The following is a 72089-nucleotide window of genomic DNA, read 5'->3' as shown; positions in this document are numbered from 1 at the left end:
ATAGAACCCCAATGAACCCTTTATAAGAGTTTACATTTTTTAATAAAGTAAATAAAATGAAAACATTAATGTTTTAATGCTACTGAATAAAAATAAACAATCCACTCCAAAGTCTCTGCTCATCATGACAGGACCTGGATCAGTGAGCTGCGTCTCGGGCTGATGATGTCACTTCCAGGGAGTCGTGTTTTTTTTATCCTTTATCCTCCTTTTATTTATTTTTCTGAAGAAAAAAACAATTTATCTTATTTATTTGAGAATTGTGATGTATAATCTGGAGACCCTCATGACAAAAAATTTGAGAAGTAATGTCTAATTGATGTAGTGAGCACAGTGTCCAAACTTCACAAACCTTTATGCAGTTGCCAAGAAGAATGATCTGACAATTACAAATGTTTATCCATGTGTATCTGTTCTTTTAAATTTGATAATCTTGTTAATTTTCTTCTGTCATTGAATCTTTTGTGACACTCGTGTTTCTTCATAACAATGTTAGCTGTGCTCAATGTTTTGACTGGCAACCTAGTTAAAAATTTGCCACTGTGAAAACAAATCATCTCAGAGTGCATGTCAATTCAATTCATCTCTGTTTGAAGAATGCAGATAAACATAGCTACTACACTCTGAAGTATTTGGAAAATATCATGGATTATAGTTAGTGGATGTGAATGCAGAGTAAGTGAATTTACCCTCTGGTATTTTCATGTGATTGCCCGGTCTAATGAGAGACTCTAGGTTTGCACGCAAAGCAGCACATGACCCCATGATTTTCGGCTCTGCAAGTGCAACCAAAAGTTTTTGGCAAGTATAGTAAAAATATTTTGGATTTGAAATGAAGGCAAAACAACAAAATTTTTCTGCATGACATCAAGCATATGTGCTTGTGGCACTAATGATCAAAATCGTTCTGTTAATACAAAACAGTCTCACCATGTATAATTCATAAGTGAGCTCGGCATTGACTCTGTGATGGGAAATATAGTAGTGCATCTCTAATGGCTGAAATCATCGAATACCAGAAAGCAGGTGCCCTAACTATTGTTAGAACAGTCTTAGTGGAAACGTGAAGCTACATTAGTGTGTCAGTCAGGCTAAGGTATAAATAATAACCATGCTGTAAGGTAATTGCCCTGCAAAGGAGCAGTCAGTCTGTCTTTATGCACATATCTGGGAGTGGATGTCCAGCCAGATGCCCAGACATAATGAACCCCTTTCTCCTGTGGAATTAATGGGTGATTCATATCCTTCTACGCATCAATGATAATGCAATTATTAGTCATAACCATGATCACTTGACTGCCCTAAATGACTAGGTTGTTTATGTGCACATAAATTTTTGTCAGATCATTTTTATTTATTTATTTATTTTTGCTGAGGAGAAGTGCCACCCAATTAAAAAGAGAGTGTCTGGAAAATAAGTCACTCTAGATTTTGACACAGTGGAAGACAGCATCAGGTTTTCACTATGTTACATCATTAAATCCCACACTCTGTGGGAAGAAAAGCAATAAATATTTTGTAGAGTTGCAGTTGGTCACTTGCTGTCAGTAACATGCTGGTCATCTGGAAGTGATGGTCTAATCACAGCCAGACCAAGGGAGACCGTTATGCCATTGGTGTACTATTTTAGATATTCAGCCTCAATCTAAACAATGTTGAAAAGGTTTGCTTCTGGATTTAGCACCAGAGTGTTGGTACAGTTTATATATATATATATATATATATATATATATATATATATATATATATATATATATATATATATATTATTGTTGTCAAACGATTATTCACGATTAATCATATCCAAAATAAAAGTTGTTTAAGTAATATAGTAATATATACTGTATATATACTGTATAAATACCCACACTTGTGTATTTTTATATACATAATAAATATACACAGTAGCTACAAACAAACAACAAAAACTTTTATTTTGGATGCGATTAATCCTGAGGCATATTTCATACTTAAAAACTCTTGCATATTAATTTATTTGTTCGTTTTTAATTGTATTTATTTAAATCTGAATTACATTTTTTTTTGTCCTGTGTTCTACTTTCCTCAAGGTAATGGTTGGTTCTAAGGTTGATGGAGAAAGTAAACTGTGAGTTTTTGAAACATAAACAATGCATTGCATCAGTAATATTGTGCTATTTTATGTATTTGAAAGACGAACAGAAGTTAATACAAATCATTCAGCTGATTCAACCACAATCATTGACTTTCTTTTTTTTTTCTCTCCAGCACCCATTTATTAATTTTTTCCCCTCATTAAGATCTCATATTTATTTTGTAACCTTTTTAAATTCTTAGGCAACATGTGAGATGTATTTGTTCTGCTGCAGTATAACCGTGCTGTCCAGCATGCAATTAGCAAAACAAACTCAATGCACTCTGTGCATTTGCCTTTGAAGATAATTCACTGATGAATTCTGGGATCTGTTAAGAATTTATTAAAAGCTTTACTAAAACAGAACCTCATACTAGGGTGGGGTGATTTAAAAAAAAAATGGCATTGGACCAGTGAAACATTGTGATGGATGACAGGTTTTGAGGGGGGAGTTAGGGGGTGTGCCCGAAGCATGAATCCTTATAATGGAAAACAACTAATGATTACTAACACCGTGGCTACACTGGATGCAAGTGGTTCTGTGCAACAAAATACTATAGAACCACTGATCTATAATAGAGATTCATTACATAGATAAGTCAATAGAACTCATTATAATCAGTGATTCTGTTTACACTGGATGAAGTGGCATGAAAGCACAACTCCCTGACAGTAAACTGCTGCCACGTTCTATTTATGACGTGCTGACAGAAATTTCTAATGATTTTCAAAGGTTGCTTTGTCGCATCCAGTGTACAAGTCTTTGGCTGATATGGTGTGGCACAACACGACACATCCGCTGTCGCATCCGGTGTAGACCTGGTGTAAAGAGAGATGACAGATAAGACAATGCTGAATTATTAGCAAATCCTCAGTACCACTGACAAACTGGTAAGTACTGTCACTCCATAGTATAAACAGAGTGAGTGCAATTGTTAATCCCGAAGGTGATAGTTCAACTAAAAAGTGATCATGCTTCGAGGTGGTGGTGGGGGAAACACGTTGTGATGTCTATCAGCCATCGGCGATGGACGAATTCATCGTGTATCGGCCTAACCCTAACTCCTATTCTGTGTGATGGTTATGAAGACAGGTTGCAAACTGTGCTATCATCTGCATTTTAACTGCCAGCCAAGTAGTTTCGTGCCAGATAAAAATGGCTAGCAATGGAAGCTCTCTGGTTGGCCCTGTAGATTGCTAAGGAGAATGAAACATACAACTCACAGATTCGAATTACAGCAGGCTGTTTTGAACCACATGGTCTACCCACACAGCACTCCAGACTATCATTACAGGGCTAATAAAGTGATAAAGCAAAGCATCCATCTAGACAGAAATCCCACAGTCTCTGACAATGCCACAGATCCAAGGCTGCTTTATCTCTCGCTGCAGTTAAGCAGATTATTACCTTGACTGTTAACCAGAGTGGTGTAAATTTACATGCGTAAACTTTAACAATTTTCATCTGCTTAATTATCTGGAGTTTAATCAGAGAGGAGAGATTATAAGCATACACTACCATTAAAAAGTTTGATGCTTTTTAATGGTTATGCCCATCATGGCTGCATTTATTTGACCAAAAATACTGTAAAAAACATAAATAAAAAAATTGTGATAGCAAATCTCCTCCAGTCTTCAGTGTCACATGAACCTTCAGAAATCATTCTAATTTGGTCCTTATTATCATGGCATCTCAGGATCAAGCTAAGACAGAACTGCTGTTTTCAACAAACCCAATCACTTTATAAAAATTCAACATCCAGTTAGGCTCATCAACCATAACTCCATCAAAAACAGCTAGAAACCTTTGAGTTATGATTGATGATAGGCTGAATTTCTCAGACTACATTGCTAAAACTGCCCGGTCCTGAAGATTTGCTTTATACAACAATGGTAAGATCAGGCCCTTTCTTTCAGAACATGCAGCACAGCTCCTTGTTCAAGCTCTTGTTCTATCCAGGCTGGACTATTGCAATGCTTTCTTGGCAGGTGTTCCAGCCACTTCTACCGAACCTCTATAGTTAATTCAAAGTGGCGCTGCTGAAAGGAACGCATGTCACACCTCTGTTCATCAGTTTGCACTGGCTGCCAGTAGCTGCTCGAAAAAAATTCAAGGTATTAATTAGGGCCGGGACTCGATTAAAAAAATTAATCTAATTAATTTGAGGCTTTGTAATTAATTAATCGAAATTAATCGCATTTTAATCGCATATAAATATTTGACCTGAGAACAGTGAGAAGTAATTTTTTTCACATGGATTTATAGTATACCATTGAATAATGACTGAATACATAAGCTTAAGCAACAAAATATTGTTTATTTTTGTTCAACCAAGTCTAGCAGACCAGTGCAATTTTTGCCATGAAGTGTAGCAATAGCATATTTAGAAACAATTTAGAAATAGTACATTTCAGAAATTCAGGTAGCTTATAGGTGCTGGAACCTTCTGTAAAGTGTTTTTTTAAGTAAAACACAATACTGTCAATTACATTCAGAACATTGGAAACACTGACTATTAGAAAACATCTCTCTGTTGCTTCAGAGGCCATAACATACTAAGTCCAACTCGCAATAACCTTAAATTGCCAAAACAATAAAGAGTTCAACATAAAGTGCCAGTTGCAACAACAAAATAATACATAGTTCAACATAAAGTGTAAAGTCCACGCTAGCTGCTATATATTTTGTGTTGAGGTAATACTTGAGACTTGATGTGTTGTGGTGAAATGCAAAGCGAACGCTAGTTGGTGCTCCAGTATAATCGGTCCACCGAAATTCATCCAGTGAGAAACGTTCCGCGGTGCAAAAATAAGTTATTAAAAATGCGGGAATTTTTTTTCTGTAATTAATTAATCTTAGTTAACGCGTTATTTTTTGTGTAATTAATTAATCTCAATTAACGCGTTAAAGTCCCGGCCCTAGTATTAATGTTTGCAGACAAAACCAGCACTGGTTCTGCACCCCTTTACCTAAATTCATTACTTCAGATTTCTGTCCCCTCTAGAAGCTTGCATTCTGCAAGTTAACAATGCCTTATTGTGCCATCTCAAAGAGGCACAAAATCACTTTCACAGACTTTTTCATAAACTGTTCCCTTCTGGTGGAATGACCTGCCCAACTCAATCCGAGCAACTGAATCTTACCCATCTTCAAGAAATGACTAAAAACACGTCTGTTCATCTTTGTTTGACCTTCTAACTCTAGCACGTTCTATTCTATTTTAATTATACCTTGTCTATTTATCTTCTTTTTTTAAATAAAAAAACTACAAAAAACACACTAGCTTTCTTTTTTTATATTCTATCTACATGTTTTTTAATGTGCGTGTGTCTTAAAAAACCCCAACAACCTTGCTACATGTACTGTGTTAGGCTAGCCGAGACTTGTCATTGCACTTACATATTGTTGCTCTTATGTTAGATTTAATTGCTTCTATTGTCCCCATTTGTAAGTCGCTCTGGATAAAAGCATCTGCTAACTGACTAAATGTAAATATAAATGATCAATGTTGAAAACAATTGTTAAGCTGCTGCTTAATATCTTTGTGTAAATCATTATAGATTTGTTTTTCTCAGGATTTTTGATGAATAGAAGGTTCATAAGAACAGCATTGGTTTGAAATCTTTTGTAATATTGTGCCTTTTTCTGTCAATGGAAGCTTTAGCCTAAGTTCTGCCAGGAAGACTCAATCACTTCGTCATTAATTACCTTCATCATTATCCAATCACGTCTTTATACTCCTGTATAAAAGATCGTACTTACACATGTTTGAGTTCGCAGATGCCAACGCGACAACAACCTCCACCCTCCCCACCACCACCAGGATGGTCCTGTCCTTACCTTCCAGGGGGGTCTGCTGCGCCCCTGCCTTCGTCTTCAGGCAGGAAATGCAGATTCGCTACCCTCGGATTACGAACCATGGACGGGGCCTTCCGCCAAAGAAATTTATAATTGTGCTCGCTGAGCTGTCAATAAATGTATGCTTCCTACATTCCTCTATCTCCCGAGTCTTTCTGGTAGAACTTATGATCAATTTAAAGCTTCCAAGCTGAATAAAAGTATTACATTTTAATCATTCAATGAAACTTTTGAATTGAAATGTATCTTTTAATTGATGGAAATTGATATTACATCCTGTCTAGTTCAAATTCAATGCAAAACAATCACATTTTTCGATTCTATTTTATTCTCTCAACCCTGCCACAATTGCAATCTTCAAATCAACTTATATAAAAAGTTCCCTCTGAAATAAAGTAGATTGCCATCTGCTTTCCGCAATGTTGATTACATGAAGTGCAGCACAATGTTTGATAAGAGTAATTCCTATAGAAAAACAGTCATATTTGTTCTGAAAGGAATTGCAGTTATTTAATTTAATACATAACACACAGCTATTCTAGTGCACTTAATACAACAGGTGTTTCCATTGCTCAGAAAAGTGGTGCAATTGTTTAGTGTGTTCAGAGATCATGTTCTTTTGAAATAAGCAAGACTGAGGATTAATTCCCTATACATGCTTTGTATTTTAAGCTTCAGAGCTTCCATCTAATTTCTTTGCGGAAGTTTGCATGTGTATATATTTGCTCTGATGCATGCATTGTAGAGGGAAAATCAATCAGCGTCTTAGCCCATCTCCTCTGAGTTAAGACTGTGTAGTTCTCCACGGGGGCCTCATCCTTGCCTGTAAACCCTGTTTAACATCATAATAATTTTAACACTGCTCCTCATTTCAACTCATTGAATATGATAGAATACCAGGGAGGCCAGAGCTTCGATAGAGACATGCAGATGTCTAGGGAAAGCTCAATAAGAATTTACAGAATTCTCCATCGAATCAAGCTCATTTTATGAACGCTTAGTGTGTTAGGAATGAAGTAAGAGGACATGTACCTAATTTTCTTTTTTTTACTATTTCATTTGTTTCAAAAATGTAATTAATAGTAATTACCCAAGAAAAAATGGAAAACAAGATATTCAGTACAAATATGATCCATTAAAAATATGGTATGACACAGACAGTGATATTATGGCTTCCCTGAGGACTTGCTGTGTTATATTCATCATGCTTCCATGATTATAAAGTAGATCATCCAGCAAGTGGTTATTCAGTTAAGATAAACATCTTTGAATCTCACAGAATTGGCTAGTTGCCGCTCTTGGGAGCGCTATATTTAGTAGCTATTAAATCAGCTATAATTAAGGTAGATTTTAACTGACAGTTTGAACTGTGTTCTCAAGATTTTTTACATTGTTGCATTGCATTGTTTTAGATAGTTGCATAGCAGTTTTAAATAGTATTTGTAATTTTTTTAACTCTGAAAAATCTTCACTGGAGTAAAACATGACAACTGGCCCTGGTCATCTCCACTGATGTGATGCTCAAATCAAAATGAGCCGTTGAGAATATTGTGGATGAAAAAAATTCAAAAAACAGATGACCAACAAATAACTCGGATTAAGCTAAAAGAAGAATGATTTTTCTGTGGTTTTCTAGTTTCCCTCCCTGAATCATTCACTGTGTCTGTTGAAGAGGCTTGTTTAGGACCTGCACCGTTCCCTCGGCATACCTCGGCCAGCTGGCACAGACTAGAGATGGTCATGAAATAGTCTACCATAAAGTCTGTTAGTTTAAGATTTAACGTACTGGCATGAAGACAGAACTGCAGAAAGCCAAGACGATCCCTAAGAGACAATACATACTCTGAAAAATGTGAAAGCATGCCAGTTTATAAAGAAACCATAATGTCATCAAATCGTATTAGGTGCAATGAAAAGCACAATAAACCCTCAGAATAGAATCCAAGTGTTAGTATAAGATTCTACTTTCAAACATTGCAATTTGTATTAGATTGTAGCAGTTCACTAAATACCTGCGTTCAAATTCAGTCAATAACAATGATCAAATGGTCTCAATTTGTCTAATAATGATAAGCAGGAAGATGAAATGGGTAAGGCAATTTATGTCATTTTCGGTTATGTGGCTGTTACGCACATCATGTGTTAATGCTCTCAATAATAGGCAGCAGTTTTCCGTAAGCTGGTTCATGTAATGAAGTGTCATTAGTTTATCCCATCTGCCAGTGCATTTTTGCCATCCAAGTGTGAAAAACTCAAAATAGCAGGTACAAATTACTTCCCGTTGCTTTTGGCTAAATCAGTCTCGTTTCCAGTGAGCTGGAAGTCCCCCCCCCCCCCTTACCTTACTATGCCTGTGGGCCCTGAGAAAGCACATCCCATAATCTTGTTGGCTTGTCTCCAGCAGGCTGTCCCATATTCTACAGGAGCTGTTTTCAATTCTACGAACGCAGAGTTTTTGAATTAACTCTTGCTACTAACTCTTGACTCTTTGATGTTTAAGATCAATCGCCATTGTTGTTTCTTAAACAGCCCTTTTCTGAGAAGTTCTGTGCATCTGAAACTGCTAATGACTATTGGATTGTTTGAATTTTAAAGTATATCCGTAAATTGACATGAAAATACTTAAGAACCAGCTGTTAAACATATGTCCATAGTTGAGTCTTATATATGTCCATTGAGTCTAAATTTGTTGTGTTTGGTTGGATTCTTGGCTTTTTTCCATGTGTAGACTCTTATATTGATGCAGTATGTTTGAGGTCACTGGAAGAGTAACTGGAAAATTTGTTTTGTCACATTTTGCATACATTTTTTCCAATTCCAAGTTTAGGATTTTGAATATTGTTTTATTTTTAACTGTATTTTATGAGCTGAAAATAATATTGTAGCTTGTTTAAAGGCAAATTCCATAGTAACAACTTTAATGAACTGTATTTTTGTCCTATGCAGAAACCTACATACACACATTAATGGTTTCTTTACCCATACTACACAATCTGTATAATGAAATACATTCAAAAGCAAGTAATTATTAGTTATTTGTTTCTGGCTGGAGTCAGTTGTACAGCTTCTATGTAAAAACTATTTCCTGGCTTCCACCTATGCATGTTCAACTCATTGTAAAGGGTTAAGGACTCTTCAGAGTGACACGTGGATCTTTTTCCTAGTTTTGGTATGGCATACTTCACACATGCCTTTCTCTGCTTTGTTGAAACATGTTCTGCCTCCAATCAGTGTCTGAATACAAAGGAAATGACTTGTCAGGACATAACTTTTCTAACTGGGCTACACAAAGCAGTGTCACAGTAAATAGACTGCTATTTAAGTATAGTTGCATTTTCATGGACTATAATTATAATATTCTCTAAGGCTAGCAGCCCAGGACATATATGAATAGTCTGACTTGAAACTTTATTTGGGTCAAAAGGGTGTTGAAAACCTTTGATAATCTGTTTGATTATATATATTGATATACATAGCCTTGCAAAGACTAAATCTGTTAGATTTCAGCAGTTGGGACTTTCTGAGCAGGAATAATGTCAAGACATTTCCCACAAAGGAAATGTAAATTTGAAAGGCTAATTCACTTATAAATGAAAACCTGTCATCATTTACGTACATTCATGTCATTCATGTCAAAATTTCTTTAATCTTGGAACACAGAAAGATATTTTGGAAATTGTTTTGAATGTTTTTAAGTGAATATTTAACTCAAAATTATTTTGGAAACATGTATGCCCACAAAGATTTGTCTAGATTAACCAAGATTCAATTCAATATCTAAAAATTCAATATACTCATTAAAAAACCTCTACATTTCCATATTAAGTAAGCTATATAACTAAATTATGCAAATGGCAAATTGTATATGTAATTTGTATTTTGGTAATGTTTTAAACAATTTTTGTTTTTATCAGTGTACAATGAAAGCCAAAACAGTTTGGGAATTTTGGAAGACAATCTGTATAAACAGACAAAGCTATAGTGACCACATAATAAAACAGTTACTCACAGTTGTGTGGTGTGATATTACTTTTGGATCCAATATAGTTGACACCGCATCGACTTTTAGTTTCAATATTTCTGACAATCCTGTGTCGAATTGTGCTTTTTGTTTTAAAAAGAATCCGCTGTAAAATGAAGTAATCAAAGGACTAAGTTCTTATTGACACAGTCAGGATCTTCATTAAAAGTTAATTTCATCCACTCGTTTCTAATATTGAAATCAGAAGGAAGGCGAAGAAAAAATACATTTTTTTTTTTTTTTTTTACAATTTGGCAATGAATAGCATTTTCTTAATTTCAAAGCCATCTTTATCATTTGGTTTCTGGGTAGACCTGCATTTGCCTTTCTTTTTATTTACCCACAACATGTATGAATTGGTGGGCGTGGCTAAACAGGCAGTGATGTAGAAGAAGGAGTTGATGATCTTCTGCGGAGGCGGGGTTTAGCCACACTATTTAGTCATAAAGTGACACATTCCTCAACCTGTCGTTTTGGCAGATTGGCTTTAATATAAGCTGTTTTCTAGACTAATACTAAAAGTTTTGAGTTCTGAAACAGACAGGTTGTTTTTATAGTATAATGACTTCTAAAGCCATTTCGAATTTTGGGGAATTTTGATTTCTCAGTTCATGTCCATTTAATATTCAAGAATGAGGGATTTTGCAAACCTCTTGAATTAATGAGAGTGGATAATTAGTAATTGGTTAAAATGATAATATATGTAATGTCAAGGTATTGATATTTTATATTTAAAACAAACAAAACATAACAAAAGAGCCTTTCTACTGGAGTTCTGGACAGAAAACATGGACAGAAAACCTCGGACACTTGGCTCTCCATTAAACAGACATCAAATAGCTCTGGGCAGAATTCAGCTGCGGCCAGCACAACACTCTCCAGAATAACACTACAGCATGTTATATCTGCGCCAGCACAAACCAAATAGTTTGTATTGGATTATGTGAAAGAGCTTGTGAGTGTACAATAGCAATATAAAGGGATGATATACACCCGCTAGTCTTTGGGGTAAAGAAGCAGGCATCCATGTGCTATGTGATTCTTCTCTGCAGGTTCCGTAGTGAATGAATAATAGAGAACAAGGGCATGCTTGCTCAGTGAGCGCAACCCCGCCTGTCAGAGTCGTGGATGTGAGGAGAATCATACCCTTGTTTTTCTGGAAAATGTCCTTGTATGTTGTATAAATAGGGGCCATGTTTAGTCCCTGATGCAAAAGAGCCCCCCTGACCAAACCCTCACTGCTCCTAGATTAGAATAAGAGTAACAAATGGCTCTTGTAGAATCTGTTTTCATTGCAGTTGTGGCCACAACACTGGGTCAGGTGATCTGTGGCAGCGATTCCCCCGGGGTACGCGCTTCGCTCTCTTTCATAGAAATTTACTGAAGCAATAAATCTGGTGTGCTTGTGGAGAAAAATTAAAGTGGAGCCTCTCAGGAGGCGGAAGGGAAGTAAGAGAGGGATATAACAATGCCTACAAGTAGAAATCCAGGCTAACCTCTGTGGAGGTTGTGTCAACTTGGGAACAAAGGCTTCTCAACCTGGAGTCATGGCTCAAGGGCTAAAGTCCATTTAGTGGGGAGGGTGGTTCACAATGCCAATCCACTACCTGGGAAGTGGGGTATTACTTTTCCCGGTACGTTTAAGGTACATTTCTCCACCCTTGGTGAGAATACAAATACAGTTCTTGTGTGATAGGATGAATGATTACAGGACCTGAGGCTGAATATATATATTATTTTCAACATGCTTATATTTTAAAATAGTTGTTTTCTAGTTTTAATGTTAAAACTCCCTTTTAATTTTTGAGTTTGCATTTGGATTCCTAGTATAGTGTTTTAATAAACCTGGTTTTGTACACTATGTTTTGGTGCCTCTATTGCAAATTGCTCCTGTTGCTTTGGATATGGTATTGTTTTATCTGTTGTTCTATGCTTTTATCCATCCATCCGTCATATCGTATATTTCCTTTGTTTGTTCATCCAATTTATAGTTTCTTTGTTCTATAATGTTTATTAATTTTATTTGTTCATCTTTTTATTTGTTTATGTTTACTTGTTTATTTGTTTTTGTTTATTCATTCATTTATATGTTCACTTGTTCATTCATTAATTTTTTCATTTGTTCATGTTTGTTTGTTCATTTGTTCATCCGTTTATTCATTTGTTTACTTGCTTTTTCATTTGTTTTTTCATTCTTATGTTCGTTTGTCTGTTAGTTTGTTTATTTGTTTGTTGGAATGAATGAATGATGCATATGTTCAGTTGTTCACTTGTCTGTTTTTTCACTCATTTGTTTGTTCGTTTTTTTGTTAGTTTTTTGTTCATTTGTCTGTTTGTTCAGTTGTTTTTGTTTAATTAATTAATTCATTCATTTTTGCATTTTTTTATCATTTGTTTGTTCAATTGCTTTTTTTCTGTTTAAATAGCAGCTATGTGAGTTTCTTTTAATTTCATTTAATTTCAGTTCTTATTCCTTAAAGGGGTCATATGATGTACATATTTTGTGTATTTGGTGAAATGAAATGTGTTTATGTGGTTTAAGATTCAAAACACACATTATTTTCCACATACTGTACATTGTTTCTCCTCTATGCCCCTCCTTTCTGAAACTCGTTGATTTTTACAAATCTCATCTGTCTGAAAAGCGAGGTGTGCTCTTATGGGCCAGTTGTCTAGTGCTTTCTGATTGGATATACTGTCTTCTTACGTGTTGCATTGCGTCGTGCTGCGTAAACACAAAACCATGTCTGCATTTGTGATCGGAGAAACAACAAACAACAAGCGCTACTCTACACCAAAAGTTCTCAATTCCAGTGCTCGCACCCCCCAGCTCTGCAAATTTTGCATGGCTCTCATTGTTAGCACCTAATTCAGATAATCATCTCGTTAGAAGCGAGCTCAGTGCATGAACTGTGTTCCCATTAACATGGTCCCTACACAGTGTTCATTGCTGCCTACTCCCTGAGCAGGGGAAATCTGTTGAAGTTTACCTCACTTTGAAACATTAATTCACAGATTTGCACTGTGCAAAGTCTTCACACACAGAAAAGTGAGACATCATATAGGCTACCTCTGTAAATAAATACAATTTTGCACACTTCAATACACTTTGAACGGAACATATATGTTCACTTCGAACTGTAATTATGGCGGAATATCCTGTAATGTCCACTTCACAGAGCACTTCCGTTCAAATAGAACAAACGTCTGAAGCCATAAGAGAAATGTGCCGAGCAGGGGGGCATGAGGACTGGAATTGAGAACTGCTGCTCTACACTGCTCAAAACTCAAAGTCATGCTTCCTTTCTTTGCGTGAATATTTTGGCATCGTTATGCAAATCTTCCCACATTGTGATGTAGACATGTGAGGGCATATTTAAGTGAAGTCACATACAGCCAAGCATGGTTGCCCATACTCAGAATCCGTGCTCTGCATTTAACCCATCCAAAGGGCGCACACACACACACAGCAGTGAACACACACACTGTGAACAGTTAGGGGTTCAGTGCCTTGTTCAAGGGTACCTCAGCTGTGGTATTGCTGGCCCAAGACTCAAACCCACAACCTTAGGGTTAGGAGTCAAACTCTCTAACCATAAGGCCACAGCTTCCCCAAACGAGGCGTTTTAGGAGGGCTTGGACAAGTCTTAACTTTTATAAAGAATATCTCTTTGGATTTGAGACTTTAGTCTTTGCAACTTTAGGGATCTTATCTATTCACGAACAGCTTTTAACACTCCACAGAGAAAGGAAAACTAAATAAATTAAAATGTAATATTTAGTTGCATTTCTGTATCCTGTTTTTCAGGATTTTAAACTGTCAGGTTAAGCATAATCAGAGTAAGACAAATGATATATTAATTATTTTTTAGTAATGTAGCTGAACAAAAAAAAATACTAAATGCTACAATGCAGCTGTTGGTCAAATAATTTCATTAGCACATATGCTATCAATGAATGCAATAATGAAGCCACAATCTGTTATGATTCCTTTCAAGTAGCATCTGGTTTTGTATCACATTGCACCCACTGTTTAAAGCCTTGTTGAGTGCTGTCTGTTTGTTTTTCTTCTTCCAGTGTTTTTCTTTTTGGTTTGCCACATTTCCTCTTATTGACACAGGGGGGTGTGGAGTGAGGGAATGGTGCAGTAATAGCCGTTGAATGCACTGGCTGTGCGGCTCCTACCACAGTACCCACACATTCCAGGGATTACTCTCATTACCAGCCATTCTCTCAATGGGGAACAGAGTGGCCTAATGAAAAATTCAAATGGTTAAGGGGGATCAAGCTTTCCATTAATGAATTAAATTTTCAAAATGTTTGTGGTGCTTATCTTTGAGTATGTGTGAGCATTAAAGAAACTGATTAAGAGTGCGCAATGATTATCAGCCTTATAAAATAACATTTCAGAGCCATTTGTGATGAATTCTAGCATGCTCATAATAATTTAATCAGTAATTGATTTAAAGCCTGTGCAAATGTACTTTGTCCTGAGATCTCAAGGGATGGTGAGATGGTGGACTCTGCAAGACCAGTCATTTATTGCAATAGGACTATTGCTTTTACAAATCCACATGGTTCAGGTTCATGATAAATCTCTCACAATCTCTAAATAAGATAACACAAAACTGTGACTACAGTAAAGACAATATGAATAAATGTATAAATGCCTTAAAAATAAACATCACAAAATATATTCAAAAGCATGCGCCTGGTTTCAAATAAATGTTTGCCTTAAAAATAAGCTCATCATGAACAGGCTACAAATACACAGTCGGAGTACATTGAATGGGCATTGCTTAGCTTGAATCTGGGACTTGTAATAGCCCATAGTCCAATGTTATGTCTGCCTGTACATCCTGAGCAAATGATATACTAATGGGGTTTCTTGCTGAAATCTATTAACCTTGAGTCCACCAATAAATTTCATGCAGTTTGGCTAAATGATGACTGTAGAGAATTGCACCATGTAACCAGTAGGTATGAAGCTGTCATTAGATCAAGGATGATGTGATGATGACCCCTCCTATTCAAACAAGGTTATAATCCGATTGCTTGGATTAGATCTACATGTGATCAAGGATTAAATATCATAACAAAGGTATGTGCAAAACAATGGTTTCTGAGTCACTCTGCAATTCTGAAACCAATTTTATGTCTCAAAATTCATTTTCAGTGATGGAATAAGATTTGTAACCTCTGTTTAAATGAGGGGGTGAAATGCTATTTCATGCATACTGAGTTTTTTACACTGTTAAAGAGTTTGATTCCCATGCTAAACATGGACAAAGTTTCAAAAATACTCCTTCCGGTTTGTCACAAGTTTCGGAAAGTTTTTTTCGAGTATGGCTCTGTGTGACGTTAGATGGAGCGGAATTTCCTTATATGGGTCTTAAGGGCATGTCTGCCGGAAGAGCGCGCGCTCCCGTATAGCAGAGCAGAGAGAGGCTGAGCACAGACTCACTGATCAGAGCGAGAGCGTCGCGAAATGTCACAAAAGGAGTGTGTTTTTGGTTGCCAGGGCAAGACAACCCTGCACCGATTACCAAAGAAAAAACAGCATTAAGGGACCAGTGGATGGAATTAAATTTTTACAGAGCATCAACGGAGTTTGCATTTCGAAGAAACAAGGCCCAGTTTGACGACGGATTTGCGTATCGTTTATTTCTTAAGGATGATGCAATCACAACGAAAAAGAGTCACGATCGTGTGTTGGAACCACAGGCGGTGAGTAAAACTGCTTAAAATATCTCTGCCTCCTTGTTAGTGCGTCCGCCTCCCATGCCAGAGATCGGGTTCGAGCCCCGCTCGGAGCGAGTCGTTGCTTCTGCTGCTCTCGTTCAGTTTCAGCCTCTGGATCTGATTCTGGATCATAAATAAAAGGCTGAATCTGACTGTTAGCCATGGTTTGTTTTGGATGATGGTTTTTTCCTCAAGGTAATGTCACAGCTTCCAAACGCTCTCAACGCAAAAGCCTACTGGCGCTCGTGATTCTTTAGCTCCGCCCACACGTCACGCCTCCAGCCGGTCATGTTTTTCCGGGAAAAATCGGTACAGACTATCTTTCTCTTATGAATATAATAAAACTAAAGACTTTTTGGAGTTATGAAGGATGCAGTACTACTCTATAGGTACTCAAGATTAACAGGATATTGAGTGAAAACGAGCATTTCACCCCCCCTTTAAGGAAGTTGCCTGTGGGTAACAAAGCCACATTAGTTACTTAGCAACCACATGATGCATATACTGTATGATGGCATTAAAATGGTTAATGGAGGACTTGACAAATAACATGCTTCTAGTTTTGTCACAACAATACCTGGTGGTCAGTTTAAAACCTGCTTCTTTCATCGTACAAAATATTACATTTATTGTGTGTGTGTGTGTGTGTGTTAAAAAGATTAATCTTTGAATTTTCAATTTTATATATATATATATATATATATATATATATATATATATATATATATATATATATATATATATATATATATATATATATATATATATATATATATATATATATATATATATAGTAACCGTTAAGTAAACAGTTCATGATGCACTACTTCTAAAATATATTGTGGTAATTTTTTTTTTTTACATATTTATTATGATGTCATCAGTAAAAGCATGTATTGTCTCCTACATTTACTATAAATAAATAAATAAATATATATATATATATATATATATATATATATATATATATATGTATATAAAGATTCATTTTTATTTAATTCATAAACACAATGTTGCTTTTAGGTAATAAACTATAAAAAATACTGTCCCAGAATTTTTTTTTGAAAAAAAGTTTTAAATATGTTGTTTGATTTTAGTGAATTATTGCCATTATAATCTTTGCAATATTGGGTTAAAACTGCCTACACTGAGCTTTAGTGATTTTGCCTTTATACTAGTCAGAGTTATTTTTCTCTCAGCTTGACCTTAAAAATTTTATAGCAGGCAATTTTGGAATGAGATGATTGATATTGTTTTTGTCTCCACGAAAACAAACTCTGTTGCAGAAACTGTGCAGAGAAAAGATTTTTTTTCAAAAACCTTGATAAGATATAACTGCTCTGATAGCACATCACATCTGATGGATTTGTTATTGCTACAAACTTATGTTATTAATAAACTCCTGTCGCTCTAAGGAACCATATCACCAAGAAACTCCAGGCATAATTAATTCTTCCAAAGAGTCTGATTGGTAATAAAAACAAATATAAACATGCACCCAGCAGACAGGAGCACTTCAACAATCAATTTCGTGATGTAAGGGAGTATTTCCAGCCTCCTCCAGCTGCCTGTGTGGAAAGACAAGTCAATTGTGCTGTGCTTGACAATACTCATGAAATGGTTAGCTGGATTTCAATCGATGGCAAAGATTACCTAGGCATTTCACTGTCACTAGGGAAATGGTGATGGAGACTGAAAGGGATCTTCTGCTCTCTTCCAAAAATCATCCTGCCCATGTCCAATGACATATTCTGCTGGTTTATTCAATCCTTGAGTGGAAATGATTTGATGCCAAGTAGAAGTAAAGACAGTGTGAATTACTGAATTACTGTAAATTACTGCAAACCGAATTTGTTTCCATAATATTACATGATCACAGTTAGAGTATTTACATACTTTTTTCATACTGTGCAGATATAAATTTACTACAACATTTTAAAATGTTTAAATCTCAACATTTTAACATCTTTACTAGTTGTTACTGTACATTTAGTATTTGTAACTCACCTAAGCCAGTATGTTAGTGTTTCGTTATTAGATATATCTAGATTTTTTCAATCTTTTGATGATTTTCAATCTTTTTACAGTATATGCGTTTTCTTCAAACTTGCTGTTTTTGAAAAACTGGTCTAATGAAATGCTTTTTGTTAAGCGTAATTTGCAATTTTTGATTGATGCTACTGTACAATGTTTTATGATGTTCCTGTGACTCAGTGGAAGAGCATTGCTGTGGCAGCGCAAAATGTCATGGGTTTGATTCCCAGGGAACACATACTTGTATAGAAATAAAAAATAATAATTTGTATAACCTGAATGCACTAAATGACTTATATATTCTAAATACATAAATATAAATGTAAATGTACTAGCAGTAAAATCGTGTGCCTATCATATGAATATTCAGGACAGTTCAGTACACTAGCTGTGAGGACGGTTGATTGTATGAGTGGAATATATACAATTAACTCTGAAATACAGGAATTTGCATCTGACCAAAACACATTTGTGTTCATAGTGTAAATTTGAAACAATAAATCTGCCTCTTCCATTGCATCAGGAATCCCCAGTTTCCTTCAAAGTTTACTGCTTTACATCATTGAGCAGGCTGGAATGGTTTTCCTTATAACACTCAGTAGTAGAGCTTGTGGGTCATTCTTGTGTGGATTCTGTGAGGACACATCAGTAAAAATCAGATGTGAGCCGCCTGAGGCCAGCACCAATATCAGCCAGTCTGAGAGGACACATGGAAGGAGGTCAGAGGTTATTCCTGCTAGATTAATGTCGTAAATTACACTGCATTTTGGACAGATAAATTCAATGAGCTATGCTATCAAAATAGAAATCCCTTTTCCGGTAATTTCATACAGTGAATCATGACATATAGTAAACCGCAAACCAATTCTAGCATGCTCCAGGTGGCTGATGTTCCTTCTTCAAAGCCAACTGTGTGACATTTCGGGACCTGGAGAGGAGATGGAAATTAAAAATGTGAAAGTGGCGGAAATCGAAGCTCAATTTCCTTGGCTTGTGAGACATTTTAAGATTTTTTTGTATGATATCAAGTATAAAACAGTAAACCTGTGTGCTTTTTAAGTATATTTTGATCGCAAATACTAATAAAATAAAATCAATGTTAAAAGACTAATCCTATCTAAGATATAAGGGTGAAAGTTTTGTTCAAAGTGTGATTTCCTGTTCTGTTCTGGTGTCGATAGTGGTGCAGAAATGACATGCTTCAGCTTAAATTTTTGAAAAATCATTTCTACTGCTTAAAAACAGCGGTTCCTCTTTAGGGAGACTGAAAGTTCTTCTGCTCTACAGCTTTTTGAATGTTACAGTTGTCCAAAACATCTTTTTCAGACCAACTTATCATATGACAGTTTCACTTGAGAGCGCTTGCGAAATGTTTTGCTCCTCTTCAGACAGCAGAACACCATCTGTCTGATCTAACAAGCGCTGAGCGAGATCTATGAGCTCATGGAGATAAGCACTGCAACAGTCATTGCCCAGTCCTCTGAGACACAATACACAAGACATTCAGAAGGCCAAAACTATTTCCATATGGACCTGAACAAGCAATCTATTGTGGTATTGCTATTAAAATTAAATTGAGAACGGTTTTTGAATTCCAGTTTAATTCCTGAATTGAGGTAGCAAACAAAGGCAGAAAATATAAAGAAATTTAAAGAAATGTAAAGTATTAAAGTACATTACTGCTCAAAACTTTAAAGTCTTGACTATTTTTAAAAAGTCTCTTACCAAAGCTGTATATATTAGATTAAAAGTACTTTAACACAATTGAAATATTATCACATTTTAAAATAACTTGACTATTTTCATATATTTCAGAAAGTAATTTATTCCTGTGATGGGAAAGCTGTTTTTTTTTTCAGCAGCCTTTACTCCAGTCTTTAATGTGAATGATCCTTCAGAAATCACGGTGATTTGGTTCAAAGGAAACATACCTTATTATCATGAATGTTGAATGAATGTTTTGCTGCTTAATATTTTTGTGAAAACTGTGATGTTTTTTTTCTTTTTTCCCAGGGTTCTTTGATGAACCAAAAGATAAAAAGACAGCATTTATCTGAAGTAGGTGTTTTTTTTATATTTTTATGTAACAGCCTATTAACATAATGCATCCTTGCTGAATAGACGTATGAATTTCTTTAAAAAAAATAAAATAAATAACCTTCCTGACCTCGAGTTTTGACTGGTAGTTCAATCACATTGTGTCATAGTTTTCATGCACCATTTACTTATAATATATTGTAGTACTACTGTGAAAATACAGAGAAAATATGGCAACTAATATTCACTAATAAAATGCAAACACATACTTCTTTTCCTCCTAGTCCATGAACATATTATTCACCCAGTAATGAAAGAAAAGCAGTGATCAGGTAGTGTCCTTTTTCTCTTTCCTGTTTTCTCCCTCTCTCCCTCTTCCATAGCTGTAATAATTTTTAATTGTACAAAAGTAATTAGCCTATAATAATCATACTAATATTTTGTATTGCACAGATACTGCTCTCATTGTGAAGAATATTTCCAGTTTGTTTTCTGTTCTGCTAGAGCTAAATTGAAATTTCCCTAGAAAAACATTTTTCAGTGACGCTAATGTAGTATGAGCTGTGTGCAAACAGTTCATTTGGCAAAGTAATAGACAGCGTGTACTACAAGGCGGCGAAAGACACGGAGCATAAGTGATGTACATGACCCACATTAGTTTAAAGTGTAGATAACGATTCTGTCAACAGTGATGATGATGATAATAAGGTAGTTTAATTACTCTTTCCACTTTGAGTAATATAAAGCAGGTAGTGGTTGAATAGTTATGGTAGAGGGAGACAGATTCTCCGCAGCTGTGCCATGAGACTCTCATTATGGTTGCAAAACTTTTCCTGCCACATATTGTCATACAAGCCCATTTGTCAAGACACTAATTCCCTGAAAATGAGATGTCTATCTCAAGAGGGTGAGAAATGGAAAAGAGAGACAAAAAAAATGAGCACTTTGTACTGTTATGTAAATTCACTTAGAAAACAAGGACATCTGCTGTTTATGAATCAGCATTCTCTCAGAGAGGGGGCTCAACATTAATAGAATATTTAAACCCCTGTTTTTGGCAGTTGTTGAACCAAATTGGCTAGATTAAAAGATCAACCATTTGATATTCTTCTGCAAACACTGTGTGATCGAATGCGATTATGCGTCTTTGTTTTTATTTATTCGTTTATTTATTGTTGTCACTAAGAGATTCTGGAGTTTTTTTTTTCCCAGTTTCTCAGTAATTTAGTCATCTCTTCTACATGCATACATTTTCTAGGGGAAAAAATTTATTAAATTGCATAATATGCCAATTGATTAATCATTTTAGTAAAACAGAATTACGTATGTTATTGTAGCAGATAAAAAGTAAAAATACCTGAATAAATTCTTCAGAAGTATGTTTTCAGTATATTATGATGCAGTAAAAACATTAATATTGTGAACAGGGCTTAAAGCTCTATGGTACCATGCAGGATCTCCAGCGTGCAGCGTTTGGCTGCGGATAAAAATAATCCTACATTAAAAATGAAATCTTGTTGACTAATATCACTTTCGAGGTCCATGAGTTCACCTACCAATGGTATGAGAGGAGCACAGCTTTCACTCTCAACCAAACTAACATCACTAGTCAATCAGAATGTTTTGCTCTTATAAACACAAGACGTGCATAATAGTATCCAACTGCAGAGTCGCAGCCCTGATTAATGGAGAAGCATGACAAAAAAGCTGCAAAGGTGCAATGGTCAAAGATATCCATCTAGCACATATTTACATAGAAAAGCAGCGGAGCTTTGTAAACAGCTCAGAGTAATCATGTCATCTCCATAAGAACAATATGATTTTTGAAAAGGTCCTGTTCACACGAGATCTATTAATGGTAACCTACCGTTAATTTACCAGTAAAGACGGTATGTGTGAAAGGGGCAAAACGCTTCCTCTGTAAATGCTGTGAATTTCAATTGCTTAATGTTCATCTGGAAAAACTGCATTATCTAACTAGATTTGTAACATAAATCATTTATAAACCTTTGCAAGCACAGGGGAATACATCAACCTGTTTAAATATGCCATTTATTGTACATTCCGATTTAAAAATAAAAGTTTCTGCATGTAGCCAAATATTACAATTTAATGGATTTAAACATTGTTTAATCATGTTGTAAAGTGAAATGTCACCAGGCTATTGGTGTACTCTGCAGATATTTGTTTTAATACATAATGTACTTAAATTGGTCATGTTCATATTATCTATAGGCATATTACATTATGTATTTTGACAGCGTTGTTCAATACAATCATGTAATTTCTTGGTTTTATATTTCATTTGAGCCAATTATTATTGTCTCATCATTAGTTTATATATAAATAGTCATAGTAAAGCCTGGTTTTTACATAGTCTGTTAGTGTTGCAAAAAAATATCAGATTGCTTAGTTGTTAAAATAATCAGTAGATTTCTTGATAACCAAAATAAACATTAGTTACATCCCTAGATTAGTTAGAATATGTCTAAATACAACTATATTGGTCTGTTTGTAATTAAAAGACTTTCTAGTGAACCAACCAATTATCTGTATTTTTTCTCATCTCGTGAGCTAGGTATATTGTCACACCCCTCGTGTCAATAAGTGTTGATATAGCTCATAATTTTACTAAGTGTATGATATATGAAATGTATGATATAGCTTTCATTCTTCAGGTCAACCATATATTCTTTAAAAAGAAAATCAGTTTGAATTAAGAAAGCAATAACTTTGCCATAGCATCCTTTCAAATGTTAAAGTTGCCACATTTTTTTTTTTTTTTTGCTTTAACCTTTGTGTGAAATATTATTAAAATTTAAAAACTTAGCATTTTAATATATTTAGAATATAATTTATTTTTGTGATGTCAATGCATAATTATCATCAGCTATTACTCCAGTCTCAAGTGTCACCTTCAGAAATCATGCTAATATGCCGATTTGATGCTCAAGTAACATTTCTTACTATTATCAATGTTAAAACAGTTGTACTGCTTCTGATTTTGTGGAAACCAGGATGTCTTTTACCAGTTTCTTTGGTCAGAAGATCAGCAATGGAAATTATTTTTTAGCGCTGATAAATGTCTTTACTGTCACTTTTGATCAATTTAATATGTATCTGATGATGAATCCTTAAAAAAAACAATTAGAACAGTAATGTACATCTTACAGAATGAAGGCTATATTTTTTACTCAAAAGGAGTTTAATTAAGTTTAATTTCTTTTCTCATTCTGTAATTTGGAGTTTGAGATGTAACTGTTGTAAATTAACATACATTTTGGTCTGATTTGAGGTGCGCACAGTGTTTTCTGTCATACTATTGCTTAAACTTGACTCTGTCCTGTTCTTGAGGGACTTTTGTGCTGTATACATTCCAGAAGTTATTTCAAAAACATGCTTCAGTTATTATTCTGTGAAAGGAAGAGGAAAAGAGATAGTGTGCTGGCCCTCTGCCATGTATTTGGTGCAAATGGCTCCTGTGGCCAGAAGGAAGTTTACCTTTTTCATAAGCCGTTAATGATTTATTAAGGAGCTCTGACACAGAGTGCGGCAGAGAGCTTACACACCAGCCTCATCTTTCTCAAGGTGACATCCTGTGGAGCCGCAGTGAGCTGGAGACCTGGTGAATTTTAGCTGGCTGGAATGTCTCATCTCCTCTCCCTTTTCAGGAAGAGGCGGTGAAGCTTTAGTCAAGTTGTCACATGAGAAGGTGAAGGCTGTTCTTTAGAACAAGGAGGCAGAAGCATTATTTTAAAATAACACCTCCGCTGCCCGGGTCAGTATCCGATAAGATCAGCGGTATATAATCCTGTTTTCAACAAGAGTAAATCTCAGCCCAAACATGCTCTCTTTAAAGCAAGGGGGAACCCTGTGGTAATGAGAGGACAGAATTGTATCAGGCTTATCCCATTGCCCTGTCATGCAGTGTGACTGCATATTTAACACGGGATGAGATTTAAGTGTGGACATTTTTCCATGAAGTCCCAATAAAAGCATTCTGTTGCATTACACTGATATTATCAGATTTACATTTTACACTAAGAAAATGATCAGTAACACATAGGTGTCAACGGACCTTAAAGGAGTTTTTTTTTTTTTCTTTTTAGGTTTTGTTTATTACAAACAAGGAGCTTTACACACCTGGTTAATTGATGGACTGGAGTTGTGTGGATCACTTATGGATTATTGTGATGTTTTTATCAGCTGTTTGAAATCTCATTCTGATGGCACCCATTCACTGCAGGGAATCCATTGGTGAGCAAGTGATATGCTAAATTCATCCAAATCTGTTATGAAAATGAAGCAAACTCTTCTACATTTTAGATGGCCTATAAGTGTGATTATGTTTTTAGTAAATCGTAACTTTTTTGTTTGTTTGTTTAACTATTCCTTTTTTGCTAATATTAAGTTCATCAGTGATAATATTGCACTTTTAAAATGTTTTATAATGCACCATTAGATGTTCAGGCTTCATGTGAAGTGTTAACCAAACAGTCTTGACAGATTGTGAAATGAAACTGTTATGTGTGTTTCTACTGGTATTTTAATATTGGTTTTCATATAAAGTCACCCAGCCTAGCAGGAAAATTAGTGTCATAAGGCTGTCACCCATTTAAATATACACCATTTATTAATAATAGTCTATTTTTGTCTATTATCATGCTATCTAGTGTGCTTGAGAATTTGAGAATTTAAGTCATAGCTTAATTGAAAAGAATATAATGGGCATTCCTCTGAGGAGCACCCTAGATTTAAATCTCAAAGGAAGCCTGTGATATATACAGTTCTCATTTAAAGATGTCTTCTGTAGCAATATACTGGTAATCATGCTGACACCACACAGCTCTACATGTTTTAGCAGTGATTATGGGAATTATCCATAGAGTTGTTAATGCAGTGCTGATTTACAGTAAATATTTTATAATTTACATTTCAGGGTTATGATAACAAACTGAGATCCAAAAGTGATGTGATTTGTGTTAACTGCATTTGTCTAACAAAGTAAAATGAGACCTATACGTACTAATATGTGTGACATATGTTTTGTATGACCAAATCATTTATTTTTAAAAACAAGATATTTGAATTTCCTGTCTACATTTTGAATTTAGGTTTCTTAAAGAAAAAAAAAAAAACATTATACACTGATGTAATATTCTGAAACTTGCTTGTAGACCCAGAGAGATTTATGAGCACAGGAACATTTTTTGGTAAGAACCTATCCAAGTATGTGAAACCTTAGATTTAATAACTGGTTGACCCTTTTTTGGCAACAATAACCTCCATCAAACCGCTTCCTGTAATTGCGGATCAGACGTGCACAAGGATCAGGATGAATTCAGCACCAGTCCTCTTTACAGAATTGTTGCAGATCAGCAATATTCTTGCTGTCTGTTGTGAATCACTCTCCTGAGGTCATGCCAAAGCATCTCAACCGGGCTGAGGCCAGTAGTCTGACTTGACCACTCCAGAAGGCTTATTTTGTGTGTGTTGAAGGTTGTGTTGAAGATATACTCCTAAGCTTTGGGATGTTGTCCTGTTGCATCACCCAAGTTCTGCTGAACTTGAATTCGCAAGCAGATGGTACATTCTCTTGGAAAAGGCTTTGTAATGAAGGGACTTGACAAAATCTGTTCAATCACACGTAACCATGAGTTCGTAACACTGATCCTCTCTAAACATGTTTTATTTTTATTGAGTATTTCGTAAACACTGTGTATAGTGTAGGATTTAAAATACATACAGTGATGTTGAAGTGTGTGTGTTTATTTAAACTTGAAAATACAAATATGTAAAACTGAAATTAAATTAAATAGTTATATAATATATAGTACTGTTCACACGTTTATTTGATCAGAAATACAGTAAAAAGTTAAATATTGTTATATATATTATTACAATACTTTTACAAAAACTGTTTTGTATTAATGCAAAGCTGAATTTTCAATTTTGAACTTTCAGTCTTTCAGAAATCATTCTAATATACCGATTTGGTGCTTATGAAACATTTCTTATTATTATCAATATTGAAAACAGTTGTGCTGCTTAATATTTTAGGGTACATAATCCATCACATGAAGTCACCAACACACATATACATCGATGAGACTGGACAAAGAAACACTGAACTGAATACAACTTATACAGGGATGATAATTGAGCATGATGACACAATCAGACATAGACAGAAACTAGGTCCTGGGGTGTGCAGAGAGGGACTTAGGAGGAGGACAAAGGAGTGGAAGTGGGATGAAAAAGATCTGGCAGGAGGGCAGGCAGACACATACTGGAGGAGGTACAGGAGGAGGCCGGATGGCCAGGAACAGGACGAACAACAGAGTCCAGGGTGGTGATGATGGAGGAAGGAGCCAGGGAGGAAACAGTAGGAACCAGGGCAGACAAGATGGAGGGAAATCCAAGGAGAAGAGAGAAGGGACCTGGGACCCCGGCAAAACCCAGGCCACAACCATGATGGTGGCCCACGGTGGAGCTGATGGAGGGAGGAACCATGGTGAAGGAAGGGCTAACGACTCCAGGGGGGCGACCAACGGCAGTGGGGAAGGTGGAGGAGGAGCCAGAGAGCCGATGAGCCATGGGGACACAGAGGATCCGGAGGGCCAATGAGGCTGGAGGAGAAGACCAGGTATACTTTAGCCACGACGCCGATGGAGGCCGGTAGACCCATGGTGATCCCACTGCACAGATGGTGGACTGAGGGTGAGCCAGGAAGCAACGGTGGTGGAGCTGATGCAGGGATGACAGGAGGAGGCAGGAGAGGGAGGATAGGAATTTGTCAGCATCCGGGCTTTCTGGGATGGTGTGTGCTACCCATACACACCAGATTGTTTTTTTCAGCGCAGCAGAAAGAGGAAAGACCGTGATGCCCATGGTTAGTGGCAATTTACAGGTCACCAGTACTCACTCGATGAAGAATTCAAGGACAGCTGCACTCGTGTGGCGGTGTTTAGTCCAGTTTGATAAAACAAGCAAAGGGAGCTGTCTGGGTAGTGTATCAGGTTGGCAAGGAAAACAAAGTCTTTCATATGGTCCTCGAGAGAGACTGATCCCCCTGCTCCTGTTATGAAAAAAAAAAACTAATTCCACAAAGTTTTTCTTCTCTATCGCTCACATTCTCTCTCCTACACACATTCACACACAAACACATGGTGTACTGAGAATGCTTAGCTCATTAGTGAATCTCAGAGTTACTGTGCAGTTCATCATGCATAGCTGAACTAATGGAGCAGACCTAATGCTGCTGCTGGATCATCTCTGGTGGTGTTTATACTTGGCATTAACATGTGATCACTGTAATCTGATCAAGCAGATCGGATCATCAGTCAATCAGAACATGGCGCGTTTACACTTGCAAACATCAGCTGACTTCTCTATCTGGATAACCGATCGCATCTGGCTTTCCCAGGCAATATTACAATTAAGTCTGCGGGACGTTTTACTAATCAAAGACAAGTGTAGGAGTCTAACTATCATTCCACAAGAGACTTAGGTCTCTGCAGAGCAAAAGTGGGCCTTTATGACTTTGTGGGTGTTTTCAAACTGCTGGGTGTTTCTAAATCATGCAATCAAAATGATCCCCCTTACCTAACCCCACCCCTAAACCTAACATCACTATGACGTCAGCCAATCAGGTATCATGGTCTAAAAAAAACACTGATCTGGTAACTCCCATTACTTCCCTGCAGAGACCTATTCTTGTTCCACATGGGTGTTCTCCGTCTCTTTTCGTACAGTTCACGAGAAAGGGGGCATGGTTTTGCATGACGTCCACCTGCGAATGCAGACACAATGGCTGGATTGCGTTTACATTACACTGAGATCACAATGCTTCCCCGACTACCTCTGGACCAGGACATGCTGTTCAGATAACTTTCCGAGAAATGCGTTTACACTTGTCTTTTCAGTGCATATGTGGACAACATCCGGATACAGGTCGCATGTTAATGCCAAGTGTAAACGCAGCCTCTTATGTTTTAATATCAATGTAGATTTAACTCAAAAATCAACATTAAAAATCTGGGAGAGAAGACTACAGTGCTGGCTGTTCTGACTCACAGTCTGGAAGTACGTTTACATTTAAAGGATTTGCTACTGATGATTCAAACCTGAGTTTTGAGCAGTGTAGAGCAGCAGTTCTCAATTCCAGTCCTCCCGCCCCACTGCTGTGCGCATTTTGAATGTGACATTTGTTCTATTCGAACGTAAGTGCCCTGGATCACAGGATATTCCACCGTGATTATAGTTTGAAGCAAACGTATATATTCCATTCCAAATTTTTTATGAATTTATTTACAAAGGTATACGATGTCATACTTGTCCATGTGTGAAGATGCTGAGCAGTGTAAATCCGGGAATGAATGTTTCGAAGTGAGGTAAACTTCAACAGATTTCCCCTGCTCAGGGAGTAGGGAGCAATTACAGGGTGTAGGGACCATGTTAATGGGAACACAGTTGATGCACGGGGCTCACTTCTAATGAGCTGATTATCTGAATCAGTTGTTTTAACACAAAGTAGCATGCAAAATATGCAGAGCTGGGGGGGCGCGAGCACTGGGATCGAGAACCACTGGTGGAGAGTAGCACTTGTTGTTTGTCGTTTCTCAGATCACAAATGCAGACATGGTTTTATGTTTACGCAGTGCGAAGCAATGCATAAAAAGACAGTATAAGTCATTATAATCCGTATGTCCCCACTGGATGCAACAAATGGCTCATTTGTAATGGGTTTCATTGTTTTTGTCTTGTCCTGACTGGGACACCCATCACAGTATGGTAAGTGGCGTAACATTTCCGTTACACGCTTGAGGCATTCGGCCAACCACAAAGCACTTGATATAGCTTGCCAATCAGAGCACAGTTCGCTTTTCAGACCAATGAGCTTTGTAAAAAAAAAAAGATTAATTTCAGAACGGCGGGCATTGAGGTAAAACAATAATATACAGTATGTGGAAAATAATGTGTTTTTTTTTTTTTTTACCTTAAACGGCATAAACACGTTTCACTACACCAAATACACATTATTTTTTGCAACATCATATGGCCCCTTTGAAGCTGTTTAGGACTGCAGTTACATAACCCAAAAAACAACAAAGGTGAACTAACATTTTCATATGTTCATATCTATTCTCATATAACCACAAATTACATGTGACCAACACTGCAAATTGCCATTTGTGCAAATTGCTTTTCCATCTCTCTCTCTCTCTTCTGTTTTTTTGAGTGCACAGGTATGACCTTCAGAATAATTTTGGTTGGCACTTCCTGTCCTGACAGGTTGCCATGGTAACAGCTCTTTGGACTAACAGAAAGATGACGTACAGCACTGGCACTAGAGCTCTCGTGTCTGAGAACTGCAGGTTTCTAATGCTGTCAGATCTGACTACTTCAAGAGAGGGGATGCATTTAGACTTGCCAAGTTTTTACAGATTAGCCCTGAAGTGTTTGTTTCCCCTAATTTCATTCTGAGCTCAAGAACAGTGTAATGACAAAACACTATATTTAACGCTAATTCTGACAATGGTGGAAAAATCTTGTGCATTGAAGTTACAAATGGCAACACCTGCTCTTACGTTAAATTTTGTAGATGTGTAAAAAAAAAAAAAAAAAAAAAAAAAAAAAAAAGAAGGGATAGTTCAAATATAGGACATCATTTACCCACCCTCATATTGTTTCAAACCAAAATGCATTTTTCATTTTTTGGAAGATATTTTGAATGACTCAGTGGGGTCCAAAAAAAAAAAGAAGAAGGAAAAAAAAAAGACACATGATTACTGAATGAAGTATCTTGTTTCGTAACTGTACCTTTAACAATACACAATGAATCATGTTTATTCTTAGAGAAAATTCAGGCAATGGGTATTAAAAAGCTGATTACATAGAAAATTTGTGGTGGAGGAATTTTCAAAACAGTAGTCAGTCCTGATTTTTTTTTTTTTTCATTTAGAAAAAGACACAGAGTGTGTATGTACATATTTGCTCTGTAAAGCATGTGTATACATGCAGAAATGTGTGTGTGTGTACTGTATGAACTGTATTTGTATTTTTTATATATTTATATCAACATAAAAAAACATACATACATACACAAAAATACACACACACATTTGACAACGTTGACAACACAGAATTGACAACGGGTTGTTGGATTATTAGTAAATAATGCACACACGAGGTGATGCGGCCACAAGATGAAATGTTGGATAAAATTTCTTATTTATCTCATCCAATACCTCTGTTGCTACTTCCAAAACATAATTTTAGACCTAGTAACAGAGACCATTGATAGCAGTCTAATGCAGTTAATAATGCAGTTATTATAGAGAGAGACTGAATTAATTACCCGAGTCTGTGTGTTCGGCTCTACTAATAGTGAAACTGTTAGTTCATCTGTTTCAAGAACAGCATCATTACTTTGCTAGTGAGAAATGTTGTGTAGTCTTTAATTTTCGAAACTATTTTACTGCAAAAAATTGTTAGAGCAGCACTGACAACACGCTTTTGTGTGTGTATGTTTCCGAGTGTGTGTCCATACTTTGTGTGTGTGTTTGTAAGGAAGAGAGAGTGGAAGAACAATGTGTGTATACATCATATTAATAAATATTACATTAATTAACTGTTCTTTAAATCTGATAAGGTAATTATCCCATTTTCATTCATGGCAACTTGACACTGTAAGTTTTGTTAATACTTTTGCATAATAATTAAGAAAGACTACAAAGAGGTACGCAATCTGTTGCCTCTATTAAAACACCTTTGTTTTTCTGTTTTTGTTTTTTACAGCTTAATCCTTTTTCTTTTTCTTTTTTATGTTGCCTCAAACAAAACCTGGCCTCAAATTGATCACAGTAACAAAAGGACACAGACTGATTCTGAAGCTGTCCATTGGCCACTTCAGGCACACAATTCACTTATCTCTCAATAGTCCTGACATTCAGTTTGGCATCGCTGTGTTAAAATCAAAAACGAGTCATTCATAATCTCAGCCAGACAATAACTCACAAAAGATGGTAATCTCCACTGCACAAGACCACAAATCAATGACCACAAGGTCATCCGTAATACTATTACAAGGATGGAATCAAGGGAGGAAGCTTTTATAGGGAAGATATCAGCATGTGAGGGCTTCTGGATTTTCCCTTGACCAAAAAAAGAACAGAAGATCTGGTGTCTATATCCAGCAATGTCCATTAATCATCTCCAGTTGCTTTTGTGTTGTGCAGTCTCAATGCACTGGTCACAACAAACTAAAGCCATCTATTATGCCTGATATTAATACAGAAGGGCCAAGATGATTTATAATGCTTTTTTTGGCGACATCGTTTGCTAATTAATAACAGTGCAATTTCCTGTCAAGTAAGACCGCCCTAATATCACTACCTTTTATTGTTTATTTTTTTCTCTTAATTTATTAGCACATTTTCATACACAAGCCAATACGCGTTTTCCTCCAGCAAGTTAAAGATCCATCATTATGTAGGTCACACAACAGATAAAGAGGTAGAAGCAATGCTCCAGTGGTTATTCGACAGACTATTTCTTAGTTGGAAGAAACTGTGAAAGCAATGATACACTTTTAATCAAACACACACACAGGATGTTTTTTTATAACAGTGAATGGGACGAGCTAATGACATTTGTCTAGAAATTTGACACCTCCAGTTTGTCAACTAGTATAGGTGACAGGAGTCAGGCTGTTGAATAATGATGATCCGTGAATCCAAATGAAGTGCTGATTTTCCCTGTAGTTATGAACAGTGTGAGGGAAGCAGTGTTCTCAGAACAGTGAGGAATGAGGATTGATGTGTTGATGGGGGAGACCGGGACTAATTGCCACAGTTTTCACACCAGTGGATATTTCTAAGGGTGTGTTGAAAATAAATAATTAAAAATAATAATAAAAATAATACAGTTTGTCTCCTCTGTATCTCTACACATCAGCATAGCGCCATTTTGGAAAACACTTGTTGAACGCCAACTGCGTATGCTCTTCTGTGTCAGCTGGGTTGCAAGGATACATTTTCTACATGTATTTACACTTTGACTTGAAAGAAAACAGCACATCCGTTTGTGTTCAGCTCATATTCTCCAAAATGGTACTATGGTGATGTGGGAAGAGACAGAGATGAAATGATTCTCGTTGCTTCATGACCCTACAGTTGATCTACTGATGGCAGATGCACTATTCTGACAATGCTTTTCATACTTTTCTGGACCTTGACAGCGTATTTTACTTGGCAGTCTATGGGACAGTCACACGCCTCCCGGTTTTCATCCAAAATATCTTAAATTGTGTTCCAAAGATGAACAAAGCTTTTACTGGTTCAGAATGACATGGGGGTAATTAATGACAAAATTTTAATTTTGGGGTGGAATATCCCTTTAACGCCTTGTTTGTAAGAAACATGTATGTCCATTAAGACATACAACTTAATACCATTGCTTCTGGCCAAAATATCATAATAGAGTCCAAAAACCATAATAACACTTCCATTGGCAGTGAATACCTTTATTTTCCTCTCATATCCAAGTCCACCAACATAATTGTTTAGAACTATTTTAGTCTGTTTTTGCTTATAAACAATGCTTGATCTGTGCATATATCTCTTCTGGTTTAGACAAGATTACTTTTAGTTTTTTTACTATAGAGAAAGCAATATTAATTTAATTATACATTTAAATAAATGTACATGTAATTTATATACAGAAAATATATATTTAAATATATTTGATAATTAAATTAAACATTGACAGATATTTTATTTAATTTTATATTTTGTCGCCATTTAAAATAGATGTCATAAGTTGACAGCTTGTCAAAATAATTTTTGTATAGTATTTTTGTATAGTATAAATATATATATATATATATATATATATATATATATATATATATATATATATTAGGGGTGTAACGATACGCGTATTCGTATTGAACCGTTCGGTACGACGCTTTCGGTTCGGTACGCGGTACGCATTATGTATACCGAACGGTTCGTTGGAGTATTTAATTATATTTGAAAAAAAAAAAAAAAGAGAGAGAGAGAAATATAATGATATGCGTTCAACAAGGTAGCCCAATAACCCAAACAACGTAACAGGCAACGCCCCTGACACTCCCGAAGAAGAAAAAAACACCATCTTATATGTTTATGTTAGGCTACTCAGCAGGCGCTCGCTCACTCAGTACACGCTGAAGGCTCGTTGCAAAATAGCCAATGCGTTTAACAGACTAGAAATGAGAAGATCCTCCAATAACCAACAGGTCTGGTGTTTGGGTGCACTTTGGATTCCCTTTAAGCTATAATGGTGATGGGAAGAGAGTGGTTTCCTTTCCAAAGCGCTTGGGCAGAAGCGCTCATGAGGCGTCTGTCTTTGCTAAGCAACAATGACGTGCTCTCTCCATGAGACGCGGAAATTTCAGCGAAGGATAAATGGATTTGCAGCTCTAAAAATCGCTTGCAGTAGCTCTGCTACTAAATTTATTTCAAAATTGCAATCCATATACAACTATGATCAGCTGATCCTTCATCTTGGCTGAGCTCTCAACGTTGTTACGGGAAAGGATGAAGCTGATTGGTTGGTTCTTGTCACATGACCCGCGGTGCGCTTGCGGCATTCTGAAAAGTTGAGATGTTTTTACATTTTGCTGTATCTAAAACGTATCGAACCGAACCGAACCGAACCGTGACATCAGTGTATCGTATCGAACCGAACCGTGAATTTTGTGAACCGTTACACCCCTAATATATATATATATATATATATATATATATATATATATATATATATATATATATATACACACACAGTATATATCCTTGCTTTTGATATTGTCGTCATGTGTTTATACCCAACAGCTATTGCAAAAATGTTGATATCAATTTGCATGACAGAATTTAATAATGATAATAACAACGATAACTTTGAACTACTATAGGTGTATGAGAAATCCACTGCTAGAGAAAATTTATGTATAAAGCAAGATGCAAACCTCGTGGCAACATCCTGGTGTGACAACTATTCCTGGTATCCCAATGGTATTTGATTTGTTGAGATGTTGTTCTGTTACATGTCCATGTGCTCTGGGCAATACATGACTGCCAGATTGTCTGAATCATTAGAATAAAGAGTGGCTGCAATCAAAGCATTCATGGGAAATCTCCAAGAGTGCACTCCTGTGATTCATTTGAAACCCTGAGAGTGGGCTTACTTTACAGCACTCCCTGTGTTAGTTAAAAGATGAAGCATTTGAAGCATCAAATCCATTAACAGCACTTGATTTTGTAAGACCATTTCTTCATAAAAGCATTAGGCATGGGCTAATAGGTAGTGGACACATTCCAGGCTCATTGTGTTGGTCATTAGAGGATGTGTCTACAGAGGGTCTGTTGAAAGGGCATGCATGCTAAAGCAGCAGTGACACTGCTATCCCTCTTTCTGTTTTAGAAGCAGGGGAAGAGATGAGCAATGGCAAGGCTGAGCGCTCGGCTAGAGTGTGTGCTTGTGTTTGTGTGTGCGTGAGGTGTGAGTGAGTGATTAATGGGATCTTACAGACCATTCCACAGCCTAGAGACCTGCGTCACCTTTCTCTATAGTATTAAGATTCACATGATGTCTGAACAAATTGCCCAGCAAAGTAAAACCGGGGACTTCTGCAGGGAAAACATCACGGGGTGAAATTTGAGCAAAGTTGTTGATGTAAGAAATTCAGTTTGAAACTTTATTGCCATAATCTGGTGAAGTTTTATGAGGTGGCGTAAAAGACTTTAAAGGGCCTGTACCGAGCACAAATGGACAATAAATGAGTTATTTAATTCCATAATTCTATTCCACTTCGCTACTCTCTGAGACATGGGGATCATTTGTAACAACAGTTGCTGTGCTGTTACTTTCAATTGTTGTGTAGTCTACTGTTCAGAACTGAATTGAATTGTAAAATTCCAAGTCAGTTCTTGAATTTAAAAGATTATTTTTTAATAAATTACATTTTTTTATTCACTTTATTTTTAAATAACATTTCTTTTTAAATAATAAACAGTTTTCTAACTATTTATTTTTATATTAAACAATTATTCTTATTATATGAAATTTATGACTTAACTTACCAACCACTTTCATTGGAAAAATATTCATGTGGCAGTAATTCATGACAAAAACTCAGTGAGTAGCACTAAAAGCGTTCAGTTTTCCCTAAAGTAAATGAGCCTGTATGAGTCAACATTTTATTATATTGATTATTGTACACTTTGCTAGGGCGTGAAAATGAAATACCTGTTTAGTGGTGCTAAAAGTTAATGCTCTATGACATTAGAAAATAACATACCAGCTATACTAAACCCTATCCTAAACCTATAACTAAAGAGAATGTAAGAATAAATAAAACAAACAAGCAAACAAAAAACACATGACACAAATGCAGAAGTTTAGTCTTGCTTTTACAAGTATTTTATCAAGTGTTGTGACTCATGTTTCACAGGACTCATACCCAAGCATTCTGCATCACAAGGGCAATGCTATATCAGCGGAGCTGCCAAGCAAGTTTACAACGTTAGAAAAGTAACACATATGGAGCTGGTTATTTGATGCAAACATGAAAATGGATTAGTCTCCAGATCCAAGTCATAATACAGTATTGTGCATGGAACCGGGTGGAAATAACTGATTTCATTAATTGATAATCTGCCCCATGCATAATTTGTGAGGAAAGTTGTTGATGTTTTAATGCCTCTATTTTGTTCATTTTAGTTGGAATCAGCAGTGAATTGCATGGAAATAAATATATTACAGAGGGAATGCAAAAGCGCTCGCTGTGTAAACTTAATTGCACATGGATTGCTGTAGACTCTGATAGAGAAAAACTTTAGAAATCTAATGGAACAATTTCTATACAGAAAAACAATAGAAATCTAATGGAACAATTTCTATACAGAAGAACAATAGAAATCTAAAGTAAATTGTGAACTCTCTGTATGCTTTCTGGAACTCAGCAGAAAATAAATGTGTGATCTCTTTTCGGTAGTCTCAGCAAAAACAGTTTTAACGTGATAGTACTGGGGGAAACAGCTGGCAGCCCATCCCCCACATGCTGAGGGAGAGTGGGAGAGAAAGAGTGAGACCACATGCTGTTATACAAGCCTCTCTCTCTTACATTGCTCTTGCATGCCACTCACATGGAGAACATTTTGCCTGCCCTTCATGATCTAGTTTATATTCTTGTTCACCAGATCCCAAGGACTCTCATTTACATAGTGTTCTTTGTTACACAAAGTAGTGTAATGAAATAAGTTCATTATTCAAAGTTACAAATCAAAATGTTGTTTTTTTTTTCATGAAAATGTGACTTCCCAGTATTTGTTATGCTGTGCAGACTGGTTTCAGTTTTATAACTAAGGTGTTTCTATGCAGTTGCTGAGATGTTTTGAGTTTTTTTCACAGGTTTTCACAGGTTTTATTGGCCTCTGTATCTGAAGTATCTGAAACTTTAAAAGTTAAAATAAGGCACACAATTTAAGGTATAATTCATATTCACAGCACAAAGTGTGTGGATTGAATTACACACTAAAGCTTTGGGCAGAAAGAGCAGGAAAATTACTAAGTTTCTGAAGAAAACGCAAGTGCTGTTTGCTCTGTGCCACAATGCTGAAGTCTGCCCACAGTCAAAAGAACCCATCCCCATATGCTTATGATATTTTGGTGCCAAGATATGACTTGGGCCCCCGTGGGTTCAGAGTCGTTACACTCTGTCTATGGGATTTTTATGCCTGTTTTATCATCCGCTGAGTTAAAAATGTAAGTCTCATCGCTTATAACAGTAATAGCATAACTTTCCACAGTAAGCTTTGCAATTTGAGGTATCATCCATGTCCGTAGCACTAATTTTGTAGGGATGCTATAGGCAAGAGTGTTGGGGTGGTTAAGTGTTTACCAACTAGATCTGTCTGGTTGCTTCTATGGATCTTTAAATTGCTTAATGGTTGCCGACCCAATGTAAATCTATTTTTATGTATTTGTAAATCATAATTCTGATTATGACATCCTGTGTAATCATTCATGTTTGTAGCACGCTAAAGAAGAAGGAAAAATGTTTTTAACCTTGCACTTAGACAATGCTCTTAAAAGCTCAGATTTATTATTATCAAGAAACAGGGCCCAGGACCTTTTTACGGAGCATTTCATATGAGAAATAATAATCAAATCATTAAATGAACACTAGAGACCACCAACAACTTTTGTTTCTTTTCATATAAATTATTACAGGGGCAGATTATCTATTAATAGATGGTTTTTTATTTATTATTATAATTTTTTTTTATACACAATACCATTTTATAACCTACCATGGTGCATTAATTGTAAACTAATGCATTTTATTTTGACTTTAAGTAAACTTGCTCAGTAGCTCCCCTGGTACAGAATTGCAATTGTGATGCAGAGTGCACTTTTCTGAATCCCATGAAACACAAATCATGATGAAAGAGCTCAAAGACTAAATTGGTATGGTTACTTTTGTAAATGTGTCTTTATCTCACGTTTGCTTTTCATTTAAGTTTAGGCTAGGGTTTAGTGTAGGTGAGCATTGTGCAACATTTTATTGAACTACAAATTACAAATTAATTACTACAAAGTAAAAACAGATGGTGACAATATGCTGTATAGGACATAAACACTTAAATGTTAGTATTTTTAATTGTATGCATGTTAAAGAGAGTGTGTGCTGCTTATTAAGCTTCTTTAGAGTAATGCCTTTTGTATGTCCACAGTGTATTGGGCAAATAGCAAGATAATTGTAATAATAATCATATCATTCACACTGCAGAATTAAACTCATCATCCTGATATTTAAACCTCTCATAATATACTTCCTGAAACACATAGCTATCTATTTTATCTCTTATCAAAATGCCATCCACCTTCACATAATAAGCTGGGCTGTGAGAGTATTCACAGTATGTCTGCTCAGAGGAGAAGAAACAGAAATTGTACACAAGCCCGGTGATAATGACATACGCAGCATGCAGGATTAATTACTCTTCGGCTTCATTGAAACCCTTCCATAACACTGTAACCATCCTTGCTAAGAAGAGAGGAGGCCCAGGCTAGGGTGCACTGAAACCAATTACAACATTCATTTTGCACTTCAGTTATTAAAAAAGTCATGCATTAATTATGCAATGGCAAAAATATGGCTTATTATTACCACTTTGTAGTGATGACTTCTCTCTTCAGGCTACAAGGGATTAAGGCTCATCCAGTCATCAATGCAGAGGTTACAAAGTTAGATATTTTTTATTAATTAATGAATACTTCTGTTCGTTCATTTGTTTTCTTTTGTTTGTTTATATTTAAGAAATTTGAAATCCCAGCCTGGTCATTCACACATCATTCATTTTCTAACATGAGAGAGAGAGAGATTTGAATGGTCCGGTGTCGTCTAGCCTTTCTGTGCTCCTGTCAGACAAGCTCGATAAACAGGTAATTGTTCTGGCTTTAGAAGTTACGTAACCTCTGTGGGATGTGGTTACGTATACACACAGCCAAATGTTGTATTCTCAGCTGTACGATATAAATAACCTCTTGACCCTTAATTGCAGGGCTTAGGTGCAAATTTCAGTCAACATAGCAGTTACCCCCACATAGTTGGTGATGAGAGGTAGTTTTTCAGCAACTGGCTAGAAGTGTAGGCTATTTTTGTGCAAATGCAATAGAGAACACAAAACAAATCTATCTATCTACACTGTAAAACCGAACAGTGAAATTAATCAAATGAAATTAGTTAATTGCACTCAAATAATAACGAAAGTTCATTGGACTTAATTTAAATAAGTTCTGTTAACTCAAACATTTGTTGTAGTGAGGTGAACTTAAAATGATTGTGTTTTCTAGTTCCCAGCATGCTTTGCATCAGAAAACAAGGAAAATAAATTTAGAAATTAAGTGTTATTTTGTGTGTTTTTACACAAGATTAATATAGAGGGACATAAGTTAATACATAAATGTTGTGTTATATTAGATTTTACAAAGGTTTATGTTATGTTGGATTTGTAGTGTTACCGTTGTGGTGAAGAGTAGAGCCTGTGGTTAGACTGAGGATGGACAGCAAAAGCCTTATTTTGAGTGTATTTCCCACATTATAGGAGTTGAAAAATAGATCAAATTATGAGTGAATTATTCCCTAATTATAAGTTCAGAAATATAATTATTTAAGATAACTCAGAGATAATTTAAGGCAACTGGAATTAAATTTTTTAAGTTTATGTAAACTTAAAACATTTAAAAACATCACTTAAATGTTTTTGTGTAATCTGTTACAAAATATTTTTGAGTTCTGTGAACTTATCAGGGTTTACAGTGTATCTATCTATCTATCTATCTATCTATCTTTCTATCTATCTATCTATCTATCTATCTATCTATCTATCTATCTATCTATCTATCTATCTATCTATCTATCCATCCATGCATCCATCCATGCATCCATCAATCCATGCATCCATCCATCCATCCATCCATCCATGCATCTATCCATCCATCCATGCATCCATCCATCCATGCACCCATCCATCCATACACATTGTCTATATACAGTATACAAGGATGTATAGATTGAACTAGTCTTGGAACTAGTTTACTTTTTCAATTTGACCATGAAAGTTAATCAAGAAGTCTCGATCAAATAAGAAATAGATCTTTTTTCCCCAAGTGCTGCAGCATATACACTTACTCTTATATTTGCCCAGGTGGCAGTGATCACAAACAGTTAACACTTCCACACATGCTCTATCTGCCTAGCATCAACACATTGGTTTTGGTAGTCCGCAGGTTGAAATGTTTGCTAGTGAAAACCTTTCAACAAGGGGCTTTAGTATTTATCACTCCTGCTGGCTTAGTAGCTTTCTGGTGACTTTCAGTACCACAACACACTGGAGAACAAACCATGTGGGATCACAAGTCCCTGCTGAGTTATCACACCAAGATAGAAAAACAGGTTCAAGCTTTAAAGTTATCTGACTACTGGGGTTCGCTTAGCTCAGAGGAACATATTTAAATAATTTAAATAAGAGGTCAATTTTGAAATCACTATTAATTCATAGTTACATTATTGGGGTCTATGAGATCCCAAACATAAGTATGGTAAACATTAATCTCACCAGAAAAAGAGGGTTAACAGTAGCCTGTTATTTCTCTATGTATATGTTAACTATATTAAATATATTCGCTGCTCAACTGTTCTACAAGACAGTTAATTAAGATGGTAGTTCCAGAAGAAATGCCTCAGGAAGTTTCTAGGCTAAACATCAGAGATATCTTTTGCTGAAAGTTTCATAAAGTCCTTTAGAATGTTTTTTGACAAACCATGAATGTTTATAAGGACCAAGAGCACATTAAAATGAGAACAATTTATATACTTGTTACGGAGATTGAAATATAGACTTGTAACAATTTGTTTATGGGAACTAGCAGCTCATTACAGATTTGTGGAGACAGGTTATATTTAATTACAGCATATGCAGTGAAAGTTCAATGTGAATTGTTTTTGAATGTGGATATCCATCATAAAATCGTACATGTGTATAACATTGTTTTCTACATTTAAAGACATGAAACCTATTGTTGCAAAAAATACTACTACTAATTATAAAAATAAATAACATAAAATACTAAATATACTCTTGTAATATTTATAGTGTATGTATAAATTATTTTTTTCTTTTTTCTTTGCCTGAACCTTAAGATGAATAAACATTTATATTTATATTTATCTTATATTATTGTGACCTACATACCGTCATATAGTCAGTCAGCTAATAGTTTAAAGTGAGTAAACTAGGTTGTACAAAGCTGTATATCTGAAAGGAATGGGAGCATTTCCTTTTATTCTTTTTGGCACGATAGCGCAAACCTGACTGTCTGCCAAAGCGTTTTGTTATTTGCTTGAGCATCACAAATATCTCACCATTCCAACCAGTAAAGGCACGCCTGGACAGGGCTGTTTTGCCTGCTGCCTTACAAGGTCTTGAGAGAGTTGGAGATCCAGAGAAGTACAGCCACACCAAGTGGCATGAGGCACGAAAAGCTTGTGCTAATATGTTTGGAATTTAGCAGGACTGTTCTTAAGGCCATGAATCTCAGCTAGAGCTGCTGTCTGTGCATTCTTCTCTACTTTTCACACGCTGAAACTTGCAGATATATTGTTGATTGCATTCAACACTTCTGATAAAATTATATCAGTGTTCGATCTGGTGTAGGTTGGTTTTGTCTATATTTGTCCTATATATAACAGACAAAAGTGAAGTGAACGCTGAAGGAGCATAGGTGTGGACAAGAATCCCTCCAAGAATGAATGTTATCGTTCTCTCATTATTTATTCTGTTTCTATTTTACTCTCTATTTTATTTTGTTCTCTATTTATTTACATTTTCCGTGAAACACAAAAGGGACATTTTTAAAGATACTCTTTTTGAATTCAAGGAAGTAAATGTGGACTGGTGCATAATAATCTTCAAATACTAAAAAAATATATATAAATAAAATTTGGTCTGATATGGTTTGTGAAGTTTATTTAAAGACTTCTGGTATAATTTGAGAACTTTGACAAACATGATCAGGTTGTGTATCATCGATAAAAGAAAGTCATATGGGTTTGGGACAATATGAGGGTGATGACAGAATTTGTCTTTTTTTAACAGACAATTCCTTAATTCAGCATGCACTACCCTTCAAAAATTTAGCCGGTAAAATTTTCTAAAGTCTCTTTGCTGCATTTATCTGATCCAAAAATATGGTATAATTTAAATGGGGTCCTATGCTTTTTTACAAAGTCTTGATTTTGTTTTGGGGGTGTACTAGAACATGCTCACATGCTTGGTGGTTCGAAAAACGCATTATTTTTCACATAATTTACTTTATTAAAATACCTTTCTCCCTAGCCAGAAATGGCTCGATTAGTTGCAGATTTGATGTAGGCATGCCTTCCGATAACCAAAAAGCTTAGACAGTGTTTCAGTATTGCCCCACCCCTTGCCAAATCAGCAAATATTTAGATGGTTTCAATATTGCCATATCATCAGTTTGAGCCGGATTCAGACCCCAAGAATATTGAACAACAGAATCGTGATGAACCTTTGCACACACGGATATTGCAAGACAAATTAGAGTGGTAACGTTATTGTTGTTGTTTTTTGTTGTTGTTGGCTAAATCACATATTAGATAGTATGTCAACAACCACTCAAAAATAACTACCTTCATTTACTTTGTACAGATAAGTGCAGCGGTAGTATGTATTATGTTTATTGTTTTTCATTCTAACATTCTAACATGGATTGCAGTAAAACTGTTATACAGTTGGATTTATTCCTAAGTTACCATTGGTGGCATATATATACAAATTCTTTCTCTGCCAGCAGGAGGTGCTGTTGGAGTGGTAGATATTGAGGTTTCCCTGGTAACGGCTGTTTTGTACTGTCAGCAATTGATAAAAACTTTTTCATAATTGTAACATACATATTTACATAATTATTCAGGTGCATGTATATTAACTTGCAAAAACTTGACGCTACAGCGGTACTTCCTTGTCATCATCTTTTCTGATTCACTCAACCAAGCGTTCTAACCAAGACCTCACCCCCAATCACTCAAATTTCCGTAGGTGGGAATTATTATAATGATATTCTAATGGGTCGCTTTGAGACATCACAAAACCTGGAAAACATTGTTGTAGTCAAAACAAGCCGTTCGTTGCAGTTCTTGAAAATTGATTTAAAAAAATGGAATATCTACCTTTGGAGTGGGTTTTGAGATTTGAAACTTTGTAGATCTTTTTTATGCCCCAACAAACACACACTGACTAAAATTAAAAAGGTGAAAAGGCATAATAGGACCCCTTTAAAATTGACAGTTAATACTATACAGTTTTCTATTTGTAGTTATTTTCAAATGTCATTTATTTATATGATGGCAAAGCTGAAATGTCTTAAGAAATAATTATAATACAGTGATTTTGGGTCTCAAAAACATTTCTTATTATTATGAAAGTTGAAAACAGTTGTGATGCTTAATATTTCTGAAGAAAACATTATAAAAAAAAAATCCCAAATTGAAATTTTATTTTATTTATTTTTTATGTAAAAGTCCTTACTGTTACTTTTGATCAGTTTGATGCATTCTTGCTGAACAAGTATTATTTATTTTAATAAAAAAGTACTGCCAGGAAACTTTTGAACGATGGGTAGCAATTTCTTTCAAATATGGAAAATTTTTAACTTTTACACACATTACCTTCAAGACACATTTTAGTGATCTAAATCTGATTCATATGCAAAATTTAATAAAGCGAGTAGTTACACTCAAATGTAATAAATCAGAAGAGTTACCTACTGCATTTATAGTAGATTTGCTTCCATATCTCTGCTATGCAATAAGCTGTAAGTGTCTTCTTAAGCACTTTTCAAACACGATCTACCGGAGTGTCTGGGCTTCCAAAAACATGAGCAGTCAGCATATTTGGAGCAGGTCATGAAGAACTCAAGCGAGAAATCTATGCATTTAAAGAGAGATCTTAATCCCATCAGGCCAGACCCTGTGAGCAGATCCCGCTATGGTCACATGACTTGATATTGCTTTTGCCGTGTGGACCAGACATCTATTTGTAGGATGGCCCTCACATTATGAATGCTCTGATGTTGGTGTAGTATTACCGGATGTATTCATTTGATCCCACTAATGGTTATCTTATCTGAAATCCAACTTGCTTAGTGATTCTCATGATTTATTTTAATTTTCTAAGGGCTGGAAAAATGCATAGTTTCACCCAAACAATCATGCTGTAGTCTGCTTTATGCTGAAGCTGAAGCTTGTGATTCATGTGAATAAGTGTGATGAATTCTGTTCATGTTTAATTTTATTTAATATGAAAAATATTCATGTTTTTCTTTTTAAAATCTTAACAGATAAAAGGTATATAATTACAGTAAATACTAGTCACTTGACATCTTATCTAATTCTATTAGTTAAAAAAGATATAAGTAAATAAAAGCATGTGTCTTTGTTTCATTTCACCCCATGCAGTACACCCAACAACAAGAGCAATGTTTCCCCTTAAATTAATCAATCCAATTATTCTGAATGTATAAGGCACTTCTATGAACAAGTATTTAAATACATTTAGAGCCCTACACTTTCCCCACCTTGTAATTTAACACTTAAGAAACAAGCAGCTTATTTGAATAAACAAATTAATTATATAAGGTATAAGTTATTTGATTATCCAGTGTTATTGTTGCCTTTTTTCACAAAGCTGTATCATTTCTTTGCTGTTGCTAAGTCTGTGATATAAGATGCATATAAAGTATTATTTTAAACATTGCGTGGGGTTATGCCCAATGCATTCAGCTGCATGATCAAGCACAATAGTTCATGAAGTGTGTGATTTAAACTGTGACTGGTTCATTATAGATCAAAAGGGCACATCGTCAACAAGGAAAGAGCTGCAGTGTTACTGCTTTTAATACTGGACGTGATTTTTGGACATGGACAAGACTAACAAAAACACTAACAGAATCGGCTATGATAACTTCACTTTGTTAAAAAAAGTTAGTCATATCCTGTCAAGCTTTAAATATTTATACAGCACAAGTCCAAAGTTTGGAATACTTATTTTTTTTCAAATGTTTTTGAAATAAATGTCTTATGCTCAAAAAGTCTGCATTTATTTGATAAAAAAATACAGTAAAAACTGTAATATTGTGAAATATTATTCTAATTTAATAAACTGTTTTCTGTTGTCTTTAATTTCTTTCTGCGATAGCAAAGCTGGAATTTCAGTGGAATTTAGTATTTTTGTTGAAACGATGATACCCTAATATTCAAATGTTTATGAATTGTTTGAATTTAAATTGTTTATTTAAAACTACCTAATGCACACTTTTTTTTAACATGTGTATCTGCCTGTGTATTAAATTCAGTTATATCTTCTCTCTCTCTCTCTCTCTGTCTCTGTCTCTGTCTCTGTCTCTGTCTCTCTCTCTCTGTATATATATAGATGGGGGAGTTATGGCCTAATGGTTAGAGATTCAGACTCATAATCCAAATGCTGTCAATTTGAGTCTCGGGCCGGCAGGAATTGTAGGTGGGGGGAGTGAATGTACAGCGCTCTCTCTACCCTCAATAGCATAACTGAGGTGCCCTTGAGCAAGGCACTGAACCGCCAACTGCTCCCCGGGCGCCGCAGCATAAATGGCTGCCCACTGCTTGGTTGTGTGTTCAAGGTGTGTGTGTGTGTGTGTGTGTGTGCACTGCTGTGTGTGTGCACTTTGGATGGGTTAAATGCAGAGCATGAATTCATACTTGGCTGTATGTCACGTCACTTACACTGTCCTATATATATATATATATATATATATATATATATATATATTAGGGGTGTAACGATACGCGTATTCGTATTGAACCGTTCGGTACGACGCTTTCGGTTCGGTACGCGGTACGCATTATGTATACCGAACGGTTCGTTGGAGTAATTAATTATATTTGAAAAAAAAAAAAAAAGAGAGAGATAGAAATATAATGATATGCGTTCAACAAGGTAGCCCAATAACCCAAACAACGTAACAGGCAACGCCCCTGACACTCCCGAAGAAGAAAAAAACACCAACTTATATGTTTATGTTAGGCTACTCAGCAGGCGCTCGCTCACTCAGTACACGCTGAAGGCTCGTTGCAAAATAGCCAATGCGTTTAACAGACTAGAAATGAGAAGATCCTCCAATAACCAACAGGTCTGGTGTTTGGGTGCACTTTGGATTCCCTTTAAGCTATAATGGTGATGGCAAGAGAGTGGTGGATAAAAAAACAACGGTATGTCGCATCTGCAACATGACAGGGTACACCAGCGGGAATACAAAAAAAAAAAAAAAAAAAAAAAAACCTTCAGCGGGAATATCTGGGATATATGCGTCAGTACTATCTGGGAAAAGACGAAAAAAAGGAGAAACATGCACGCAGCAAACTATCCCTGCAGCATTTAGACACTAGTAGCTTACAGGGAATCCAACCCAAACACCAGACCTGTTGGTTATTTTAGGATCTTATATTTCTGGTCTGTTAAATGCATTAGACATTTTGCAACGAGCCTTCAGCGCGTGCTGAGTGAGCGAGCGCCTTAGGGGCCGTTCACATATCGCGCCTAAAAACGCGTGGAAAACGCTAAGCGCGTCTTTCTCCTCCTTTCCAAAGCGCTCGGGCAGAAGCGCTCATGAGGCGTCTGTCTTTGCTAAGCAACAATGACGTGCTCTCTCCATGAGACGCGGAAATTTCAGCGAAGGATAAATGGATTTGCAGCTCTAAAAATCGCTTGCAGTAGCTCTGCTACTAAATTTATTTCAAAATTGCAATCCATATACAACTATAATCAGCTGTTCCTTCATCTTGGCTGAGCTCTCAACCTTGTTACGGGAAAGGATGAAGCTAATTGGTTGGTTCTTGTCACATGACCCGCGGTGCGCTTGCGGCATTCTGAAAAGTTGAGATGTTTTTACATTTTGCTGTATCTAAAACGTATTGAACCGAACCGAACCGAACCGTGACATCAGTGTATCGTATCGAACCGAACCGTGAATTTTGTGAACCGTTACACCCCTAATATATATATATATATATGTATGGATGGATGGATGGACGGAGGGAGGGATAGATCCTATCCTTGTGCAAAAAAGACACAGAAGAGTTTTAACTTCACAGGTTAAGGAGTTAACCTGTTTTCCCTACTGTATCTTTTCTTTGGAAACAATGCTAATAGTGTTGTTTTAATCATGTTAAGGAATGCTCTGGGTCAAAGAAACATGAGACAATAAGCCTGTGAGCATTGAGTGTTCTGATTAGTGAGGTGTTTACAAGCACTGCCGCCCCAGGGAGCGAAGACACTCCAGTTATGGTAAATGCTTAAGGATTTTATTCATGCCTCAGACTTGCTCTCAAAATGGTATTGCCTCCAGATTTATTCAAGTAATTTTCCAGCTAGCATGCCGCATACAAATTAAAAATGCTAGGCATTTTTTCACAATGCATTATTTTATGCTAATTTAATGACCAGGTTATAATGATATTATGGTCATGCACATATTTGAAGACGTGAACAGCATTCTGTCAAAATTCCACGAGTAACTTGCATTGAAAACTGTGTTATGCATGCATAAAACCATGATGACATCTTGGTTTACTTGGCCACATGGTTTACTTTCCGATGTTGTGTTGCACACACAGGATAATATGCTTTGCCGGTGAGTGTGAGAATATGACATTGCTAATATCCCTTTAGTTGATGATTACTTGGATTATCTTTTTGGAAAGCCAGATGCTCAGTTGCTATGGTGTGGCTCTGTGCCTGGACTCTGCAGTGCAGTGGGCAAGTAGATGGTATCTGCAATGTGTGTGTGTGTGTGTGTGTGTGTGTGTGTGTGTGTGTGTGTGTGGCTGCTTTGTGCAGTTGGCACAGTAACACTAGCTGTTTACCATACTGCTTTTCAAATGCTTATTAAACATTTTATTGCAATTTTGTTTGCAGAAGAAGACCGAACCTCATTCATTTCAGTAATTAAACCATGTGAACTGGAGCAAGAAAAAACATTATTTTAGCTGTTCACACTTCATGACACTCTACTGCTGCCATTACAACAAATAACAGTATTCAGCACTTTGAATATATGTTTAATAGCATAAGAAGCAGTGCATGAAACAGTTTTGCACAAAATGGAAAATAAAATGAATGGAATGGTGCTTACCCCAAAATGAAAATGTTCTCACCCTCAGGTCATCCAAGATGTAGATGAGTTTGTTTCTTCATCTAAACTAGTCATTTTTAACTTCAGAAACTTCAGCAGTTTTAAACCAATATGTCTTTGGATTTTGATGTGAGAGGACAACAGATTATCGATATTTCCACTGATGGAAACTTCATTATAGATCAATGAAGGACTCATTTTGGCCAGAAGGGAAAGTTTAAAGTTAAAACTGCATAATGATGGCTTTGTTTCTTACAAACATGCATCTATCTTTTCACTTCACAAGACATTCATTGAAAGACTGGATTTGTGTGGATTACTTGTGGATTATTGTGTCTTTTTGTTTTTGTTAGTCAGCGGTTTGGACTCTCATTCTGACTCCACCCATTCACAGCAAAAGATCCATTGGTAATGAAGTGATGTACTGAAAAGTTTGTTTTAATCAGTGTATATTGTCTCATTTCACTAATAATTGTATATTTATAAATGCAGGGGGAAAAAGTAAATTTGGTTGTACATTTCAGTCGGATCTACTTTATAGAAACTATTTTAAGCATTCACTCAAAGGTTTTAAATGTGTATACTCATAGTGAATGAAGTCCATTGTATAGAGATTAACATAGCAGAAATGCTGGGAAAAAAATCTATTTCATGTCCTGAATCAAGAGCTGATGTGATATGTGTGTGTTTAAGACATGTGTGCCATATGTTGTTTATTAAATCTGCCATGAACAATGTAGGGGAAACACATGGACACACCACAAATACACAGTATGAGCTATTCAGCATTAAATATGCATGTGTGAGACTGGAGAGAGATAATTAATGTCTTCATGCAACAAAAGTGATAGACAGCGGCAGTTTTGCTATTTTTCTCTAATGTGGAGATGTGCACCCATTTGTTAGTTTAATCATTACCATGTGCACTAATACTTTATGCTAAAATGAAAACAGCACTAATTGACACTTAAAAGAACAACATGTCAACAAATAACATGAACATTCAAAATCATTACTGTAAAGTTTAAAGGAATAGTTCACCCAAAATGAAAATTTCTATGCAAGATGTAGTTGAGTTTCTTCTTTGGAACAGATTTGGAGAAATTTACCATCACTTGCTCACCAATGGATCCCCTGCAGTGAATGGGTGCCGTCAGAATTAAAGTTCAAACAGCTGATAGAAACATCAATAATCCACGAGTAAACCATGCGACTCAATTACCATCTTGTGATGTGAAAAGCTGCTTGTTTGTGAGCAACAAATCCATTATTGAGGCATTTTAAATGTAAACCGTTGCTTCTGGTCAAAATACAAGTCCACAATCCATAAAAATGCTTCCTCCATTGAACATTTCCTGTTGTCCTGTCACATCAAAATTCACCAACATATTTTATTCAGAACTATTCTGGACTGTTTTTTTCACTTGTAAACAGTGCTTGATCTGTGCATGTAAAAAATAACCAATCAGAGCTGCAGTCCGTAACTTTGTTTGTGTTCAAAATGTAGAAAAATGTATATAATAAGCGAGTACACCATGAATCCATTTTCCAAACCGTGTTTTTAGCTTGTCCTGAATCACTAGGGTGCACCTATAATAAGTGTTTATATCCGGACTATTTTAGATTGCTTCGGGGGTACCGCGGCGGAGTGACCCAGTACCTTTATGATTCTTCATAGACATAAACAGAGAGAAGTAGTTTCCGGCTACAATGTTCTTCCGCAAGACGCAAGCAGTTCTGTTTATTAACCACTAGAGCGTCAAAAGTTCCCTACCGCAGCTTTAATGATGGATTTGTTTATTACAGACATGCTTCACAAGACTTGAATTTATTAACTGGAGTCATATTGTGGATTATTTATCAGCTGTTTGAGTTGTCATTCTGATGGCACCCATTCACTACAGAGGATCCACTGATGAGCAAGTGATGTAATGCTACATTTCTCCAAATATGTTCGAATGCATGCATAGCTCATTCACATTGAGATGTGTGAAAGGCAGCCTTTCACTTCTCTCTGTAATTTCATGTGACAACACATTATCTGTTCAGTCATTGGCACTTTGCATTGAGAAATGACTTTGGTCACCAGACATACGCAGTTGAATGGGAAATGAGACTTGTGGAGAACATTCTTAAGGGCTCTGCTGGAGACGTTCATTGATTGCCACTCTTAATTTGCATATTTGTGGCTGCATATTTCTGTAACATAATTGATCCCACAAAATTAAGACTCAGGGGGTTATATGATATCATGTGAAGAGTTTAACAAGTGCAGCAGGTCTGCGCATGCATGCTTTAAACAGAAATGTGACTTTTTATGGCTGTGATTCACATTTTTATGTATTTGGAATACCCAGATGTTTCTGAGGGTGTTTATTTTCATTAATTTTTTTAGACATGCACTGTATCGTATTTCTCACTGTATTATAGTTCTCTCATATCTCATTGTCTTCAAATACCACTTGTATGTTTTTTTAACCATTTTGCTTCATCACAACACCAGGTCTACAGCGAGGGTGTGATTTTGAAGTTGTTTCTGTTTTCATAATAGGCTCATTCTGTGTTATGTTAAAAAAAGAAGACATACTGCTTGCTGAATTATGTAAAAACAAATTGTTGTTGTGCTCTTACCCCCTATTACGGAGGTCATCCTTTAGTCAGAATGAAATCATGGCTTATTAAAATGATAAAGGTAAGCAAATTTGTTTGAAATAGGCAATTTAATAAGGCGTCAAGAGCTAGAGATTACGACAAGAGATTAACAACACTGAACACAGAACCAAGCCTTCATTTCGTATGTCTAAGAAATCTAATTGAATTAATTTTTTAGGCCATACTTAATATCTTTGACATATATATATATATACCATAGTATCTATGCATTTTGCATTCAGTAATCTCCTTCAAACTAGACATGAGTTGAAGAAATGGAAGGCATGGAAGAAGTTTTTGATTTAAGTACAGCTCCACTTTTTTTATTTTGCTCTTGTTTAAACAAAAACAATTTGTACTTAGGATAAAGATTCCCCAGATAACTTTCTTTCCTTTAATGAGACACCTCAGCATGTTTCTCAAAGTCTTTTTTTTTTTTTTTTTTTTGGTCAAGAAACATTCTCTGAGAAAGATCTAGCAATGAATTTATGTATAAAACAGATGCGCCATTTGGGGAAATATTCATTTGCAGGCTGGCATTGTCACCAAAGCTTAATAATTCTAAAATATATTACCAGCAAATGAAATAAACTGCCATTTATTAATGAGGGCATACACATATCTTTGAAAATATGCACTTCTACAAGTGTCATTCATGCAAACTGCATACACAAACATAAAGGAATTTCTGCTAAATCTTTCTGTCTTCCCCATCCCAGGGCTGGTGACAATGTTCCAGGCACTGAAAGAACGTGAAGTACTACATCTTTTTTACAGTCTAACATCAAGGCAGTGACAATTAAGCATTCAATATACACTTTCAGCATTTTGAGAGTGATTGTAGTGGGATCCTTGACTTTCTCAACTAAAACTTATGTATTGAATCATCTTTGAAGTCCCACGTTGGGACTGTATTCTGTTTGAAAAATATTTTCTTGCCAGCTCTCTTTATTATGATATGACTATCTGTTGGTTGTTGTGAATCTATTAAGAGATATAGGACATATCACTTTGTCTCTACCACTGTAAAATAAATGAATTAGATGCAGGATGGCATACTGCAGGGAAGCCCTGTCTTTGTTTCTCAAAGGCATCTATCCTGAAGCTGACACCAAGTCTGAATTACTCCACCAGTCGCTCCCCTGTGATCAGCTCAGATTTTTTCCCTTTTCCCCAGCTCTCATCCTCTGTGATCAGTGGGTTGTCTGTGTTCAAATGGGTCTGACTCAAACAGAAATGTGCTGCAAATAATTCTGTACAACAGTGATAACGGCATTTTATCTTCATCTTGGATCCAGGGGGAAATTTATAAACTGTATTTATATGTCAGCTCAACATTACTTCACTCTTCTGCATAAAAAGAGCATCATTCTGTAAGGAAATAAAAGTAAAAAGGAGGAATCTTCAAACAGAATTAGTCCCTGGGTTCAAGTTAAGCCATTTTAAACAGAATTTGTGACACAATGTTGGTTACCATAAAAAACGTGTCTCTCAGTTTCTTTTAAAGCATAATTCATGGTTACAGTGGCAAACATATAAAGAAAGATAAAGCTTGCAATTTTATTGAAACACATGCATGAATTTAGTAAAACTGAGAGATGAGTAAATTTTATTTATTTATACATTTTAGGTATCAAGTTTGTTATCACATTCAAACTGTTACACCCAAAATTAGCATATTCCTTTTAGAAAGAAGCCAACCAAAGTGTGATTAACAGAGTTTGTCAGTGTTTTTACATGTGTTTTTAGTGCTGGCCTGTACGGTTTCCTGAGACGGACCATGCTGGCTGAGAAGCCTTTCCATGACACCCAGTGTGTCCAGATTAACCAGCTGTCCTAACATATGGTGGTCACTCATGGAAAAAGCTTTGCGTTTATGGCTGACATTGGCATCGTGGAGCATCCCTGTTTGGATCGCATATAAACATTAAAATTTCATCGGAAAATAACAGTAAGGACATTTGATGTCATGGAAGAGCAGTCTAAACACATAAATGCTGAATACTGTAAAGCTGCTTGTGCTGATGTTATCATGACAACAGTTGCTAAGGTGGGAGCAGTCAGTAACTTTTTTAATAACATAAAAATTAAGTCTTTAAAAAAAATGCTGTATTTAGTTTTTTTTATTGTGACATAGTGACATCTTTGCTATCCTTTTTTTATTCCCCCATCCAGTTGCTGAATCTTGTCAGCTAATTACAGCAGCAGCGTTTATCTACACTCCACCTGATTCTCACATTGTCTGATGCACCATTCACATGTGTGAGACACGACTGAAGACACTTTCAAGGTAATCGGTGCACGTGAGTGATTGTTTTAACTGGAAACTGATATGTGCCTGAACTGCTCATCTTCATATGTATTACAGTAATGTACTGAGGCAGAATTTGTGCATTTCCCGGAAAAGTTTGTCTTTTGTGTATAGGCAAAGCTGTTCCCATCTTTAAACTATCTATTTCTGGAACGTTCAAATGCTATAACTTGCAATCTGCTCAACAATAGACATTATTTTGAAATGTTCAGTCATAGCAGCCACTCACAATTATCCAGAATTTCACCTGAAGGAAAATAAACAAACATCCATGTGAGTCAGTAGGAACATTTGCTTATTGCTCGACCTCATTCATTAGTATGGACCCTTTCGTGCTCAGTTTACACATTTTACCCCTAACAACTGATCTTCTATCAAAAGTCAAGATATTTCTAATCTCCAGCTGTAAAATGTACTAATTATACTGTATTTACTGGAAGCACTATATCTTATTAAATATCTTGTTATTCATGCCAGTACTAAATTTACAACAAAAACTACATACATTATTATGTATTATCATTTAAACAAAATTTACCTGATTCTGCAAGGTTTATTTAAATTTATGACCACAGGGGTACTTAAGAATTTTCTTTTTGGGATGATGCAGTCCATAAAGATCTGTTGGGTGCTTGTGTCAGTTTTGTTTCATATTCGCCCCTGACTACATGTATATATCTGTTTCAGCAGCAGAAACATTAGTATCAGGCTAATTTTGAAATCTGATGGGTGTGGTTTGAAATGAAGATGGGTGTGGCCAAGACATTACCATCATGTGACAATGATTATGAAAAGGTGATGCTTGTTGCAGTACATCTGTGTTAAAGTCAAAATGACCTGTGCAGAAAGGGTTAATATGGAAAAGTATAACTCTCCAGTATTAACAGTTGTTGTATAATGGCAATTGATGGTTATGCAATATGCAAAAGAGGATAGACTGTTAGAACAGACAAGGTGTGATGATGGCAGGGGTTCTAAGTCAATTTTTCGACATGCCATGTTTCTGGAAAGTAGAATAATAAACACTCCAATCGTCATTTATCATGTTGTGGCTGCAGTGCTTACAGTCCTGGGCTCCTGGAGATAGATAAGTCAGGGAGGGAATTCTGCCATACAGTTCTCTCAGAAAAAAAAGCAAGAAAAGACAGGAATAAACAGCAAAGTAGGTCAGTCCGGAAAACAGCTCTCTGTCAGAACACTGTATTATGGAACGAAGTTGTTGTTTTTTTCTCTCTCAAAGTTATTGTTCACAAAGAACAGCAAGTCTCTATAGAGGTACAAATCGTTTTATGGCTTTGTGTTCCCATCTTGCTCTTGACTTAAAAAGTGGCCAGCCAATATTTCTCTCTTCTTAGGGCTGATAAATGTATTGTTTTTAAAATATATAGCTTGTGTAAATTCGTAAACTTGTATCTCTCATTTCCTTATTTCCTCATCATTAGAACTACAAAAAATATGTGTCTAAAGACACATAACTGTGCACTATGTCCAGAACAAAAGCACAGAACTCAAGGCTGACTGTGCCAGCACCTTCATCAGTAACAGTTAGAGCGGCATCAGGAAGGCTTGGTGATGATGTTTTAGCCGCCTTTCGATGGAGAAACAGCTGTAGAGCAGCGAGGGCAGGGAGGCTGGCAGGGGGTGGGCCTCAGCGGCTGGGCCAGATTCAGCCCTGATGGCTAATTAAAGGTTTGTGGCCATCAAAAGCGTCCCTGCTTCCCTCTTCCTGGGAGCAGCCTTGCATGGCGTGTGTGCCATGCCAGAGGAGCAGTGAGGCAGGGGTCATCTCTTCCTCACAGCTGTGCATGGCTGCCTCACAAGCTCAACGGGCACCCTGTCCGTTCCCGCACTCCTGCTCCCTCCGTCTGCTGCCGGGAAACGGCTGTCGTCTGCAACTGTCTAATCATATATTAATTACCCATGATCAGTCGGCTTTGATTCAATTTCGGGATGTGTGGCAGGCCCGGCTAATGTAATAAAAACTGATATCCGGACGCTTTGTATGAAGTGATCAGATTTTCCTGGATGAAATTGTTATGTGTTTCTCCGTCTTTGCATTTTGGTAATGGTCACTTTTTGGCAGGGTAGATACTCAGAAATGCTGAATAAACTAGAAAAGGGTGAAGTCTTTGTGTTGGAGTTTTTAGTATTGGTCCAGAGCAGGAGTCCTGAGTCTTCAGAGTAATTAATTTGGCATGCGCTTTTCAACACAATCTTGTTTACACAGCATTTTAACAGCACAGTCCATAAACTGAGTGGACGATACTTGTAGATGGATTCAAAGGGAAGAGGATTGTGAGTGAATGCAGCTTAGAGTTCATTAAAGATGTCTTAGTTAAAGATGTTGAAACGAACTAAGGGAAGAACAGGGTAAAAAAGGAAAATGTTATGCCTAAATGACCTGTTCCACTTAAATAAAAAATGTAATTGAGTTTAAGCTTTTTTGATAAAGATAGTATTAAGATAAATTATACAGATTTTCGGAAGAAAGATGCTGCAGTATATGCTGGAGCTCTCCATTTGTTTGAATGTTTTTGTTGATTTTTCAAACAAAGTAAGGTTTCCCTGGGATGATCTGGTGAAGATTAGGCAGTACACGCCACTCAATCTTCTACTGTTTTTTGATTACTCATACATTTTACTTAATATTGTAGTTGGTGGAGCAGTGGAAATTCACAGCATTAGAGACTGGTGCAAAGTGCAACTGGACAATATGGGTGTGACAGGTGACTGTGATCTCTGAATTTACATACTGCGACCTGACTAATTTCATGCTCACAGTGGAGATAAAAATGACAACAGCTGGCATTGTACCAGTTGAAAATGTCTGACACTAGCAGAGGGTGCTTGGGGCAGTCAGACGGTGCCAGTCAGCTCTCTGAAACCGGCCAGTCTTCATGTGAACTGAGTGACAGGTGATGGAACTGTCAGAGAAGGGAAACAACAAACTGAATTCACCCTGTCAATGTGTTTGTGAACTGATGTATTATTCATCTGAAACACTGGCAGAAAGAAGTCGGGTGATGTTTGAAAGCCGGGCTTAATTCATTGCAGACAGTTCAGCCAAAAATGTAATTCTGCCATTTACTCAGCCAGTATGATTTTATTTTGGTTTATATTTATATTTTTAAAGAATCTTCATTCTCTTTTTTTTAGTAGTACACTGTAAAAAATAAGTGTAATTTTAACTGTAAAATTTTGTAAAAACGCTACGGAAAAAAACTGATAATAGGTTAACAGTAAGTTCCCGTACTATATACAGGGAAAAACTGTAAAAGATCTAACAAAGCATTTAATGTAAATTTACAGTAAAATTCTGTTAATGATACAGCTTTTAGAAGTAAAAAAAGAACAAACCAATGTATAATTTACAGTCTAAAACTGTAAACTGATATTCCCAGAATTCACTGCGTGACACTCCACGTTTGAAAGTATTTTGTTTGAATAATCATGTTTTTAAATAGTTCTTGTTATCAGTTATGTACATTTGAGCTTTATGTTACATCTTCTGTTGCTTAATGAAAGTTTTTTGCATTATTTAAGTATCACGTGTGTTACCATGATGGTGTTTTGTCTTTCCATAAATGTGCACCTTCTATATGTTAATATATACTTCTGCTTGTGGTGAAGCTACTTGTGATGAGCTTTGATACTTCATGTGGCTTTCTCTTATACAGTACCATCTTTATTATTATGGTGGTTGTCAGTATTTTCAAGGTACAAAACAGATTTAATTTTGTGTGTTGTTGAATTTACTGGTTTATATTCACATTTTCTTGTTTGTAAATTACAGCTTTATATTGTAAAATTAACAGTTTTTGTCGTAAATGTGTTTACAGTTTTCTGTATTTTTACAAAATTATTCTGGCAACCACAGCTGCCAAAAAGTTTTTGTAAAAACAACAAGACATTTTTTACAGTGTAGCATATAGGTTTTTTGGAATGACATGAAGGTTAGAAATTTTTTATTTTTGGTGGAATTATCTCTTTAGGGCTTGTCGATCTGATGCAGCGTTGGAGACTTCTGAAGACCATGTCTGCTGAGCTCATTATAAAGTATTTTTCTTCCCAAATTAATAACTAACGCATTGATAACATGTGGCCTGATGTTTGAATGTGGCAGGCCAAACCGATCTCATGGCAATTCGTACATTTTTCACAAGGTGGCTTATTCGTACAAATTCGTACGACCACATTCATACGATTGTTGCCAAATCGTATGTATTTTACAATTTGCACAATTCATATGAATTTGTACGAATGACCTACACCTAACTCTGCCCCTAAACCTAACCGTCACTGGGGTCGTATAAAATCGTAAGAGTGAGGTTGTACAAATTCGTACGAATAAGCCACCTCGTAAAATAAGTACGAATTGGTCGTGAGATAGCGTTGGGCAGGTGTGCTGTTACTGCAACTAGTCAGTGGACATAATTGGGCTTCCATAAACAGTGAAAGCTTTGGGATAGAGATGGCAGCGGGCAGCACTCTCTGATCACTGATCAGTTTGCTTTTATTATCCGTGTGATGGATGGCTTCTTTTACTCCAGCTTCAGCCATAATGGGACATCTGTGTCTCTTATGACCTAATGGACTATTATGGGATTAACTGCTCATAGACCCTTTTTGTCCATTAGATCTCTAGTGGACTATGCTTTCTCTTTTTATTTCTCAGTTTATCTTTTTCTGTTTAAAGCCTCACTATGGGTTTTGTGTGTTTTTGGATGTTAAAGTTTAATGTTAAAAATTTGAAACTAAAATTAAAGCCCCTCCATAATAACACTTTTTTAACTTGTTAATAATGTAAAATCTTTCACAAACCTCAACATTGATCTTTCATATTATACATTAAAATATTGTGATGCCTTAACTTAAACACTTTGGTTTGTAGTTTTTTTTTTTGTTTTGTTTTTTTACATTAAAGTATATAATTTTATTATCAGCCCTCTAACAGTTTTAGATCATAACATCAAATTTCAGGCTTTGCTTTAAAAGCGGGACGACCTGTAAGAAATGGACTGTTTAGGAAACCTTTTTCGGTTTTGCAATTTGTCCTTGGTCACCACCACTAGAGGAGCAGAAACGGCACAGAAGCTTTAAACACAATACAAGACAACATTCATGATGCTTCTTCAAGAATCTGACCTCCAAGGAGACACAGAATAGGCCGTTTTTGTCCTGACTAATATTGACCAATTGTTCTAATGTACTGTAGAAAACCACACAAGGATCCAAGTTTAGCTCCTCTGTTCTTCAGTTCAACTGTACACCAGCGCTTACGGCCTTGTTACTTGTTCATTTGTGAATATAGTGCTTGTGTGATTTGCTGAATAGGGACATTACATTTGTGTCACAGATCAGCAGCCTGAACAATGAGATCACTCTTATATCTGAAAGTTCAATCATGTGCCTTTGAGTACGGATGAAAAAGCCAGTGAATTGAGTGAATGAGCTTTCAATCTGGCCCAAATGAAATTGTGCCATGTTTACAGGCTTTGCAGTTGAGTTGATGCGCTCTTAACATTTAGAGATTGCATCCGGTGTAGAGCTCCTACCTTGAAAACCTACACAAAACCAGTACCACGAATAACTTCCTTTGAGGCCAGGTGTGTAAATTCCTTCCACATGACAGGCTGTAAAGGGGCAGCTTTAAAGAAGAGGTGTTTGGTTACCGCAGAACAATGCAAACTGATGGAGGCTTTTACCAGCTCTTCTACTATGTCACCCACTATAGAAAGACACACAAGTGCTAAGAAAGAAAGTAAATATAAATGGCTTGTCAGAATGGAAACCTTGAGATCATTGTGCTCAGTGTCTTCAAAGAATCCGGCTTCAAATACTCCACAGGTCACACCAAAGAGAAGTGAAGAAGGACCGACACAGAAAAATATGAATGGTTCAAGTAGCAGTGTCAGAGGTAAGGAACGCCAGGCACTTCAAGCCAGAAGAAAGCACATAGTGTTTCTTCCTCTACTTGACTCAGATCTCAGCTTCCCAATGGCCCTAAACAGTAATACTCCATCATGTTGCGTGTGAGCATGAAATGAGTTGATGTGTGAAAGAAAGTAGCTCATTATTAAGAACTGCATAAAAGAGGATATCTTTTTGGAGAAGAATAGCGTATTATTGTTGTATTAAGCCTCTTTCACACAGACATTCTGGAAAATACATTGATAATGTGTCCCATGATTTGTCCTGTGATCGTTTGATTTTGGTCTATTCACACTGCCAGTGATTTTCTGGAATATGCTGCTGCATTCACATATATCCCATAAAGATGTGTGACATTACGATGTGACGTGTACATTTCCAAAATGCTGGTGAACTATCTCAGCTTCAGTGTGGATGGTGAGGAGCTCCCTGATCTCTGCACATATTGTTTGTCATGAATGTTGATCTACCTTCAAAACATCCAGAAATATATTTTCTACGACACACACTTTACTCCATTTGTCCTGCCTTTTGATCACACAGGGCTAGTTCCGGGACTGATCCTGGTAATGTTACTAGGTCCTTTTTTCGGATCAATGTTTGTGTTCACATAAAAAGCACTCTGGCCATTTTATGGCAATTTTCTAGATCAACACTCTGTATGAAAGGGACTTTTTTGAGTTGTCTCGTGTTTGTACATCCTGTCAGATAAAAGTTGACACATTCAAAATATAGATATTTTTTATTATATTATGTCTTAAATGTTCGTTTTGCTTTGCTGAATTATTATTATTATTTATTTATTTTATTTTGTTAGTTCTTTCCCATTTTTAAAATGTGTTTATTTTATTCTAGTATGTTTTGTTTTTCCAGTTGGCATTACAAATTAAACCATTAAAAATGGGTTTAATAATTAAAATGACTTAAGGACCAACAACAAACCAGTTGCATGCCATATGGAGGTCATTTGTGCCATAAGATAGATATTAACTTATTAAAAATATTTTATTTTTTATTAGTATATTATGTATTTTGTATTGAATTTGAAATGACTTTAAAAATTAAATCGCTTTAAGACCGACGACAAATTAGTTGCATGCCTCATGGAGGCCATTTGTGGCACAAGTCCTCACCGCTCTACTCCCTGGTGAACAGAATGTCCAAGTCCACAGTACAGCCAAGAGCCTTTGTTCTCCTCTCACTATGCCATGCCTGCATTCCAGCTCCTTGAGAGCTTATAGTCTGGAGAGAGATTTGCTTGTTGGGTCCTGGTGGGCTGGGGCCATGATCAAAGTTGGGCCTTAATTTCCTTCAGCAGCTTAATGAAGAGGCCTCACGCTTACGAGCACACAGCACCGAGCCTGCTGGAAGGTTCACGGCGCACTCAGTGGTTCGCCATCTGCATTAAAATGCTGACTTGGCTTCAAGCAAGGCATGGGGATAGCCATTACTGTATTGTGTCCAGGGCTGCAGAGACGATCCCTCACACAGCTGGGGTCTGTTTGGATCATGTGGCCAGAGGCACGTGTTAGAAACAGACCTGCTCTTGCTTTCACAGTATTACGTCCCGTAGAGAGGAGCAGGCGGCCAGCAGAGAGAGCTGCCACATTCACCCTTTGAATCATCTGGGCTCTGGTGACTAACTAGCACCAGCAGCCAGAATATCTGCGGACATATGTCAGCCACCTCACATTGTTCTGCAAATGAGATTGTTGATGTGAATCTTAGGAGCGTCTATTTACAGTAGAACTAAATGTAGACTGTAAGAGTTGAATATTGTGATTGAAGTCTTTGCATTTTGATGGTCTTTTTGTGTAATTGCTTGCTTTTTCCATTTTCCAAAATGTCATGTTATCTGCTGACTTTGTATATTATCTGTACCCAGAGATGGGCACAAATACATCAAAAAGTATTATGTTACACATAACAAATACTTGGTCATAAAATGTATTTAATTTAAAATACAAAATACTGGTGTGAGAAATGTATTTTATTAAAATACAAGTAATTTGTCATTTGAAAATACAAAAATACAAACAATATTTACAAGCAATCATTTGAAGTGCAAGAGACAGTGCCATTACATTTAGCAATACTGGAGTTAGAAACACACATAAGAGAAAGATAAGTGCTTTCCCCTTCTTGAACAACTTATAAATAATATATGAAAAACCCTAACACTAGACAATAGAACCAACATTTATCCATATTTCTTCTAATTTCTTATGTTCTCTTAAGACACAACCGACATACACTTAATTTTTTTCATGTTTCTTTATCGTTTCTTTATGAGTGTCAAAAATTTAGCAGTCTTGCAAAACTGTATTGTCATAACGCCTAGTCCTACTGAAGAGGATGGCTCAAGCTATTTGTCAACAGTAAAGATTATTTCCTAAAAATGTTAATATTTAGCTGTTAAAGTTCTCTATGTAGAATTCAGAAACCCTTGTTATTAGCGACACCATTAAGTGAACTGTGGCCAGCAACTTACTGCTAATGCTCTTGCAAACACTCCATAGTAATGTGAGCGAGTGACCGACATCACATCAACAGATTAGGTTCATTAAAATTAGTTTCCTTTGGATTTCCCCAGCAAGATCGCAATCAGTCCTTCGCATAAAAATGTGTCTATGCTCTCATTTGTAAAGTTTTGTTACATGCTGTTCACACTTTGGCAATTTAAAGCGATTAATACTTGACAATTCTTTCATAAAGCCCCTTTAAAAAGTTTTGTTTTGTCCATACTAACTTTAGCAAGCAAGCTGAAGTCACTCATCAGCTGACAAGTCGAGCACCACAGCTTTTCCTTCTGTCCTGTAGTTACATTCAGCAAGCAAAGTAAAGGTCGACCCATGTATCGGTTTTGCCGATTAATCGGCACTGATAGTTGATTGCTGGAACTTGCTGGAATTGCTGGAATCAGCTATTGGCATAAATATCATGACTATAGTTTTTTCCTGGTTGCGTCCATTGCTGAAGTGGCTGAGAAGGTCTGCTCGCAGCATTTTTCAGTGAAATGTTTGTCTTTCTGTGGCTCTTATAAAGTCTGTATGCTTCATATAGAGAGCTATAATATAGATCACACTTTTTCTTTCCGTTTTGCTTTTTTTTTTTTTTTCAAACACCAAACTTCAAACCAATCTATACCGCTCTTTTGATCAATCCTGTAGTGAACTTTTGCCAGTTTGGTGATTAAATAATCTGTTTTAGACTTCCACTTGCGATGCCTACCTGCGTGTTCACACAAACACATTGCTGCGCATTTGCTCAGTCTGCGATTGCCATATTTTGTTATTTTGATTAGATAATCATCACGTGTTCTAGAATAGAAGCAATTCAAGCGTAAGTGTATACATGTAATATCCATATGTATATAATTTCATGTCCTCTGTGTATATATTTGGCCATCTAGTTGGCCAAAGAGGGTGTGGTAACACTTTATTTTAAGGTAGCCTTGTTACACGTTACATGTACTTACTAATGTAATAACAATAATTTATACATAATTACATACATAATTACATAACCTAATCCTAACCCTAACTATATAGTAAGTACATGTAGTTAATTAATATTATTCAGTACTTGTAAAATGTAAATGTATAATTAAACTGTAAAAAAGTCACCTTAAAATAAAGTGTAATCCAGTGTGTTAATTTCAATATCTACTTATATATTTTTTATATTTTGAAGTTGCTTCTGTTAACATTAGTTAATGAACTCTGAACTAACTTTAATGATCAATATATAATTAATATTGTTATTAATGTACAAAGTAAGGTTCAGTACTGATATTCTGATTTACTGAAAGTAATTAAATATGCATTTTAAATACATTTAATTCAAATATTGCCCATCTCTGTCTGTACCAGGCCCAGATGGAATTTAGCTTTTGTGTCATGTATTTAAACACGGCAAAATGTGTTAAACAGAGATGAAAAGCACAATCATATCAGTCAGAATTTTTTATAAACATTGACTCATCCTCTTGTTGTGGTTGGGACATGAATTCATTATTTAATTTTAATTTTATAATTAAATTTATTTTAATCAATGAATTAATTTTAAACATCATCTGTTCCAACAAAGTCATGCTGGTTTAGACTTTTTAAATAAACATGAGGAGGGCATGGGGTTGGAACATGTCAAAAAAAAAATTATTATATATTTTTTATTTATTTATTAAACATATTTTACATTCCACAAAAGTCACACAGGTTTGGAACAGCATGAGGGTTAGTAAATAATGATGACATTTTTATTTTTGGGTGAACTTTCCCTTTAAGGAGAAGGAGATTTGTGAATTTGTGAATCTACAGAATTCAGCAGCTACAAATTGCATGTGAGCCTGATTTTCACATATAACAATGATCATAAGAGAGATCGCATCCATGGAAAATAACTGAAAAGCTGTATTGGCTAATGGTGTTTTTAAAAAAGCCAATGCAGCACTTGTACTAGATTTCTCTTGCTAAAGCAATTATGAAATGTCATGAAAACATGACAGGAACTGATGGAAGAGTATATCGGTTTTCCGCAATCATTAGCACCTAATCCCATGAGAAATGACTCACTAATGACGCCTGATAGAAGGGCTGCTGGTGAAATTGAATTGAAAGTGCCACAAAGGATGATCTTGTATAGGAGAGCAATGCTTCACGGCTAGTGCGCGTAGGCTAAACGAATCAGTCTCGAGGTGTCCATTGGTGTACTATCAAGCAGAAGTGCGTGCTTCAACTTGGCAGGGTGGAATAAAACAGCGGGTTGTGATCATACCTGCAAGGATGCTCTCTCTCAGAACACACACAGCGCATATTTCATCTCAAACAAACAAGTCTGAAGGGCAAATGCCTTTGGCAATCTCTTTGAGCTGAATGTGGCCACAGAAACTCTGACAGCTAAACAATCAAATCTGAGCTTTGTACAAATAATAAACCATATTGTCAGTATTAATTGCCATATTGATGCTAGTTTGTATTCCCATGGGTTTGTTTTTCAGCCCTGTGATGGAAAGATATTGTTTATAATTATCTATGAGAACTATTATAATTATATATGGGAATTATATAATAATAGTAATTGCATTTAATATTATACACACACACACACACAGACACACAGACACACACACCACAATATTTTTATTTGCTGTAAAATCTCACTGTATGATGATTATTTGTATTTTTAGTATTATTATTAATAATATATATGATTGTATATATAATTAAAAAAATATTAAATATTCATTTTGTTATTAAAATTACACGATTTACTGAAGATCTTACTTATTTGAATGAGATTTTTTATTATGTATGATAATTATTAATACTGTATGTGATTGTGTGTGTGTGTGTGTACATAATTAAAATATACAGTATATATTAATCTTTTTATTTTGTAATTATAATTATTTGTTAAAATCAACTTAAAATGGCAAAAAAAAAAAAAAAAAAGATTTATGGATTAGAAAGCTACAGAGCATTTGATGTCCAATCATACTGTAAAATTGTTTCAAATTAATGTTACGGTGCAAAACACGGTTGAATGGTTTGTGATTGTTTCGATGACTGTTAATATAGTACTCTTTGATTTTTAAAAGATATATTGTTATCTAACAGCTTGAATGTTTAGACTGAGTCTTTGTGGGTTTTTCTGACATGTGCCAATGTGAACACCTGCTTCAAACACACTGTTGTTGTTACCATGGTACCACTTCTCACATCACCTAGTTGTAATGGTTTAAACAACAAGATCAAGGCTGTCTCAGCTGTTACTGTCATTGTTGCTAGGCAACTTTGGAATCAGAGTTCAAGGATATAAAGAATAAAGCTTATTGATGTCCACTGCTCACACAGATCACGCTCAGGCCACTGGCAAGTGATGAGAATATAAAAATATACTTCATTGGCATGACTCATATCTTCATATTTTAGTTTAAAAGCGTTTTCTACTGTTAGGGCATTTGATTTATACATATATCTGACATAATATAATACTGAGAAATTATATTTGAGATAGTTCTGTAATATGGTTGTTACTGAAATAATTATGTCAAAATAAGTTTCCTGAAGAATTTTGATGGTAGCGTTTGTTTCCAGTCTAGGTGTAAGGACCAGTGAAGTTTAGATGTGTTTTTCCCTCCTGAAATCTAAATCATAATAATATTCTCTGGTTTATTTAGCAGTCACCATCCCCCATCTATGCAGTTCATCAGTAGAAAACTCTTTTGGAGTTTAATGAGACTTTTGGAGTGCTTAAATAATGGATGTTTCAACAGTGCCCCCTAGCGGTATGAATTAAGAATTGAAGGCAAGATATTTCATTTCTGCCTAATTAAGTCTTCATGTGACAATGAGAATTAGCATTTTTCATTAACATTTCCTGTGCATTGTGTGGAATTTGCATGTAAGTTGTCATATGTTATATATATTTCATATCTCAAGAGCTTTTATTTGATCTGATGATTTTGATCAGAGATGCCCAAATTTTAAACATGAAGGGCCAAAAATCCTTTTAAACATTTTAAACCGCATCAAAACAACAACTACAATTCTAAACTAAACAACAACAACATCATACATTTCAGTGGAAAAACAAATATTCAAAGAAAATATATAAATACATTATGAAGATAAGCTTCAATGGTATTCTCCCCCTCCCCAGGTTTTTTTTCCCTTCCTCTTGTGATATATCATGGTGGGAAAAATCGAATGTTATCATGGTCCAACTTGAAAACAGACATGTTCCTACAGTATAATGCATTCAAATGCCTCAAGTAAGTAAGTCTAGACTCAATGGTTTATGTTTTAACTATGAACAAACACATTTGTCGTGATCCTTCATTTTCTTGATTACTAACCCAACCAAAGTGCATACAGATGTCAAAAAAATATTGTTGCATTCTTCAGATTTGCCATTTGGTGTCAGGAGAGACTCTGAGGACTGCTTCTTTTCGCTGTAGAGCTGCAACATCCCCAGCAGAGGTGAGCAAAAGACTGTTAACCTGATGCACTTCACAAATAAAATATATGGTTAGTCTGAATAACTTAATATCTCAATTACCTAGGGCACTGATTGAGATCTTTTCCTATATATATATATATATATATATATATATATATATATATATATATATATATATATATATATATATATATATATATATATATATATATATATATATATATATATATATATATATATATATATATATATATATATATATATATATATATATATATATATATATATATATATGATACCTTCCTTTGAGCTGTTCTTATGGACTTCTTTTATGGTGTTTTTGCATCCTTTTTGAGGCTTTAAAACTCCAGCCCACATTAATTATAACTACATTGAAAAGTGTTACCATATGCATTTATTAAAACATCTCCATTTGTACAGGTTTTGGAGCAGCATGAGGGTGAGTAGATGATGAAAAGTTTCATTTTGTTGTCCCTATAACATATTCCTCATACATATCAAAAATATACAAATGCAATAAGTAAAAAATAATAATAATGACACAGAATTCTCTTATTTTATCAAAATCCTCATGTCGTCACTTGCTCCTTCCCATCTGGAACTGAACTCCTTTTCATAGAGCATAGGATTGATCCTCAAAGCTGACTTTCAAGTAACCCTCCTTTACTTTTGACAGCTTTTCTTTTACATATATAATGGATTTTGAAGTTAAACTGTTACTCAATGAGCATCCGTATCTGTCTGTCCACCAGACCTACAGTACAAGTTTCTGACTTTTTATAAAGTAGGAACAGTCCTGGTACAATAGTATGCGCAAGCCACAGTGATGAAGCTTTTGGCTCAGTGATTTACTACATCAAACCTTAATTAACTTGGCATCTTTGAACTTTATTTTATAGATATATACAGTAGCTGGATTCAGTGATGTTAAATCAGCTAGAAAAAGATGTTTAATAGCTCATTTACTTTTATAGCCTAACATTGTGAAACCGCCTAAAAAGAGATCAAACGGCTCTAGAGGGAAGTTTGGGTTCATGATATAGTTTTAAAATGTGTCGATATGAAACTATAGAATTAGTCTTGTGTGCATACAATTTTTAAGCATTTCTCGATGTAATCAAAATTAATCAGAGCATCTTTAAGACACTACACTATGTAACATAAAAGGTATGCAGTGTGTTGGGCATTTTAAGTGATTAAAGGGTTAGTTCACCTTTAGTTGCTGGTCCCCACTGACTTCCATAGTATGAAAAAAAAGACACTATGTAAGTCAATGGTACCAGCAACTAAAGATAAATGATCCCTTTAACCAAATTAAATAATGTATCTGTAATGTTTTGCTCTGAAAGAAAGCACTAAGTGAATTCCTCCGAGCAAAGAAGCAGGTGTTTGTCATGAGGATGCATGATCACTTGGGTGGCTTAACATAGCTCCATGAAGGACAAATGAGTGCTCTGTGAAGAAAAAAGCAATTACAAAGCCATGTAGGACACTCCGCTGGGACCCAGTGAGTGCGTCAGCATTCTATTCAAGGACTGACGCATGTGCTCCACCATCTCGTGTACCAGCTGCACAGAAAAATGCTGCAATTGGGGTGACTGCCATGTCAAGATATGATGATCTTCGCATACCCCATTACTGATGCCACCACTTCGCCTGGAACAGGAAGAAGTATGGGGGAAAGTATGTTGATGGACTCTTGTGCTGTAATGAGAGTCCATTAACTTAGCTTTTCATGTCTTCATTCAGTCCACAATGTACTGTGGATAGCCAAACAGCAGAGGCTATTTCTATGCATTTATCAGTATTTATGATTTGTGTTTTTATAATATATAAAGCATATCTTGTTTTATATAAAAACACAAATCATAAAAAAGCGCATGTGAAGTCAGAAATACTAGAAAGAATTCACAATTGCAAGATGTAATGTCAGAATTGTGAGATGTAAACTTGCAACTATAAGAAAAAAGTACCAACTCACAATTGTAAACTCACAGTTATGTTTTTTTTTTTTCTTCTCAGAATTGTGAGTTTATATCTTGAAATTCTGAGAGAAAAAAGAAAAGAGTTGTAATTACCTTTTTCATGTATTGTTTTTCATGGTTAAAATAAGCTTCCATACCTTACAGTACATTGTTGAGAATGATGATAGTGAAATATACTTTTGCAACATTAATGTAGCCAGTGCTTCAGTTTATAAAAATACATTTTACCAGTGTTTGAATTGTTTTTAAAAGGGAGCTTTATAAGTGTTAAATGGACTTGCATTCTCTCCTGTCAAAGCTCAGGATAGTCACTGTTAAAGAATTTCTGTCAGGTACTCGGCAGCCATGCAACTGCATTTCAGATGAATGGGAGTGCTTGTTTTCTCCAGACCTACTTGGTTTCCTCTGCTCATTTGACCTTTAACCCCCATGGTTACAAGGTTTGTTATAGTACATAGCGGTCATAGCTGTGTCTCGGCACCCATGAGAGCTGTTATCAAAAATGGCAGATCCACAAACATTGCAAGTCACAGAAGCAAACACATTTTGAGGATATCATCCTGGGGTCTTCATTTCTCCAACAACTTAAATCATCTGTTCTTTTGTGAGCCCTGACAGAATTTATAAACTCATGTCCGAAGTGGGCAGAGGAATAAATTTGGTGTCAGGCAGATTGACATCTTGAGAAACTGAAGCGTTTGTATTATTATTATATTTTTTTTCAGTGCTTTCCCAGGTGTGGAGGTCGTCATCTCAGATGATAAACAGATTTGACAATGTGCATGCATCATGTTGCACACTGTGATAGTGTTTTTCATTTTACTATAATACAAGCAGCTAAAGGGAATTCTTTGCATCTATAAGGCCTTATATGAATAACTTTGTCTTGCATTTTTAATATCCGCAAAACCCTCAAGTGAGAATAAACGTCCTGAAGTCCATATGGAGTGTGCACTGTGCACTGGCATTCTTTAAAAAGGGAAAAACAATTTAAACAACAGCACGATGGAAATTAAGTATTACTGTTAATTGTACCTAAGTGTAACAGGGTTTCATTTGCTACTATGACCATCTAACTGTAGGTTATGCTGGTTATTACACAGCGAATCACAAAATAAAAATGTGAAGATTTTGATTTGAGGTTGAATCTTACATTTTCTTTAACCTTACTCTAAGAAAAACAGTCCACCTATAGCAATAAAACGAACAATGCAAAAATATGACATTACTGTATTATTAATATTGCAGTTCTCTGAGGTAATTTTCTCTACTGTTGATGGTGAAACGAAAGATGGCGGTAGTTGTGTTTGTATGAAATGTTAGATCGCGAGTCAGTGATGTGATACGAGAGACATGAAAGCAAGCAATCAGAATTGAGAAACCTTCTCCAGAGTGCAGTGTGGTGAGAAGCAATTACAGTACGAGTCATTTTCGCAACATGCTATATTTTTTTATGTATTTCATATCTTTTTATTTTCAAAGCCTCAAAGGGTGCTTGTCAAAGTGTAATTGTGAAATAAAATGCTGCTGTGAAATAAAACCTATACCGAGAATGCCAATTGGATTGTATTTACCTCGATTCATGTACTGTACCCGAGAAAATGAACAAAGCTTACAAAGTAAAAAATCATCTTACCTAAAAAAAATGCTTACTGGGTGTCTAACCCTGCATCTATTTTTAAGACTATTATTTATGTCTACTTCATTTTCCAATGCTGTAAAAAGCAACAACAGGGAGTTTTGACCTGATCTGACCCTTAAAACTGACTTTAAAAGTGTAACAGTCTGGTTGAAGCAGTCACATTAATATTTACAATGCAAATTCACAATAACTTTCATATATATTCAAAGTACTTGTATGCAAATCGAAGTTCAGAAGTTGTATGTTGAACCTTACAATTCTCTTTCAATGTAAATCTTTACAGTGTTAAAATGCAATACCTTCTGCAAACACCTTTGCACTTCATTTCCATCTCTAAAACATAGCATGGAATCTAAAAACCAAGTGATTTAGAATGAATGAATAATGACATTAATTTCATGAAACGATCATGGTGTTGATAAAAAAAATGTAAAATAGAGGGGTGACCAGTTTTTGCAGTGCTTTTCTTGAAAAGGAGAGGTAAAATTTTAGACTTAGCCATTTTCAACCAATAACACTGAATTTCAGTCAATATTTCTTAGTTTGATAAATAAATCATCCATGTCACAGGTCTATGAGAGTTTCTCTGTTCATCATTAAGAGCCTCATTTAAAACTTAAATCCTGCGAGATCCCTGTTTTATTTCAATGTAATGTTGCATTGCTGTGGGTTTTTAATTTGTGTCTGCAGTTCAGAGATAAAAAAAAGGCAAGTGGGGGATTCAAGAGTTCCAGCATTTCCTTGAGAGACAACATCACTTAATATTTGTCCTATGCCAATTATGTAAATTAATTTTTAAATTTTTTGTTTGTACAGAGTAATCTCTTGCAGAGAGAATTGAGACTGCCAAGGACTGATGAGCCCTGGGTGTTCACAAACTTTGTATTATTTAATTCCATTTATTCAGCATTCTGTCTCATATAAATATGCAATGCCTTTTAACATTACTGGGTCACTATTGCATATACACTAATCATTCTTAAAGTTTTTGTTCCTATACAAGGTCTGTGCCTTTTTTCCTGTGTGGCAAAGATTTATGCAACATCCCTAGGTATAATCTGTGCTAACATCTTGGTAACATCTGGTAGCATACACTCTTGAAGTCAAGAGCCTTCTTCTAAAAATCGAATCATGCCACAGGATGTTATTTTTCAACTATCGCATTATGTGTTTTTACAGGGAGGCATATTGCAAGCTGTTGGGTAGCCTGTGCATCTTGTGCTGAGAATGATCTTGAAGGTCTTCGTGTATGGCATGATCAGCTTTCAGTGGAGATTCTGATTGCTTCCTGGCCTGGAAAAGACTTTTAAAGAATCTTTAGGGGATGAAGTTGGATTCATGTCATTTCCTGAGTGCGTATGGCAAACACGCTATTTGCTGATAAACAGATGAATCATTCCCAAATAAATGTGAAATGTTTATTGCATATTTAGTAGTATGAAACATGGTGGCATTTATCACCAATTCAGCATGTTGGTATTATTCTGAAGGTCTTTCTGAAGGTCTTTATTAAGGGACTTTACAGTAAGAGAAAAAAGTTTGCAAAATGCAAACACAATAGGACTATATACTCTATACTTGGATTGTCATAGTGGCACATTGCCAGTTGCATTCACTTCATTCTTATACAAAAGTATGAGATGAATTTAAATGGTTGTGCATCACTATATAGCATATGAAGCATGAAGCAATTCCAATCATGCGTCTACTTTCACTGCTCCTGCATGGTTTTAAAATGCCTAGTGGTGCAGATAACTGTCGTTGATTAATGTAACCCAGAGGAATCTACAGCCATCTACACCAAATAGATGGTTGAAATTTGCTGGTCAGTAATGATTCCAAGTCATCATCAGCTCTGACCCATGATTATTCCTTTGGAAGATTAGTCTACAATACAGGACATGCAATCACCTCAGACTAGGATGGTTCGCAAGACCATGAGGAAGTAGACATAGCTGATTTGATGAGGTCTTGAGCATCTGTAAAGAGCAAAACTTTACAGACAGAATTTTACTTGATGTGTAAAGAAACTATTGCAAACAGTAGAATAGAACTGTTGCAACAATGCATGAAAATGATAGAATTGTATAATTTTATCATGGAAGTTTCACACAGTATGTAGTTTGGGGTTAAATAATTGAATGAATGGTTAACAAACTATTGATTGTCTCAGTAAGCAATAATTAAAACACCAACAATTGCATTTAATAAGAACTGGGATACACAATTTGTGCATAATGTTCCAAGTTTTCTGAAATTATACAAAAGTGTTGTAGGGGTTGTTTTCTCAGTTGTAGTGCAGACAAATAAAAGAATCAGTAATTAAGTTCACAAGAAAAGAAGCAGTAAAGGCAGGAGTTCATTTCAGAATGGCCAACAGAACCATGAGAAGGAAATGGTGCAGAAAAACCAATGAATTAATCAAACAAATATGGAAGCAGGCATTATCATGGAGATGAAAACACATAAGAGTAATGCAGAGACAGAGACCTCTGTTGGTGAACTACTGTCTGGATCTTTTTATGTTACAATAAATACTGATACTAGATGCTTAATGAAATTATCTAATTATTTAACTGGTTTTTAGTGAGAAAAAATACATGAAGAAATACTGCCCAACAACAGAATCATCATATCCTCCCCAACCCCTCCCCTTTATTTTCTTAAAGAAATGTTGCCTTGTAGTCCTTGAGTACAAGATCCTTTTTAAGACAGACTGAAGGATGCAGAGAGGTCATATGTGTGGAACAGTGTCACCATAAAATGAAGAACATTATGTGAGTCTCAGGGGAAAATGAAAATATATTAAAACACTTATATATATATATATATATGTATATATATGTATATATATATATATATATATATATATATATATATATATATATATATATATATGGAATAAATACAAAATGACTCTATAAATGGGTATTGATTAGCATCTTCTGTAAATTCATTTATTCAAATCAGGGATCAACTTGAT

The sequence above is a fragment of the Carassius auratus genome, chromosome 31 (genome assembly GCF_003368295.1).
Source record: "Carassius auratus strain Wakin chromosome 31, ASM336829v1, whole genome shotgun sequence".
NCBI classification, from domain to species: domain Eukaryota; kingdom Metazoa; phylum Chordata; class Actinopteri; order Cypriniformes; family Cyprinidae; genus Carassius; species Carassius auratus.
This window is presented reverse-complemented; position numbering follows the sequence as displayed.